Source organism: Peromyscus maniculatus, chromosome 21 (genome assembly GCF_049852395.1).
Source record: "Peromyscus maniculatus bairdii isolate BWxNUB_F1_BW_parent chromosome 21, HU_Pman_BW_mat_3.1, whole genome shotgun sequence".
Classification (NCBI taxonomy): domain Eukaryota; kingdom Metazoa; phylum Chordata; class Mammalia; order Rodentia; family Cricetidae; genus Peromyscus; species Peromyscus maniculatus.
This window is the reverse complement of record NC_134872.1, coordinates 9,731,077-9,801,374: the sequence shown is the minus strand read 5'-3', so window position 1 is coordinate 9,801,374 and position 70,298 is coordinate 9,731,077. Positions and strand designations below refer to the sequence as shown.

Sequence of the window (70,298 nt, the reverse complement as noted above, 5' to 3'; positions counted from 1 at the left end):
TCAAATTCTTTTTTTCTACTTTGGGTGTCTGTGCTGTGAAAACTTGAAGTCGATGTCAGGTGTCCCTGTCCCCTTAGTTTTGGGGACAAGTTCTCTCACTGACCCTGGAGTTTTTAGGATTGGATAGGCTGTCTAGTCAGGGAGCTCTAGGGTCCGCCTCTGTCCACCTCCCAGCACTGGGGTGACAGATATGTACTACCATGCCTGGCTTTCACATGGTGCTAGGGATCCAGGCTCAGGTCCTCAACAAACCTTCACCCACTCACCTTTATCCCTGGTCCCAAATACTCAAGCCTTGAATAACTGAAGTGTGTCAGTCAGTTGTTCTTTCACATAAAAAGAGTATTCCAGTGGTGGCCCACACCTTCAGTCCCAGCACTCGGGAGGCAGAGGCAGAGGCAGAGGCAGATGGATCTCTAAGTTCAAGGCCAACCTGGGCTACAGAGTGAGTTTCAGGATGGCCAGGGTAACACAAAGAAACCCTGTCTTAAAACAAAACATCAAGCCGAGCGGTGGTGGCGCACGCCTGTAATCCCAGCACTCGGGAGGCAGAGGCAGGCGGATCTCTGTGAGTTTGAGACCAGCCTGGGCTACAGAGTGAGATCCAGGAAAAGCACAAAGCTACACAGAGAAACCCTGTCTCAGAAAATAAAAACAAAACAAAACACCAAAACCATCCAAACAAACAAAAAACCAAAGGAGTATTCTGTAAAAATAAACCCAGCAGGCCTCTGGAAGTAGCTCATTGTCCAGCACAGGAATCCTGGGTTCTACTTCTGGCACTGAAAAAGGTCAGGAGGGATGAAGGAAAAATTGGAGAAAGAGAGGAAAAAAGAGGAAAGAGAGGGGGAAGAGGGAAGGAAAGAAAGGATGAAAGAGAGGGAGGGGAGGAAGGAAGGAGAAGAAATAAGAGAGGGAGGAACGGAGAAAAAGACAAAAAAACTGAGCCTGAAAAAAGAAAATAAGAAACCACTGGCAATAATTTGACTCTCCTGCCTCAGTTGCCTATCACAGGTGTGTATCATGACAGCTTTAAAAAACAAACCAGCCAGTGTGTGGTGGTAACAAGACAGTGCCAGCAGCAGAGGATTTTGCTGCTGTCTCATTTCATTGTTTCTGTGAAAGCCAGTTCAGGTGACAGCGACATGGTCAATCAGACTTGGATAAAGCAGCAAACCCTCCATGGTGTGGCTGGGTCTCCTTCCCTTGGCTCAAGGCCTTAAGAGAAATGACAGGGCCCTGGGAGGAAGGAATTCTGCCTCTAGGTGACCAGACTCCGGCCGGCAGCTGTCTACCCTGGTGTTCGTCATGGCAAAACAATCTCCCGAAGTGTGTTGCTTGGTGTGCAGGGCACTCAGAAGCAAAGGAAGTCAGGTCTGAGAAAGCTGCCAATCGGGATGATTGGCTCCTTGACCTCCGGCTCTGCCCCAAGTTTGGGCAGGGCTCTCTCTGAAGTCTGATTGAGGCGTTTTTTTTCCAAGAGTAGTACAACTGGCTTGGACTCCCCGCTGAACCTCACAAGCAGGGAACATCACATGATGAACTCACAACAAGGAAGGTGAGAGGCTGGAGCTGAGTGGCAGAGGTAGGAACTGTGTGCTCTGATATCTCGGGTTGGTAAACCTTCACCTCAGCACAATTAGGACAGCCAGGAATGAGGGGCACCACCGGAAAGACTCCGCCATGCATTTACACGGTGCAGCCCTTCTATCAAGGCATCCCCCACATTGTAGAATGCCTTTGTTCAGGGCAGCCTGCCACCTGCCTTTTCATAACTTGTCACCACCTTCCCCAGAGCCCAGGGCACTTTGTGCCAAGCCTCAGTGTGTCCTTCAGGCAATTCATTCCTCTGCAAATCATTGCCTGCCCTCCCCCTTTCCGAAATGCTCTCCAGCCGGTCCCTCTTCCCTCGCCCCTGTAAGGAAAAGGTACTTAAGCTTCAACCATCTGGCCCTCCTCTGACTTTCATATTTTGTATGGCTTCTGTGCACATGTGCATGTCAATAAATCTGTCCACTTTGCTCCCATTGTTCTGTCTGCTGTCAGTTTCCGCACGCCCAGTTTGCAAAACCTACAGAGGGAAAGTTTGGATTTCGCTGCACCTGCAGGACTCACACTTAACAGCCCCAAGCGCCTTAAAATAAACCCGAAAAAGAAGAAAGGAAGGAAGGACAGAGGGATGGGTGGGTGAATGGATGGATGGATAGATGGCTGGGTGGATGGGCCGGTGAATTGATATTTGGTTGGATGGATGAATGAGCGTGTGGTTGGATGAGTAGATGGATGGATGGACAGATAGGAGTGTGTGTGTGTGTGTGTGTGTGTGTGTGTGTGTGTGTGTGTGTGTGTGTGTGTATAGATGTCTCCAGCCCATATATTATGCTTCTCAGAAGAATGCTGCCATTCTAAACCCTTCCTGTCTCTGCTTGGACTCCCCTATGCTTCACTGACATACCACACCACTGTCTTGTCCCCCACGGTGGACAGTCAAGGACCGTTCTGGATGGCTGTGGTCCTGGCTCGCCACTGACTGCTGGCTCTTCCTAGAGGCAGGTGTAGGAAGGACCAGCCGCAGGAAAGGTGCTTTTGAATCCCTGCCGTCCTGCTTCCCATCTGCTGATGGCAGTGTCTCCAAGGCACTTTCCTCTGCTCACACAGACAGCAGGAGAGGATCTTGTCCCTTTCAGCCTGGGTGAGGGTTGAAGAGGGTGACAGGAGAGGCAAAGGCAGGAGGGACAGTGGCCACCTGGCTGGTCACAAAGGCCTTTGAAGACTCAAGTGGCCTACTTTGGCATATCTGAAGAGACTTAACATGAAAGACCGGGGCAGGTGGAGCAAGACAAGACTGACACTCGGCCTTCCTGTTCCCTGGACCTGCAGGGTTAATCCACACAAAGAATTATCAAGCTCAAAGAAAATCCTTCCTTTGTTGGCCGCTTGTTCCTAGCTAGCTCTTCTCATCATGCCAGAGTGAAGACTTGCCATCTGATGCCCGGAGGCATCCAAGTACAAGGTTTCCGCTTCCCCAACACAGAGCCATTGAAGACAAAGAGGGTGGCCTGGTGGGTGGGTCCCCTCAGCGCCCACAGCACTGCTTCTCTGGCTTCCTGCCTAAGAGAGTAGGCTGCCCTCATCCTTGGCCCCCTTCCACATGAATTATCCATCTACACATTGAGGCCTTTGTGTGTGTGTGTGTGTGTGTGTGTGTGTGTGTGTGTGTGTGTGTGTGTGTCAGCATCAGTGGAAGCTTAACAAATGGAATCAACATGACACAGAATGGTGGTCTTGGAAGTCTACAGCAGAAGCCTCAGGATGCAGCCTGCTCTACAGAGAACAAGGTCAAGGCCAGCTCCCAGGCACCCTCATCCCCATCCCCACAAATATTCTTCCTGATCAGCTGTGCAGGAAGGGAAAATCAGTCTCTGTAGCTAGAGTTTTCCTGCCTTGCCCACAGTCAGGACAAATCTCTGTCACCCGCCAATCCCACAGCCGCTCAGACCCAACCAAATAAACACAGAGACTTATATTGCTTACAAACTGTATGGCCGTGGCAGGCTTCTTGCTAACTCTTCTTATAGCTTAAATTAATCCATTTCCATAAGTCTATACCTTGCCACGTGGCTGGTGGCTTGCTGGCGTCTTCACATGCTGCTGGTCATGGCGGCGGCTGCAGCCAGTCCTTCTGCCTTTCTGTCCTTTTATTTCTCCTCTCTGTTAGTCCCGCCTATCCTTCCTGCCTAGCCACAGCCGATCAGGTTTTATTTATTGATCAATCAGAACAACTTGACATACAGACCATGCCCCAGCACAGCCAAGTGCAGACCATCTCAGACACCTGCACTCAGGCCCATGGTCCTAATCATCCTCTATGTGGACCTGCTGGGTAACGCCACAAAGAACCCAAGAAGGGCTCCCACAGGACATACAGAACATCCCACAGCAAGTCTCTCTTCTTTTCCTTTTCAGGTATTTACTGGGGTCCCTGTTAGAAAGGGACATTAAGGCAAATTAACAAAAGAAAAGCATGCAAAAGTGTCATCTGTATGGCTCCTAGTGTATGAGGAAGGCATTCAGGGGTGAAGTAACCCAGAGGTGGCTTAAGTGTTCTCAACAGCCAAGGGAAGGCAGGCTATAAGAAGGTGACCCTGTATGGGAAAAGCAAGTGACCAACTCAAGAATTATTGGGCAGATTTAAGTCTCTGGAGAGACATGAAGACAGAGAAGGAAACTTCCTGTACAAAATGATTCTACACTGCTCCCCACCTGCCGCCTCCCCCAGAGTGTCTCTGGTGTCTTAGGAGACTAGGGTCTCAGAATGATCAGCTTATGCTCATGAGGTGTATTTGGGGTGACATATACTGGTGCTCTGTAAATGACTGTCTTCTTGCACCATTCCATATGAACAAGGACTATGAAGTCTTTTTTGTTTGTTTGTTTGGAGACAGGGTCTCACTGTATATCCCTGGCTGTCCTGGACTGGCTTTGTAGACCAGACTGGCCCCAGACTCAGAGATCCCCTTCTCTCTGCTTCCCAAGTACTGGGATTAAAGGCATGTGCCACCATGCCTGGCTTTAGGACCATGAAGTCTTAACCAATAAAGGACTTTAGAAGACTTAACATTAACAGCTGGGTGGAAATAATACATAATTAGTTTAACACCTGCTAAGCATTTGTGAATGTTTCCAAAGTCCTTCAAGTAGCATTTGTTACTTAGTCAAAAATTCTCCCAAGACTTCTCCTTGCTCTTATTATCCCAAAACAAAGGGTTTATAAACAAGGCAAGTTCAAACCCTTCATCCTGTTCACTGGCTATCCTGACTGGCCAAAGACTCCTGTGTATCAGTTTACGGCATTGGCTTGCTTGCTTATTTTTGTGATGGGGAGGCATTTTATAATTTTCTTTTTATTGGAAAGCTGGCTATGATGTTGCACACTTGGAACCCCAGCTCTTTGGAGGCTGAGGCAGGAGGATTGAGAACTGGAGGCCAGCCTGGGCTACACAGTGGTTGCCTGGAAACAAAACGACATGAAATGGGCTGCAGGCACTTTTAGGCCAGACTCATATACTCAGGGAAAAGCTGCTGCCCCTTTAAAGGCTGGACTTGGGCCTTTGTTTCAGATTAACTAAGGCTGTTTGGGAGAACTTGTAGGGACTTAACTCTACCTGAGTTCTGAGTGCCATCTTTTTTGAACATATCGTTATGATCTTCAATTCATACACAGGAGTGAATGTGAGTCTCTAAAGAAGTGTAAGTGTATAGATTTGAAAGCTATTATAAGATAGTTCTGTTAGTAATATAAGTTAGGATAGAAAGAGAATCAGGTACATTTTGGTCTTACAAAAATAGGACAGATAATGGAATATTTTCTCTGAGTTTCTCAAATGCAAATGGACTAGTCTTTGTTTAGGTATTTATTACTTGTATATATTGTATATAGTTATTGTACTTTTGTATATAGTTTTTCTTATATTAGTTATAACCTTTTTCCTTTTTTCTTTTTATTAAATAGAAAGGGGAAATATGGTGATATTTTATTTGCGCTGAAACGTGATTTTATTTGTATGTTAATAAATAAAAGTGCCTGGGCGTCAGAGCTAATAGCAAGCCATTTAGCAGAAGTCTTGGCAGTGGTGGCACACGCCCTTAATCCTGATCACATGACAGGCAGATCTCTGTGTGTTCAAGGACACAGCCAGCATGGACACACACGCTTTTAATCTCAATACCAACTATAGAGACCTGGAGGTCTCTATAGACAGGCAATGACGAGAAGGTCATGTGGTTGGGTTTGCAACCAATGAGAAGGCAGAACAGAAAGTCAATAAAAAGACAGACATACAGGAAGTAGGTCTCTTTCTGAGGGGAAGGATGACAGCAAGGGATAAGAAGGCGGTCTTGGTCTTAGCTCTTGGCTGCTTGGGCTTTTAACTCTGCATTTGCTCTGTGTTTCTTATTTAATAAAACCATTCAGAATTACATCTACAAGTCTCCTTATACAAATGCACACACACACACACACACACACACACACACACACGCTCCCTCTTATCTGCCACACACACTGACTGACCTCTCTCCACTCCTCTGCCTCCTGGCTCTGGCAATGGCTGACTTTCTTCACCAAGAGGTGAACTCATCACCTTATATCCCAGAACCGGAGGATGATTTTATGTTTTTTTTTTTTTTTTGTTTTTTTTTTTTTCAGTTTCAGAGAGATTTGTTCCTCTTTTATTCATGGTCATTGTGTTGTGGAATAAATAGCTCTATGGTTCCTCATGGTAGAGTGCTGGACTTGGTGTCTCCATTCTTCTAGAAGGTTCCCTGTGTTTGCAGATCACTGTACATACAAGTTTTTCAGAGAGAGAAGGCTGCTGGTAGAGTAATGAGGTCTTTTCCTTTCTCAGGGCTGTATAATAGACTCAAGACATGCTCACAGTGTTTTAGAAAGTGCAGGGGTTTCAAAGACACCAACAATAACATATTCACAATCACACACCCCTCCGAAAGTACAGGCAAGTGGTCATTGCTAATCATCTTTATAGTTGTTTATTTATTTAGTGTGTTGGGGGGTTCCTGTACCAAGATGCACATGTGGAAATCAAAGAACAACCCACGAGAGTCTATTCTCTCCTCCTGCCATGTGGGTTCTGGGGATCCAACTTAAGTCATCAGGTTTGGTGGTCGATACCTTCACCTGCTGATCCATCCTACAGGTTTCAGTTCCTGATTTAGAAAATTTTCTTTTCTAGATTTTTATGTGTATGAGTGCTTTGCCTGCATGTGTGTATATGCACCACATGTGTGTCTGATACCTTCAAAGGTCAAAAAGGGGGGGGTGTTTCCTGGAACTGGAGCTATGAATGGTTGTGAGCCACTACATGGGGTCTGGGAACTGAACCCAGGTCCTCTGTAACAGCAGGAAGCACTCTTAACGGTCAAGCCATCTCTCCAGCACCAGTTCTTGATTTTTTTTTTTTTTTTTGGTTTTTTGAGACAGGGTCTCTCTGCGTAGCTTTGCGCCTTTTCTGGAGCTCACTTAGTAGCCCAGGCTCGCCTCGAACTCACAGAGATCCGCCTGGCTCTGCCTCCCGAGTGCTGGGATTAAAGGCGTGCGCCGCCACCACCACCCGGCTTCAATTCTTGATTTTTAAGTGGTGGCCACGTAGCTTCAAAATGCATAGCAATACTCTCCCAGTCCAGACCACTCACCGCACTTGTCACAAGGTCTGTGCTCCGACAGTCACAGTGTCCTACGAGCACTGTGTTCTCTCACTGGCACCCGAATCCCTGCACTCAGCAGACCTGTCCCTTCCTTCAAGATGGTGGGAATTAGCCAGCTTCCTCAGGAGCCTCTTTGTATTCAGTGTGTGCACCTGCCTGGGAAGCCAGTGATTTATAAATAAAAAGGTATTATTTATCACTTATTGGGCTAGAAATGCTATACACATGGAACTCCAGAAATAAACTGTCTGCTAGGAGGCAACATATCTTTGATGTATTTGGTGTTTATGTCCTTCATCACCGGTGAGCCCAGATGGGGTTCCCATTCCTCATGGTAAAAGCAAATCCCCTGCATAGCGGCCCTGGTTTGAAAGCTTTATCTTTGTCCTTTGCAGTCATTCTTCCCCAGGGTTCTAATCTATTTCTGTCTCCTCATCAACAGTGCCTCAAGGTGTGATGCAATCATTTTAGGGCCACAGAATAATAATGCGAAGTCTTATTTATGATGCAGCCTTCTCCAAGGAATGAAAGGCACCCTGAGAGGACTGTTTGAAGTTAGTGTGGTTTTTATTCCATGTGTTAGGCAGGGCCAGGTGTTATAACAATTATTTTTACCTATTACTTTGGACATTTTGGTATGCAAAAAGGTAGGGAGGAGCGTATAATGAACCTATGTGATGAGCATTCGGCTGCAAAATTAAGGTCTGGGGGAACAGCTTAACTATAGGACACATGCTTAACACCCGTGAGGCCCTCCATTCAATCCCCATCACACATGTACACACACACACACACACACACACACACACACACACAGTGCAAACCTAGTAACATTGTATCAATCCTATTTCCTATCCACTGCCTTTTCTCCTTAAATTGCTTTATTTATTGTTTGTGGGGTTTTTTTTTTTTTTTTTTGGTCATACATGTAAAGCAAGTAATCTGCCACTAAGTCACATACCCCTAGCCCTTTCCTCTTAGAAGCAAACCCTAGACATTATATTATATTTTAGTATGGGCAAGTATTATTAACTCAATTTTATAGGGGAATAAAGGCATTGACAAGTTAAGACTCTCACCCAAGCTGGGTGGTGGTGGCGCATACCTTTAATCCCAGCGCTTGGGAGGCAGAGCCAGGCGGATCTCTGTGAGTTCAAGGCCAGCCTGGTCTACAGAGCGAGGTCCAGGACAGGCACCAAAACTACACAGAGAAACCCTGTTTCAAAAAACAAACAAACAAACAAACAAAATCTTACCCCAAATGATATACAGAGTCTGGGAAGGATAGCCAAAATGAATTTCCCCTAGAAGATAAAGAAAACTGCCCTATAAATTATTGTAGTTGTGTATGTACCTTAGTTGCCTAGTTAAAGCAACTTCTAGAACCCTACTACAAAATGCAATCATAGTGACAATGTTGAAACAGATTAGTTGCATGGATTTACTCTGGTCCCTGGTGTTCAAAGACATGAAGAGTTTACTCCCTGTAACCAAAAGCAGAGTTTCCTTAAAGGGTAAATAGGGACTGGGTGCGGTAATGTTCATCTTTAATCCCAACACTCAGGAGGTCGAGGCAGGAGCATTCCTTTGAGTTTGAGGCTACAAGGGCTACATAGTGAGGCCTTGTTTTGTTTTGCTATCTAAAGAGTAATAGGAAATCTAAATCCAAGTCACATTTACTTAAAAGGTTGTTGTTTAAAAATCTTAGTGTGAGCATGTGATCGGCTGGTCACCTGAGACTCGGAGAGTGTGTCTTGTTTTTGCACATTTCATACTGCAATTTGTACTCCTATGAGGAAAGTTTTAGTGAACACTGCCCCACTGAGAGAGCTCAGCTGTGAGTTTTCCCCTGACAGGTATCTGAGTTCTGAGGATCTTGCTGACAGACAGTTCTCTGTACTTTGGGCTCTCGTGAGGTATGGTTATCCTCACGAGATGGGATGGGTCCCAGAAAAGCCTCACGGGGAATTGCCTTTGGTTCTCCGCTGTCTCTGGGAAGCTGTTGGGCCACAAAGAATGTGGTTGGTCTCTATCCCTGTCTCCTAGAGGGGAGTGTCTGAAGTGTGATAATAACTAGTCTTATCAATTAAAACCAGGAGTCAGATATGGGGTAATAACCTGAAGGATCAGAGCAGCAGAGCAGCAGCAACTAGAGACTTCTTACCTCTACGAATCCTCAGACTGAAGGGGGCCGAGGAGATCCTGTCTCTACCCACCTTATATTCCTGTCTCCACCTCCCAATTGTGCTAGGATTAAAGGCAGGAGCCTCCTAAGTGCTGGGATCAAAGGTGTGCGCCACCACTGCCTGGCCTCTGTGGTTAACTAGTAGCTTAGCTCCACCCTCTGATCTCCAGACAAGCCTTATTTGTCAGAACACAAACAAAATCTCACACACATGTCTGAATGCATGGATATTCTGAGTGGTTTATGGTGGCCCTCAGGCTACACAGGGTGGATCCCCACTTTCACCAGGGACCCTTCCTGCTGGAAAGAGCAGCCATGACATTGGAGGGTTGGGAGTTTTTAACCTTACTGGGGCAGTCTTGGGTCACTGTGATCAAACAGGGGTGAGAACACCATAAGAGAAAAGAGCTTTGGCTCACAGCTTCAGAGGCTCTGCTGATCCTGGTCCCATGCTGAGGTGGAATGTCATGGTGGACAGACAGGAAGCAGAGAGAGGGCATATAGGAAGAGTCAGTAATAAGATACAGTTTCCGGGGGCTGGAGAGATGGCTCAGAGGTTAAGAGCACTGACTGCTCTTCCAGAGGTCCTGAGTTCAATTCCCAGCAACCACATGGTGGCTCACAACCATCTGTAACGAGATCTGATGCCCTCTTCTGGCCTGTAGTCATACATGCTGTATACATAATAAATAAATAAATCTTTAAAAAAAAAAAGATACAGTTTCCAAGGCCCTCCCCCAGTGACCTATATCTTCCTGTAGCTGTCACTTCCTAATAGTAGCATCATACATTGAGAGGTAGTTAAACTCATCAGGTCAGGACCTTCAGAATCCAATGACACTCCCCCAAACCATGCACTGGCAACCAAGCCCGTAATTCGCAAGCCTGAGGGAGATAGTTCCAACTCAAACCATCCTCTGGTGTCGCTAGGCTGCCCTCCGAGAGGAGAGAAGGGCTACAGATTGAGTTAGGTCAGGTGACTGGTGATCTAGTCCATCTCACTCGGGACAGACCTCCATCAAAACTGCCACTCACGGATGAGCTTCCTGGTGGGTGGCCACAGTCTATGGTTACCTGGTCACTTGGTTCTGCTACCACTCTAGGCCTCCCCCAGGTAAGGATAAATGGCTGAGTCCACATCCAGGAAGAAAGTCTGAAGTCTGTCAACATACCTGGGCAAGCTCTGCTGTCACATACCATTGGCTTCTCTTTTGGTCCCCAAGAGAATCATTTACAAATTGTGTCTGTTCTGTGTGACTTTGTTTCGGCCATTGTATGTTCTCCAAACACAGAGTCCCTTATCTCTCACGCTGTCCTTCTCTCCTCCGTGGAAAAGGGAAATGCGTTTCTGAGTAATGAGGGGTCATCCCATGATTGCAGGCAGGGACTCAGATGTACCCATAGGGTCTCAGGCACCCTGGGCCATTCCTGCATCATCCTGTTGCCCTGGAGACTTTATCAGAGTGTGGCGCTCGCTCACCTGTCTCTGGATAAGTGCCACAGTGGAGACCACTGACATTGACAATAGTGGCATGTCCCTGTGGCCCCAGAAAATGGAGAATGCCCCCAACTTTTGAACATCACCCATTCTCATTCATATATAGATATCGCCCATGTGCACTTGTAACAAAGCCAGACCCAGACCCGTCCACTCCATGTTCTTCTTCTCGTGGACACTTAGTGAGACTGTCCCCTGCCAGCTGGAGGGGGACATGCCCAGAGGCCCATCCACGTGGGAGGTTGAAACAGGAGATCACATGAGCCCAAGAGTTTGAGACCCTGAAACCAAACAAAAACAAATAGAATTGTCCATCGTCCCCTTGAAGCCAGTGAGACCTGGGGAAAGATGGTTCCTGTTTAGCTAACAGGGTGAGGCTCTGCCTGGAGGACAACCATGCCTGTAAACTGCCCTCCCTCCAGCCCCACCACCCCACCCAGGCCCATGGGAGACACCTCTAGAGGTTCTAGAACTCACTCTGTAGACCAGGCTGGCCTCGAACTCAGAGATCTACCTGTCTCTGCCTCCCAAGAGCCAGGACTGAAGGTATGCGGCACCACTATCTAGCTTGTGCTTTTCAGTGTTTGGATTTTCTTTGGTGGGAGTGCCGATGGAATCCAGGGCCCTGAACGTGCTCAGTTCCTGGCTTTACTAAAATCTCTTTCCCTCCCTTCCTCCCTCCCTTCCTCCCTCTCTCTCTCCCTCCGTCCCTCTCTTTCCCTCCCCCTCTCTCCCCCTCCTTCTTTGTGTGTGCACTGTTTGGGAGGGCAGGTACACACATCCAAAGGCACATGTGTAGAGGTCAGAGGACACCCTTGGGTGCTGGTCCTCATTTTCCACCATGCTGTTGTGTGTGCCAGGCTCGCTGACCCATGAGCTTCTAGGGATTCTCCTGTGTCTGCCATTCATCTCATCATAGGAATTATGAGATTATAAATGCACATTACCACCCCCTGACCCCCTCCCAATTTATGTGGGTCTTAGGTATTTGAACTCAGGTCTTCAGACTTGTGCAGCGACTGCTTTTATCCACTGCACCATCTCTCCAGCCTGGCTTTGTCTTTGGAAGCTTTTATATACCCATAGGCCTCCTTAATTAGGTCTCACAGTCAGAGGTAATGAATGTAGGTGGTTCTTGTTTTTGTTTGTTTGTTTTTTGATTTTTTCGAGACAGGGTTTCTCTGTATAGTTTTGGAGCCTGTCCTGGATCTCTGTAGAACAAGCTGGCCTCGAACTCACAGAGATCCACCTGGCTCTGCCTCCTGAGTGCTGGGATTAAAGGTATGTGCCACCACCTGGCGTAGGTGGTTCTTATATTCAGTCCAGTTTGTTCTGCTTCTCAGGCTGGGGTGACCAAAGGGTGTCGGGAGAGCTAACTTTTGAACTTCAAATGACCTTTTCCTGTATTAGCAGGTATTGCAGTTGGGGATGCAATGCCCCCAAGAGGCTCATATGTACTCATATGGTTCCTAGCTGGTGGGCCCAGTCCTTGAGAGGTGATTTGACCCCAAAGGCCCTGACTAATCAATGTGTTAGCCACTGATGGAGTCACGCATTGGTGGCCTCACTGGAAGGTGGGAGGTCCGAGCAGATGGGGCCTAGGTGGAGGAAGGAGGTCACCAAGGCATGTCCTGACCCCCGCCCCAACTCTGTCCTCCATGAGGTGAGCCCCTCTGTTCTACCTCACCTCAGGCCCAGAAACAGTCACGTGGCCACACGTGGTGACGGCGCCAGCCCTTCCTCCTCTGCTGTCTTCTCACAGTGGTGTGAGGCTGACAAAAGGGGTTGGCGGGACCCTGTTGGAACCAGCTTTCCAGGTTTCAATCCGCTCTTGAGCTTTGCTCTTACGCACGCTGGTGTTGTGGGCTGTCTGTATGCTGTGTGAAGATGCATTGCTGGGATTGGGGTAATAAAGAGCCGAAGGGCACTTCCCCCGCTGGGCCTTCTCTCCCCAGCTCTAAGCTACTCTGGGGTGCATGGGGCGCTACCCTTTGCTGCTAAACTATTGGTAATTGATGGGTTCTAGGGCAGATCCTCTGTTGGGCAACTCACAACCACCTGTCACCCCAGGTGCAGGGGATCTGACATGATACCTTCTTCTGACCTCCACAATATATATAATTCAAAAATAAAACAAGAGGGCTGGAGAGATGACTCAGCGGTTAAGAGCACCGGCTGCTCTTCCAGAGGTCCCGAGTTCAATTCCCAGCAACCACATGGTGGCTCACAGCCATCTGTAATGAGATATGGTGCCCTCTTCTGGCGTGCAGGCATACATGCAGATAGAGCACTCACATACATAAAATAACTACATCTTTAAAAATAATAATAAAACAATATCTTTAGCCAGCATGGTGGTTCACATCTTTAATCCCAGCACACAGGAGGCAGGGGTAGGGGCGGGGTGTGGCAGGGTGGTGGTGGGGATGGGTAGAGGTGGGGGGGATGGGTAGGAGGGGTAGGTAGGCAGGGGGGGCAGGGGGGATGGGGGCCAGAGGCAGAGGCAAAAAAGACTTTATCAATAAAACAGCCTGAATTGAGCAGGGGCGGAGCATTCTGCAGCTGAGGGTCCCCTTGGGAAAGCAGGGGGACACAGCCTTCCTGGCCTCTTGGCCAGCCTCTACCCCCAGGCCTTTAGTGGTTTGTCTTTGTAGCCTCTGCTGACAGTGAATGATCCTCTCAACGGGACTATCACGAGAACTGCTGCCCCCGCTGCCACCACGGCCACGGCCGCCGCCGCCGCCAGATGCCTTTGGTACGAAACTCCTCTGAGTGGCAGCCAGCGCCGTTAGCTGGGGAGGAACAGCTGCGAGGTCCACACATCTGTGAGTCATTGGAACATTTTATGACTAACGAAAAGTATCCATTACCCAGACTTATGCATTATATATGAGCCCAGGGCCTCCGCTGCTAACCACGCCGGCGGGGCCTTTTGTTGGAGCCCTTTCCTCCCTAATGGCATACTAACTCCAACAGTAAATTCCAAAGTCAAAAACTTTCAATCTCTAGTAACACTACATAAAACGTCCTAGTCTGCTGTGGAATCCTCAACGACCACAATAGCAACAGTGATGAGTGCCAAGGTACAGGCATGGAAACCCCTGGAAGGTCAAGAGTTTGGACTGAGAATTATGCATTCTAGAGAAAATAACTGCAAGATTAGTGCAATACAAAGACCATCACAAGATGCCAAAAATAAGTCTTAAGAACACAGGGGAGGGTGGGGGTCTCCCTAAGACGCCTCCTGCAGGCGGATGACCTTGGTTTACAAGAGGGTTTCTGGCAAAACAATGAGGATCTTTTAAAGGGCCCTGCACTGCAGTCAAAAGGGAAGAAAGGGGGAAACTGAGTCAGGAGAAGCGGCTGTCGCAGTGCCCGCAGCTGAGCAAGGGCTGGCCCCGCAGTCCAGTGCACCGTCATGAGGACAGCACTAGACAACCAGCCTGTACAGCCTGCCCCACCCCCAGGTATCTCAGACAGCCTCAGGTTCCCGGGGAGCTGTTTCTCCTCCTCCACCCCCTACTTTTCCTTCCGTCCCTCCCGACGAATGCTTTGGTTTAAATACCCGTCTCCTCCTGGAAATAGCTTTGAAGGCATGAGGCTTTGTTTCTGGTAGTGGTGAGGGGATGGCCTTCCCAGCACCTCTGGGAAGCGGCAGCAGTGGCCATGGCAGCTGCGGTGGCCGTGGCGGCGGCATCGGTGGCCGTGGCGGCGGCGGCGGCTGTGGCAGAGGAACTTGGTGCTTCCTTTGCTTTGCTCTGACTTCCCCTGCCTGGCTCAGAGCTGAGGATAGGTATGGAAAACTCTGGCATTTTAAAATAATGCCCAGGCTGTGGGAAGTCCCTTGGCAGAATGCTGGTATAGCGTGTGCACAGCCCTGGGTTGATCCCCAGCACACATGCACACACACATGAATGCACACACATATGCATGTACACACACCTCAAAAAACAAAAATAAAGCCTGACATGATGGCAGACTCCTTCAATCCCAGCCAGCACTCGGGAAGTCGGGTGGACTGGAAGCCGGAGAGTTCACAACCTGGGCTACACAGTGATAACTTTAAACTAAACTAAAGGGAAATAAAGCAGAGCTCCTTGTCTAAGGCTCCGGTGAGTAGAGAGCCTCAGATGTGCCTGCTCCTCATGCTGGGCTCCCAGTGGTTCACATTCCTGATTTCAAAGCCAGGGCTTGAGAATAGAAAGGTAGCAAGTGCCAGCATGGAGCGGTGGGATGTGTCTCTCAAAACACTGGGTGCACTACCTGGACAGGCCTGTCATCCTAGGGGGGCTGCTCTGAAGCATTTGGCCTTAGGGAGGCCACTGCTAAGGCTGTCTCCTTATTCCAGCCTTGACTAACCAGCAGTGTGCCAAGAAAACCCCAGCTCCAGACAATGTCTTTCCATGTTGCTTACTTGTATATTGTACAAGACATTTATTGGGGCCTAGGGGTGAGGGTGTCTCTGGGACATGACTCAGTAGTCAGTGTTGATTCAAACTTCAGGAATCTGACCCTGAATAGTTTATTTGAGTCATATTTAAGGACCGCACAATTTGGTGAAAATTATTCTGGTAATGATTAACTCAATCCTGCATGCACAACAAAACATATGTAAGTCTCCTTGAATAAAAATGTAAGCTAAATATAGATCATGACTGTATCAAAAACTCAAGTCCATACAGATAGGTTCTATGGATTGACTGAGAAAAACAAAATTATGAAAGGTCTAGAGGAGGGTCCAATGCCAGAAAAGTCTCTAGCCACACAGATAGTTCAAATGTTACCAGGCTAGAAAGTATACCCGACTCAGCCTTCTGGGCAAACAAGTTTTGCATTCCTTCTCTTGAAGGAACAACCCTGTGTGCTTAACATTTCCGGTTCCCCTAGTGCATGTTTGGGAGCACAAGGTCCTCTGAGCCCCGTGTGTGAGGGGAGGGAAGAGGCCGCCTACCTTGTTTGTCTTGCTATGGTCATTCTGCAGGTGGGGACAAGAAACAAGATAATATCAACCATTTTGATACAAAGTTTTCTTTGTTTCTGTTTTGTTTTGTTTGCGGACAGAGTCTCACTATATATCCCTGGTTGGCTGGGAACTCATTATGAAACCAAGCTGGCCTTGAACTCATAGCAATCAGCTTGCCTCTGCCTTCTACCTCACCTGGCCTGATACAGAGGTTTTTTTGTTTGTTTGTGTTTGTTTTTGTTTTTTGAGACAGGCTCTTGCTGTGTAGCCCAGGTTAGCCCGGAACTCCCAATCCTCCTTCCCTAGTCCTCTGAATCCTGGGATCACAGGTTTGCACCACTACCCCTGGCTTGGAAACACCCCCAATCGGCACTCCAGAGGTTCACTTTCTAGGGCATCCATTTCTGTACCCTCCACACCCAGCAACTGAGGACTGCACCCAGCTTCTCGTTTCTGCTCTAGAATCAAGGTGTTAAGTTGTGCCAGCAGCAGGTGCCCTGTGTTCTTGTTTAGAGAATTTTCTTCCTGGGGGGAAGAAAAACATCTACCCCTTCCTCATCGGGTCTCAACAACAAACCTGAGTTTGATTCCAACAAAGTTCAGCCTCGAGAACCAATGAGTTTATTAGGCTTAATTACAGAACACGGGTGAGAGGTATGGATAGGAGGCTGGGTGACCTTGAACTAGCCACACTGGAAGGTTGTGGATGACAAATCTCCCATGGCTACATAGATGAAATTCATCTTCCTCATCCTTCTGGATCTCTATACTCTCTCTCCTCCCTGAAACACTGGAAGCCACATTCAATTAGGGCAGAATTACATACAACTGGTTGGTTGGAGTGTCTGGACACCCAGGTGAGGGTCCCACGACTCTGCTTGCTCCCTCCTTGTATTAGGGATGTGATGATCTTTTGCAGACAGACACAGCTGAACTTATGAAGATGGCAGCTGTTTGGCTCAGAGGACAGTCCTATACAACATTGTTCTCTAGGACAGCAGTTGAAAGGCAGAATCCCTGCTGCCCCACTCACCTGCCTGGGCCAGGCTAGTCTGTTTGTTGTTGCTATGGCAAAACGCCCAAGACTGGTGATGTATATATATAAGAGGAAAAGGTTTATGAGAAAGGGAAAGGGTGGGGGGCTGAACTCTCTGGTCAGCTAAGCTATTCCCAGGAGAAAGAGATCAGTCCATTCCTGGAGCTAGCTCTCTGTGCTAACCCAAGACCCTCCTACCAGGCCCCATCTCCCAACACTGCTGGTTCTGTAAAATTCGGGGTTCTGACACCCGTCTTTAGGGAATGTACCCCGCCACAGAAGGCAGTTTGGAGAAAGTGAAAGCGCAGGTGCCGTGGTCAGGGACTGCCCTAACCAACTGCCTTTTCACAAGCACCCTAGCCTAGCTTACCTGGATGCTCATCCGTGGATGCAGCACTCTCTGGGACACACAACAAAGATGGGACTTTAGCATGATGAAGCCTTTCACAAGGAACTTGGTGAGTATTTGTGGCCGTGTTTTCCTGGTCTTACATACATGTTTAAGAATAACTGTGGTGACTGTGGTATCCTACATGGCCTGTGTTGGAGTGTCATGTTTTCGGGAATTCATGCTGTAAAGGAACAGGGACTGAGAGAAAGATGGCCGATCTATCTGTGCCTCGTCCACCTCCCGTTGAGTTGGAATGATGAAGTCAGGAGACTTGCCTACAACCTTGGCAGATCCGAGACAGATCCTAGACCTCCCCTGGTGGAGAACTGGAATGTCGGATGCTGGCATGCTAACTGGGGAAGCAGAGGGAGCTGCACAAGCTTGGTTAGGACGTCACTCACGGGATGAGCATCATTTCAAGGAGATGTGAACAGATGTGTCTCTACCCCCTGCCCATCAGTGTGATACTGGATAGTGAAAAGATGTTAGAGGTAATGCTTTATAATTTTTTCCAACTCTCAGGAAAACCATATTTTTTTTTGCCAAAGGTAAATGACCACTGCAAGTCTGCATTTGTAGTAGAATATTATTTTAAGGTGTGTGACTTTTGTTTGTGCTGCATTTGTTTAACTCTGTGGAGCTGTGTTACTGTGCCTGTGTAAAACACCTGATGGTCTAATAAAGAACTGAACAGCCAATAGCAAGGCAGGAGAAAGGAATAGGTGGGGCTGGCAGGCAGAGAGAAGAAATAGAGGGAGAAATCTGGGAAGAAAAGGAAGAGAGGAGCCAGAGGAGGAGGACTCCAGGGGTCAGTCACCCAGCTACACTTCAAGCCATGGAGTAAGAAACAAAGAAAGGTATACAGGAATAGAAAAGGAAAAGCCCAGAGGCAAAAGGTAGATGGGATAATCTAAAACAAAGAAAAGCTGGCTAGAAACTAAGCCAAGCTAAGGCCAGGCATTTATAAGCAATAATAAGCCTCCTTGCATGATTTATTTGGGAGCTGGGTGGTGGGCCCCTGCAAAGAGCCAAAAAAAAAAAAAACAACAACAACAACAACAACAACATACATTTCTCATTTTATTTTTTTTTATCATATCTTATTTTATTATACTGGGTTACATGGGACCATCTTCACACAACCAGAGATAACTGTAGTAAGTGAATAAGTCCATCTCAGAAAAACAAAAATCCCATGTTTTCCCTCATTTGTGGATCCTAGATTTTGTACAGCTTAATAAAACCATGTATGTACAGATGACATGAAAGCAGAACCAAAACTAAGAGACTAAGGGACTAATGGGAGGAGAAGGGGAGAGGCAGGGGAGGGGAGGGGAGGAAGAGGCCAGGGGGAAGGGGCTAATAAGCCAGAGGAACATGCTCATTTCACACAGACTTTCCCATCACTGTCCTGTCAACCATGTCACCCATGCCCACGTGCACCAGCTGGATGTAAAGGGGCAAGGGCTGAGACTTTCCAAGTAAACGATGCACTTGACATTGTTGATGCTCTTGGACCAGCCAGAGGTGGACTTGTGAGAAGCTGGTGGGGGAGGTGCAGGGTACAGTCAAGCTGTCCAATGTGCAGAAGACATTTCCAGCATACACAATGGGAGTGATCTTTCCACTGCAGCTCAGTCATGCTCCCCTTGGCTGTGTGGGAGCAGCTGCTGGCTGGGAACCTGCCAAGGGAAGCGGAGTTGTCTTTGTCGGCCCATATGGGCTGCCGCCACGAAATGCCATTAGTGGTGTGGCTTGTAAACAACAGCCTTATTCCTCACAGTTCTAGAGTTGGGGCATCCAAGACCAGGGAGGCGGCAGAGTTAGTATGGCGAGGGCCATTCCCCTGATTGTTTTGTAAAGCTAAAATAAGGAGATGATGCAGGCCTGCGTTCCTGGACCACATGACTGACCAAGGGCACGGAAGCTAACTTCCTTTTGTTCCCAGTGCCTGACAAGGGGCGAGGAAGAGAGCGACCTGGACCTTGGATGTGGCTGGTAGCTCTGCCAAATCAAGCCCTCAGGACGTCAAGCCTGACTAAAGTCAGGGAGCCTCTCCGAGATAGGTGTGACCAGTGCATTGGAGTGGAGGTGGGGGGATCCCGGCAGACATGTGAATGTTTACACAGGACACAGAAGTGCTCACACAGGACACGAGTGCTCCCACTGGGTTATGTGAGTGCTCCCATCGGGCACATGAGTGCTCACACAGGACACACGAGTGTTCCCACTGGGTTATGTGAGTGCTTCCCCTGGGTTATGTGAGTGCTCCCACTGGGCACATGAGTGCTCACACAAGACACATGAGTGCTCCCACTGGATATGTGCACGCTCACACTGGGCACATGAGTATTCATACCGCACAGTGCTGCTTGTGAGGAAGAAGCTCTGAGTGTCACTCAAGCTCTTGGTTATTGTCAAGCCTAGGTGCTGGATCTAGTGCTTGAGACAGAGCTGTGGGGTTGTGAGGTGTGATGTGACCTTTCTCGGGAGAGGTGGACTTCCCTCCAAGTTCATGTTCCCAGTCAAGCATATGCCACTCATGTATCCAGTGGTATCTGGCATCATTTCTTTCTTTCTTTCTTTTTTTTTTTTTTTTTAAGATTTATTTATTTATTTATTTATTTATTTATTTATTTATTTATTTATTTATTTATTTATTTATTATGTATACAGCATATGTGACTGCAGGCCAGAAGAGGGCACCAGATCTCATTACAGATGGTTGTGAGCCACCATGTGGTTGCTGGGAATTGAACTCAGGACCTCTGGAAGAGCAGTCGATGCTCTTAACCTCTGAGCCATCTCTCCAGCCCTCTTCTTTTTTTTTTAAAATAATTTATTTAACTTTTATTTTATGTACACTGGTGTGAAAGGTGTCAGATCTCTTGGAACTGGAGTTACAGACAGTTGTGAGCTGCCATGTGGGTGCTGGGAATTGAACCCAGGTCCTCTAGAAGAACAGCCAGTGTTCCTAACCCCTGAGCCATCTCTCCAGCCCCTGTTGCCTGCATCTTCATACAGCAGCAGGGAAGGAAGCTCTCTGGGGCTTCCCTTGTAGGAACTGTCATGGCCTGAGCCTCCAAAAGGCTCTGCTTTCTCCCTGTGCCACCTGCTTCTGGGTTCTGGTGGTGGTTGTGGGTGTGGTAGTGTATGTACTTGTTAGTGTAGGTGTGCACACAGGTGTGAAGGGTGTTTTCCTCGATTGCTCTCCACTATGGTGGTATTTTATTTGTACTGAAATGTGATTTTATTTGTATGTTAATAAATAAAATTGCTTGGGGGTCAGAGCTAATAGCAAGCCATAGCAGAGCTGGGCTTTCGGTGGCACACGCCTTTAATCCCAGCACTTGGTAGAAGAGCTAGGTAGATCTCTGTGTGGTCAAGGATACAGCCAGCATTGGAGACACACGCCTTTAATCTCAATACCATAGAAGACCTGGAGGGCTGCACAGACAGACAGTGATGAGGCAGTCATGTGTTTGGGTTTACAACCACTGAGAAGGCAGAACAGAAAGACTATATAAAGACAAACACACAGGAAGTAGGTCTCTTTTTCGGAGAGGTCTCTTGGCTAGCTGCAGCAGGCGGTAAGGCTCTTAGCTCTGATCTCTTGGCTTTCTTCTTTGCATTGGTTCTGTGTTTCTTATTTAATAAGACGTTTGGTTACATCTACACTCCACCTTCATTTTAATTACGTTTATTTAATGTGCATGTGCATGGCTGTGTGTGTATGTCTGTGGATATGCCCATGCCTTGGCAGATGGATGGAAGTGAGAGGACAGTTTGTGGGATTGGTTCTTTCCTACCACTATATGGGCCCTGGGGGCTTGAACTCAAGCCATCAGGCTTAGCAGCAAGTGCCTGTATTCACTGAGCCATCTTACTGGCCCTCGTCCATCAACTTCTGTTGATCTCATTTCCTTTAATGCTGGGTACCCAGTTGTGACAGTGATGACTACTTGTTCTGGAAGGTGGGTGATGCTCTGAACTGCTGTCCAGCCCTCCTTCGCCTCTGGGTCTTTGGCTTACCTCATTCTCACCATCAGCGTTTTGAGGAGCCTCTGACTTCCATGATGGTTTCGTCCACATTCTATCTGTGAGGGAGCTCAGGGCTGACCCAGTTCTTCCCTGTACCTGATACACACCCTGCCCAGAGGCAGTGAGACAGTGGTAGAGAAGAAAGGTGGACACACTGATGGCCACGTGTCTAGGTGGGGAAAAAAACGAAGACCATTATGGAGAGACATGTCACTGAAAACCTGCTGCAGCCACAGGCCAGGCCATACACCATCATTTGAAGAATGTATAGAGTGATGGTCCAAGACCACAGCTATGAGCCAAGCAGCTTGCCCTCAGGGCTGATCTGCAGAACTCTTGTCCTGATGGGCAGCAGAGCCGAGGTGCCTATCAGACAACACGTGGAAGGGACCGCGGCCCCCCCCCCCCCCCCGCCCCCATGTCACCATGGGTATGAGGTTGGAAAGGCCATGGCCTGGACTGGCCTTTAAGATGACGGCTGAACTATGATTGTCATCAGCTCCAAGTCCCCTGGCTGCCAGACTAAGCTGGCCCTTTACCACCCACTGCTTGAGCAGGCAGGGTCCTGATCCTCGCTGGCTCCAGCTTTCTTTTCTATTCCATTCCGCATGTGATTAGGAGGAGCTTTAAAGGTCTTTCACTGTGAAAATGGGGACAGAATCACGAACCCACACCTGCCCTCACCAACCCTTTCCACCCCTTCTGCCTCTGTCACTGTCCCTCCTACCACCACAGCTGGGGGTCGGGGAGTGAGAATTTCAACCAGAGAGGTTTTTTTTTGTTTTTAATAAAACACAGGAGCAGAATTCTTCCAGAGACTCAGCCCTCACAGTCTGGTCCTGCCTCAAACTGTGCCATAGCTTCTGGCAGTCCCAGGGCTAGCTCATTGCCTATGCCTGGACACACACTAAGGCCTTGAGGACCCCCTTTCCAGGGCTCCTACCATCAATCTTATGGCAGGCTTTGTCTCTCCCATAGCCTGCCTCTTTCATTATTGAGGACTAAGGGGGTCCAGCCCCTCGATAGTCCCCTCCCAGGGTCCAGGAAGAACCTACAACCAGCTGCTAATTAAGCTTTGATGAAAAGAAATGAGTCTATGTACACGAAACTCCTTAGTTCATACACTTCATTATTCTGTGTCAGTTCTCTCTCTACACAGCTTCTGTTCTGCTCTCCTTTTTAGCTCCTTTCTTGCCCGATTTCTCTCTATATTTATCTGCTGTCCCCTCTAAGTTCTATCTTAATTCCTTCATCTTAGTTCTGCCCCACTTAGGTTCTCATCCATCTAGTTCTTTCCCATATCAGCTCCTCTCCCATCTCCTTCTCTCTCATCTGGTTCTTCCCCATCTGGCTCTTCCTCATCTTCCATCTCGTTCCTCTAGTCCTCTCTTCTAGCCCTTCAATCTAGTTCTTCCCCATCTCAGTTTGTTCCTCTCAAGTTCTTACCCATCTAGTTCTTCCATTCTCTTTTCTCTTCTCCGTCCTCCCATTTCCTGGGAGTCCCTGTATGTGTGTGTGTGTGTGTGTGTGTATATATATATAATATATATATATATTATATATATATATTACTGCTTGTAAGTGTGTGTGTGTATATATATATATATACACTTACAAGCAGTAATTCCTTGGCAGTGCAAAGCCAGGCTTCCAGGGTCAAGTGGAGGGGTGATAAAAATCACACAGAGGGGTGATAACTATTAATTATCATTTGCAACCCAAAAGCGAAGTGACTAATGGGGAAATGAATTAACTAATGGCTAGATTTGGATAATATCTAAGAAGAGGGATCTTATGTGCTCAACTATAACTTTAAACGTGATTGGTAGAAAATATTAAGAATCTATAAGTTGCTAGGTCAATGGGAGAAAATAAAATGCCTTCTTTTTTCCTGTGGCTCCTATCTGTCCAAGCTATCTGCCAATTTTTCTGCAGGGTGGGGCAAAGTGTGCTCGGTTGCTAGGCAACCTGTGTACAGTTAGATGCCTCTGGTGATAGTTAAAGGGAGATCTGGCACTAGAGGTAAGATTTGGGAAAGGAGGTAGTTAAGCTTAATTGGCACATCCACCAGGCCTTCTAAAATGGGTAGTCTGGACACTTAAGTCTGTTCTTAGAGTACAGAGGTATCTCTGATAAGGTACTTTCCTCTGTCTGGGGATGGTTGTGGCCAGATGCTGCCAATGATGATAATTACAGGGAGGCTTGAACTGGGGTTCTGGCTGTGCATAGCTGTCAGAGCAGAAGGTTTTCTAAATATTCCTTTAGTAGAGGGGAAATGGTACCCAATAAATGATGGAAAAGCTACAATAGCACACAAGAAACTCATAGTAGAAAATGGTTGATAATCAAAAGCCAAATATCACCAAGGCTCCTTGAGCCTCAGCTTACCTCTGGAAGGCCCTTGGCTTCTTCCAGGTATTAACTTTGTCATAATCAGCCAAAATCCTACTTTGTATATTTTTGCAGCTTGTAGCATTTCATCTACTCATTACCATCCTGCAGGTCCCTTGCAAGGGTTCCCCATGTACTTCTTTTTCCTACCTGTAAACTCAGAGAAGGTGCAGTGTCTATATTTGGATGCAGGGTCACAGTACTAACAGCCAAGGGGCATTTAAAATAAAGCTCTTTGGTTCATGACCATACCACCCTGAACAAGCCCATACTAGGTACTGTAGGCTAAGATAAAAATAATAATAAGGCTTCTTCCAGGTCTCCGAGGTGACAATCACTCTTGCTAGCTGTTGTGAACCTTTTACATCATAGCCTTTCCTGGCCCTTCTGGAACAGAGGTGAGAGGAGAGTAGAAGGAGGTTTGGGGTGAAGGTGCTGAGCACCTAAAGCACCCTACCTGTCCCAGCTTCACTCTGATCAACCTTTTGTGAAAGAAACCACGGTGACACCTTGATTCTTGGGACTGGCAAACCACGACCTCACAGACAAGGTCTTGAGTAGTGAGAAGTTTTCCTGTGTTCTGCCCGGTCCCACAGCCACTCAGGCCCAAGTAAACACACAGAGGCTTATATTACTTACAAATTGTGTGGCCTGATGGCTCAGGCTTCTCTCTAGCCAGCTCTTATAACGGAACCCATTACTATCAATCTAAAGTTGCTGTGTGGCCGTGGCTTACTGGTACTTTCACATCTTGCTTCTCTTGGCGGTGCTGGCGTCTCTTTTCTGCCTGTGCCTCTCCTTTGCCTGTGCTTGTCCTGGGTTTCCCACCTGCCTATAAGCTGCCTTGCCATAGGCCAAAGCAGTCCATTTATTAACCGATGGGAACAACGCATTCACAGCACACAGAAAGACATCCCCCAGGAGTCTTGTGCACTGTTTCAGCACACAAGGGTGGTACTACTGCTAAAGGTGGACTTGGACTTTAGAGGGCTATGGGAAGAAAAGGAAAGAACTGAGAACATCTGAGGCCTGCCAAGCCCACTGCATTTCCTGCCAGGGTGGTCAAGCCTCTGCCGTCCTGCCTTAACAGAAGCTAAGTGTGCAAATTCCACATCCTTGCCGAGTGGTAACTTCCGGGGGTACTGACACACACACCTTCTGAACCTTGGCTTGTTTCTTGTGTGCAAGCCAGACTCTGCTGAGGGGATCTGGGTGTGCTTCTGGCTTTGAGGCCAGTAAGAGGCCAGCAGAACACAAGCTATTCAGTGAGAAGTGGGTGTCTATGGTGACTCTACAATGAACACAGCAGGGCAGGCTCCTGCTGTCTTTAAGGGTGGAGGTGACTTTGTATACACCCTGCTCCTGTCTGTGAGCATGTGCACCAGGTATGAAAAGAAACATCTGTATGTCAAATTGCTCTGATTGGTCAATAAATAAAACACTGATTGGCCAGTGGCTAGGCAGGAAGTATAGACGGGACTAACAGAGAGGAGAAAAGAACAGGAAGGCAGGAGGAGTCACTGCCAGCTGCCGCCATGACAAGCAGCATGAAAAGATGTCAGTAAGCCACGAGCCACGTGGCAAGGTATAGATTCATAGAAATGGATTAATTTAAGCTATAAGAACAGTTAGCAAGAAGCCTGCCACGGCCATACAGTTTGTAAACAATATAAGTCTCTGTGTTTACTTGGTTGGGTCTGAGCGGCTGTGGGACTGGCTGGTGACAGAGATTTGTCCTGACTGTGGGCAAGGCAGGAAAACTCTAGCTACAATGCCAGGGTACAGGTGACAGGAAAATAGGAACCACAGTCATACATGTCAAACTGTTTAAAAAAATTCAGCCAAAGGAAAGCAGAACCAAAGTTCATAGTACATGACTTGGGTCAGAATCTGGAAAGCCATCCTAATGCAGTGTGACTCAAAGCACAGGCAAGTTTGAGCTACACAGATGTCCTGGCAGCAGTCCTTAGAGCAGGGAAAACAACAGATAGCCCCCAAAACTGACTCTGAGGGTAACCACTGCATCATCGCTACCAGATGGAGTATCCAGGAGGCACCAGCTGTGCCCATGCCTGGGGCTGCCCGTCATTGTCTCTCAACCCTTTCAATGGGCAGTCAGCCAGCTGCCAAGGAGGCAGAGATGGCCCAGAGGGACCAGCTCCAAAGCGAGAACAGTTCAAGACCCATGCTCCCTGTTCAGATCAAAATGTACCTATTCTCGGGGCCAGAGAGACGGCTCAGAGGGTAGGAGCTGCCAAGCCTGGTGACCCGAGTTCTGTCCCCTGGACCCACACAGTGGAAGGAGAAAATCAACTCCTGCAGGGTGTCTTCTAACCTCCACGTGTGTTGTGGCGGGCACAAACGGTGCACACACACACACACACACTTACACACAAATGTAATTTATATAATCCTTTTCATCCAAGGCTTCACATTCCTCAGTACATTGCCACATACATGGACCTGGTTTTGAGAGGCTGTTAAACTAAAGCCAAAAGTCTGAACATTAAAGATGAGTATGTCTGTCTCACACCATCTTCATCCAGGGAGACGCAGCTAACTAGTATGGTGAATTCTAGAAAAATAGAAATTTTCCCCATTTTTGTTGCTTTTGGTACAGTGTTTAAGTAGTTTAAGAAGAAACGTGATTAGGAGACCCAAGATGACAGGTGAGATGCAGTCACAATCATTCTACTCAGTCTTGACTCACTTTACAGTGGGGGACGGTTGATGCAGACTCCTAGCTGGTTAAAATGCTGAGAAAAAAAAAAAGACTGTTCTCAGTTCTAAATGGGACATCTATATCCATCCCATCCCATCCAAAGCTCAGAGAACATCTTGGAACAAGGGGGTGGAAAGGATGCGAGAGCCAGAAGATGAGGGGGAGGGCTGTGAAACGTCAGCGGTAGAGGATACTTACACTAGACTGAGCCAATCACCGTGAATCACGGATGGAGGAGGGGCTCCTGAGGCCTGGTTCCTCCCTGAGAAGCAGCCAGCAGTCAATGGTTGGCAGGTGGTCGGATTCCTCAGTCACTTGTAAGTTGACCCTGTGCTTGTTGCTTTTGGTCAACTGGACACAAACCTAGATAAGGTCAAACCTGGGAAGAAGGAACCTCAGTTGAAAAACCACCTCATCAGATAGCCTGTAGGCAAGACTGTAAGGCATTGTCTTGACTAAGGGTTGATGGAGAACCAAGTTCACTGTGGGCCATGCAACCCCTGGGCAGGTGGTCCTGGTTTATATAAGAATACAAGCTGGGGCTGGAGAGATGGCTCAGTGGTTAAGAGCACTGACTGTTCTTCCAGATGGTCCTGGGTTCAATTCCCAGCACCCATATGGCAGCTATGTCTGTAATGCCAAGATCTGACATGCTCACACAGACATACATGCAGGCAAAATACCAATGCAAGTAAAATTAAAATAATTTTGTTTGTTTGTTTGTTTGTTTGTTTATTTATTTATTTATTGGTTTTTCGAGACAGGGTTTCTATGTGTAGCTTTGCACCCTTCCTGGATCTCGCTCTGTAGACCAGGCTGGCTTTGAACTCACAAAGATCCACCTGGCTCTGCCTCCCAAGTGCTGGGATTTAAGGCGTGAGCCACCACCGCCCAGCTAAATAATTTAAAAAAAAGAACACAAGCTGAGAAAGCCAGGGCAAGCAAACCAGGAAATTGTTTTCCAGTGGCCTCTGCTTCATTTTAGTTTCTGTCTCCAGGCTCCTGCTCACACCTCCCTCAGTGATGGACTGTTAAGCTGTAAGATGAAACAGACCCTTTCATCCCTAGGTTGCTTCTGGTTATGGAGTTTTATCACAGCAACAGAAACTCTAACAAGACACCCCTGCTCCAGGGAGGAATCTCTACCCACACTCACATAAGCAACCCTAGTTAAATGAAGTGAGCCACACATAAAAAGACTTCAAAGTAGGGGGGACTTGTTGAGAAGAAGTTCAGTGGGAGGGAGAGGGGGACTAGCATGGGTAATGGGGGTGTGATCAAAGTACATTATATAAATGTATAAGACTGAAAGACTAAGTTTCACAAAGTGATTAGAAGACCCTGGCTGAGTTGCCAAGCCTCGTGCTGGTCACAAAACCAACAGAGGATCACAGTCTCGTTAGTTGAGTTTACTTGAACTAATTCTGAGAAGTGTGAATGCAGGAACGTGGAAGCCAATGACCTGCCCTGAACCTGATGTGCTACAGGTTAATTGGAGGCCAAGACTCAGATAAATAAAACCCCAGCATGGGCCCCAAGCAAGCCTGTGAAAGGCTGTCCTGGGGGGCATACAACTAGTCCTCTCGGATGGAGTAGTACATGTATGTATCCCAGAAGTAGGGAAGCTGAGGCAGGAGGGTCGAACTGGAGGCCAGTCTGAACATTCTCTCTCTAAATGTACACACACACACACACACACACACACACACACACACACACACACACACATACTTTTTTGTAACATAGCAGTTAAAATCCGTGTAACTCCTAGCTCTTTTCTACTGTGTGTGTATATATGTGTGTACTTAATTTTTCGAGACAGGGTTTCTCTGTGTAGCTTTGTGTCTTTCCTGGAACTCGCTCTGTAGACCAGGCTGGCCTCGAACTCACAGAGATCCACCTGGCTCTGCCTCCCGAGTGCTGGGATTTAAGGCGTGGGCCACCACTGCCCGGAGGATTTCATTTATTTATTTATTTATTTATTTATTTATTTATTTATTTATTTATTTACTTATTTATTTATTTATTTGAGACAGGGTTTCTCTGTGTAGCTTTGCGCCTTTCCTGGAACTCACTTGGTAGCCCAGGCTGGCCTCGAACTCACAGAGATCCGCCTGGCTCTGCCTCCCGAGTGCTGGGATTAAAGGCGTGCACCACCACCGCCCGGCCTGGATTTTTTTTTTTAATTAAGAGATTTTCTATTCATTTTACATACCAACCAGATTCCCGTCCTCCCTCTTCCCAACCCCCAGCCTTTCCACCCAACACCCCCCCCCATTCCCACCTCCTTCAAGGCAAGGTCTCCCATGGGGAGTCAGCTGAGCCTGGTACATTCAGTTGAGGCAGGTCCAATCCCCTCCTCCCTGCACCAAGGCTGCACAAAGTGTCTCACCATAGGCACTAGGCTCCAAAAAGCCAGCTGTGCACTAGGGACTGGTCCTGATCCCACTGCCTGGGGGCCCTCTAAACAGTTCAAGCTAAACAACTGTCTTGCTTATCCAGGGGGAATAGTCCAGTCCATGGGGGCTCCTCAGCTGTTGGTCCACAGTTCATGGGGTTCCACTAGTTTGGCTGTCTCTGTACTTTCTCCAGTCATGGTCTCGATATCCCTTGCTCATAGAATCCCTCCTCTCTCTCATCTATTGGGCTCCTGGAGCTCTGCCTGAGACCAGGCCATGGATCTCTGCATCTGCTTCCATCATCAGTCACTGGATGAGGGTTCTATGATGACAGTGTACTCAGCCATCCGATCACCAGTGTAGATCAGCTCAGGTACCCTCTTAACTATTGCCAGTAGTCTATGGTGGAGTCATCCTTGTGAATTCCTGGGAACCTCCCTAGCACTCTGCTTCTCCCTATTCCCATGGTGTCTTTGTTTATCACGGTATCTCTTTCCTTGCTCTCTCGTACTTTTTTGTGATGTAGTAGTTAGAATTAGTGTAATTCCTATTCCACTTCTATTCTCTCTCACACACAATTTTTTCTCTTTTTGGTAATGCAATAATTACAATCAGTGTAATTCCTACCCCCAGTTCATCCAGGCTGCACTCAGATCTAGAAGTCACCGCTCCATTTTACCGACACCCACCGCCCACCAGTGGGAGGAGGCTGAGTGGGCAGAAGACACTTTGCTTCATTCGTTTCATGGATCCCTCTGGCTGGCTGTAGACTTGCAATTCAAGAGGGATGTCATGCACAGCCTTCCTAACAGACGACGCCCCTCGGGGCTTGTTAGGGATGATGCAGTTTATCGTCTCAAGGAGCTGCAGATTCTAATCTAGAGGAACTGTGAACATTTCACTGTGGCCCCTGGAGGATGCCACTGGATAATACAAACTCTACACAAATAATCAGGGTGTGACCAATTCATTCTCTGGAAGCTGTGAGGGATAATAACGACACACTGAGCTTTGTGACTCTGATTTTTATTCTCGCAGGCAAGACTTCATGGGACCGGCATGGGGCTCCCGTGAGCTGAGCTCAGTGCCGAGGGGACTCTCGTCCTGAAGAGGGTTGAGGCATTCTGAACTTGGAGAGGTCCATGTTCAGGTCTAGGAAGGTGTATGAGTTGTAGTCATGATGCTGTAGGTTCTTGTAGGTGGTGGTGTTAGGCGACTCAGGGACCAGAGTGGGCTCTGTAGAGGAAAGTGATAGGAGAACTGTCAGATATCAGTCCATCTGAGCACTCAGGAAGCAGAAGTCTCCACAACTCCAGTCTGACGTGTGAGCAGTCTAACTAGAAGTGAGGAGACCTCGAGGCCCCCCTTGTCTTCAAAAACAATAGAGGAATAACCTGAAAACGTATGCTGAAATTTATCACCTTACCAGTTACGGTAATCACAAAGCACACAGAGGCAATGCTGTCACCCTAAGAGACTCAACTCTAGCCCTGCCACGGAAACCTTCCCTGAGATTACATCACAGGCCTGCCGGGAGACAGGACGCCTCTCTGCTTTGTTTTTAATAATAAAATGGCAGTGTCTAAACATCTAAGAGAGGGGACAAGGTTGCTTCGTTTCTGATCTAGATCGAAGTACCTCACCTTACTTCTGCATCTCTAGGCCCTGGGCTCTACGAGTTTGGCAGGACCTGGAATTATGGACAGACTTCCAGGTCATGTAGAAACACACAGGAGAGGAATCATGTCCCTTCGCATGATTTTATCACATCACATCTGTTTGTGATGGAAATCGTCATCACGGATCTGAGAAAAATCTGAGGGTGACATCAATGATAAAAGGAACAGGGGGATCAGGGAGGAGGGTGCGGTTTTGCCGTTTTTACTTTTTGGGGGAAATTGTTGCCATCTTCATGGATTCATAGACAGAAACAAACAAACAAACACATTTAGCCTTTTATCTTCAATGGGGAGGATTAAATCCATGTACCTGAGCACTTGATAAACTTAAAATTCCAAGTGTGGGACTGAGGCAAAAGGAAACCGCTCCTCTGCAACATGAATGCAACAAACAGGAGCCGAGACAAAGCCAGCGAGGGCCCAGGGCAGCAGAGCTGTCTCAGTTTCTCCTCACACGGCACGAGGAACAAACACCCCAACAACTTAAACACATTTCTCTATTCCAAACCCCGAAGCGGATTCTCATCATTTAATTTTATAAAAAGAAAGGAGAAGGGTATCTTATAGAGCTGGCCTCTTCTCTGCCTCTGCAAGCTCAAGATCTCCAGTGTGGTGAAGGCATACCTTCAAAGGCATGGATTACGTAGTTATTACAGGAGAGGCGACAACAGATGGAGCCGGCGGATTATAAACTCCAGAGCAGCTCACCTGTAAGCACGGGGCTTCGGAGAAGGACCACTTTGTGAGCCTTAGCTGTCAAAGGGGTTTGGGTGGAGGGGGAGCAAGCTTGTTCGTGCAGTGTGGGAAACTGAGCAAAAGCCCTCACTCACGGGCTAAGCCCCCACACTAAGCTACATCGGCAGCCCCGTGAGGAGTTGTTGTTTCCCCCAGAGACAACCCCGAGACCCCCAGTCCCGTATTTTCATCCTGGGTTTGAGGCACTCCTTTCCAGTTGGGATCAAATCTGAAAATTGCCAGGGTCGGAAAGGCAGGTCCTGAGGTCCTAGGACAGACATCTGGCACGCACTGGTACCTGGCGGATTAGTGAAAGAAGGGAAGCGGAGGAGGAAGGAAACATAAACGCTGTCAACATCCTGGAAGAGCGACAGTTAGCATGCCAGGTGATGCAGGTTAGGCAAGGGTGGGCTCGGCAAGGCAAGGCACGGCACGGCACGGCACGCAGGTACAGGAAGAAGGCCTTGTTAGCGATGCTGCATCTTAAGAAACTCTCCAGAACTGCAGATTCTAAAAATCAGAGAATTCCTGTTCCCCAATGAGCTGCCCAGAGGATGTCACACATTCGCAACACCACGCAGTATGTCAGGAGGCCAATCCCCCTTGAAAAGCTCTTTAGAAACTCACTGTAGAAGATTAAACAGCCCATTGTGTTGTAGCTGTGGAGCGATCATGGATGCAGTCCATGGCTGCCTACCTGCTCACACTTGCTTCAATTCACTATGCACCAAGTTGCTAAGGCACCTCTCTCGTTCAGTCCACCCGAGGGCTATCACCGACAAGTGACTGCTGCTCCTGACCCATGCAAGCTCCACAGGAGACTCTGACTTCCACCTAGCAGGATGCTGGGCAAGTTCATGAACTGTGTGCTTGGACACCCTCCAAGGCTAAGTGTGGTGATGCTGAATTACCGGTTTCCAAAATTTACACTAAGAAATAGTTAGACAAGGCCAAGAGCTGCGCACCTGAACCTAGCACCTGGGAATCGGAGGCAGGAGGATCAGGAGTGCAATGTCAGTGTCAGCTACCGAGCAAGTCTGAAATCACCCTGAGCTACAAGGGACTCTGTGTCAAAAAAAAAAAAAAAATTAAGATTCCTTTCTAAACACACAGAAACGCAAGGAGGCTCTTTAGAATCTATACACCCTAAAGGACAAGGAGAGTCTGAACCAAGGCAAGGAGTACCCTGTGTGTCGTCTGGGGCTTCCTGGGGTGGGCCTGCATCAGTGGGCGGGGCTTCACCGGCTGCCTCCTGGAACCTCCCCTCCTGGGGTGGGCCTGCATCCGTGGGCGGGGCTTCACCGGCTGCCTCCTGGGACCTCCCCTCCAGCTGCGGTCCTGCTCTCTCTTCCAAGATATCTTTCTTCTGAACAGGAACTGTCTTCGAATAGCTCACTGGTTTCTGATCTTCCAAGGTCTCCTCCTTGGCCGGTGGGCGGCCTTCGGGCACCTGCTTCTCTGGGCTTTCTTTTCCGACCAGGACCCGGGGAGAAGCTGCCTTCGGGTCAGGCTCTGGCCCTCTTGGTTCCAGATGTCTGGCTCCGGCCCTGGGCGCGGCTGCTGGCAGCTGTTCTTCTGCACTGGCCTCTTGTGTTCTGGTTGTGGACGCTGGGCCACCAGTGAGCTGTGCAGATGACCTAGCCTTTGTCCGGTCGGGTAACATTCTTTCGGCTTCAAATGGCTTTGGGCTTTCCTTCCTTGTCTTACTTGGCCTCGGTTTCTCCTGTGGGTGTTCTTCCTTCACGGTTTGCTCCGAAAGCTCACTGGACTGGGATCTGGGTGCCATGGGCTTGGATTTGGTTTCTTTGCTGTCCCCTACAGGCTTGGTGATGGTTCCTTTCTTCTTTGGCTGCAGGGACTTCTCTGGGTAGGCGAGATCTGTGTGTGGCTTTTGCACCTTGGCTTTCTCTTTTGCAGGTACTGTGATTTTGGGGACTCCGTTCCGGAAGGGACGGGAGGCCTCTGGTTTGTAAAACCCTGCCTTGCCTTTGCTGGTCACAGGGGGATCAATGTTGGAGTCATGTCCCTCCCCATCAGAGTCTGAATCTGAGGAGTTGGAGGAGGAAGATGAGGATGAGGAAGATGAGGATGAATCACTTGTCCTCTTTTGCACATGCCGCCGAGCCTCTGAGTCAGAGCCCTGTACTCGGGGTGGAGACGAAACTTTCTGAGGAAACTCTACCAAAGTCTTTCTTGACAAACGCTTCGGAAGCCCTTCATCTGTGAGCGGCAGGCTGCCACCGCGGTGTGGGCCGGCTACAGCCCCACCTGTGGTCTCCACGGATGGGTAAGAACTGCGTGGAGATGCACTTTTGGACAGTGGCGCTGCGGGGTGGGTGGCTAGGAGCTTGCCCCTCTCCTCTGCTCCCACCACATCTGGGGAACGGCATAAAGAGGAACATTCATTATTTAATGAGCAACTCAAAGCCATAGACATTGCATTGCACACCAGCGTATCATAGTGTTGTCCAGGTAACTGACCTGAGGTCGGTTCCAGGAACCTCCCCACAGGCTGGGGCAGCAGTAAGAGCGGGCAGACTTGCCTCTGACCGAAACCTTTAAGGAGGGGGCTTTCTCACCAACAAGAGCCACCAGCTGACTCCATTCCTCACACTCACGGCTTCCCAGATGATAAATTGAAAATGATCTCACTCAAATTTAAGACAGTTAAACTCTAATGCAAGTATTTTCCGCTGACTATTCACGTTTTACAAATGTGTGATTTCTTGAAGCGCTAAGGCCGCTCAAGTATTTGGTGCTTTTCCAACAGTAAAAAGTTCAGAGTTTGACCTTCCTAAACAAAACAGCAGAAGTGATGAAGAGTGTGAAGGAGGATATGGGTAAGCGCATCCCTGTGAGGAAGAGTGTGAAGAGGATAGGGTAAGCTTATCCCTGTGAGGAAGAGTGTGAAGGAGGATATGGGTAAGCTTATCCCTGTGAGGAAGAGTGTGGAGGAGGATATGGGTAAGCGCATCCCTGTGAGGAAGAGTGTGGAGGAGGATATGGGTAAGCTTATCCCTGTGAGGAAGAGTGTGGAGGAGGATACGGGTAAGCGCATCCCTGTGAGGAAGAGTGTGAAGAGGATAGGGTAAGCTCACCCCTGTGAGGAAGAGTGTGGAGAGGATACGGGTAAGCGCATCCCTGTGAGGAAGAGTGTAGAGGAAGGAGTGGCAACAACTTTTCAAGGAAAGTTGCCCTAAAAAGGAAGAAAAGTCCTCAAAATCCCACAGGTCACATGGGGATTTCTTCAGCCAAGGAAACAAGTTTTACAAAGCCAGAAAGTCTAAAATAATTTAACACCATACATATCACTGGAAACAGATGTGAAAGTGCAGAAAAGGCAGGATAAATTCTAACAGAAAAATCTTCCATTTCATAGTCATTTATGAAAGAGCAAAAAACAAACAAACAAACAAACAAACAAACCCCACATCGATCAGAGCTAATTTCAGTTTTCTCGGGTGTCAATCTTTCTAACCATATGGATCAGAAGAAAATCACAGGACAAGTTATTAACATGGGAAATTACCTTCCGAACCTGAATGGAACCAAACATTATCCAGATGCACAGATCTAGAGAGTCCTTAAGCTGGGGCTACATCTGGACTAAAACTTCCTGCTTCCTCCTTCGTGGTAGAATCAGGACCCCTCACCCACGTTGTCATAGTGACACCCACACAAAGGTTCAGGGACCTACGGTGAACTGAAGGAGCAGGAAGAAAGAAGAGTGAAGGTTCCAGGCCAGAGGGACAGGCCTGTGGAAGGCAGTGACCAGAGCCAGAGCAGTGCATGACAGCTGAAACCCGCTGGTTCAGACCCGCTGGCTCAGACGGGCCCTGGCCACTTACCGTGGGGACCCACACGGTGACTCAAAGAACAAACGCTCCAGGCCACGCTGAGTAGTTCAGCAGAGCATGGCAGCACGCGCACTCTCCGTCTCCGAGCTTCAAGTGCACAGCTCCGAATTCCCAGCAGCCGCACGCAGGATTTCCCTAGGCCAGCTAGCCCACTCGTCTACACCACGGGCACTTCTCTGAGCTTGCCTCTTACAAATAGGAGGCGACCTCAGGGCTGGCGTGTGGCTGTGCTGGCACAGTGCTAGCTCAACATGCACAAGGTCCTGGGCTCCCACCCAGCACTGCAGTAAAGCAGGTGCTGTGGTACATGACCGTGCTCCTAGCATTCTGGAGGGGCAGGAGGATCGTAAGTTCAAGGTCACCCTCAACTACATAGCAAGTTTGAAGCCACCCTGGTCTACAAACATAAGGTTCTATCTTAAAATTAAAGAAGCTCTCAGAGGGCTATTTTAAGTAGAAAGATGATGGACTAACTCTTCCAAAACACTCTGACGATCTGGGGATTTTTGTTTTTATGCTCTTGATTGGACCCAGGGTCTCATGCACTAGACAAACTACCACTGAGCACTATTCTCCTTAGTTAGCCTTGGAGATTTAGAAAATTATAATGAGTTATAAAACTATATTACAGGGGCTGAGGAGTAGCTCAGTGATAAAGCATGAGCTGGGCACATGCAAGGCCCTGGGTTCGATTCACAGCCTCCCACCCCACAACTCACACACACACAAAGAAGAAAAATTGACATCATAGGTTATATACCTGTGAAAACAGAAAGAACATTCCAGACAGGTTTGACAAGGAGAGACTTCACTGTATGGAATGAGAAGGCCTGAACAGTTTCTCTTGTTCTCGTTGGCTACAGGAAGAATTCCAGGAAAGGCCAACGGATGTAGGGACTGGTTCTGCTTCTGATGGAGGGTCAGTGTCCGGCCTGCCCAGACTCAGCCCTGGCCTCATCTTTAAGCCTCAGCCGGAAGCCTGTCATATGGACCTGTAGTTGCCAACACTACCCAGCACCCATACCAAGTCTGCATTCACCAGTGCAGTAGATCACAGAAGGTGAATGTGGCGTCTGAGAAGCACACTTGGTGTGTGGACACGGGATGCGGCATCCCCTCGTGGCATTCTAGCTAGAGACTGGCTTTCCTCAACAAACCGCCTAACAGAAAACCTCCTGCCCCCGGACTCCTGTGCAGGCTCCTCTCAGAGCACAGGAGGGGACATGCAGGGGCCGCTAGTTCTACAGAGAGAGACATGGCAGCCTCCACAGTCAGGTCTACAAATACTATCTAACAGCGCCAACCAGTGCTCCCTGCTGCCTCCCCATCTCCTCTCGGGGCACAAGTTTCTGAATCTCGTTTCCGTTTGGCTGAAAACGGAGACCGCAATCTTCAAGCTTTCTGTCAAAGAAAAGATGGCTGCTGTGCGTTAGCGGGGCTGGAGAGATGGCGGGCAGTTCAGAGCACCTACTGCTCCTGCCGAGGGTCCACTTCCGTTCCCTGCTCCCATGTTGAGTGGCTCCCGACAGCTGGCAACTCCAGCTCCAGGGGAACCAGTGCCCTCTTCTGCCCCCCTGTGGGTGCTCGACTTATAGCCACACAGCCACATAAATAAACGTGAACATACGTAATAAAGTGAATTAGCAAGCCTAAAATACTCCTCTGTAGTGTCGATGGTTTATAAAACTAAAGCAGAAAACAAGGCATACTTACAAAGGTACTTTAAACAAGGTCTGTAAAGTCACTTAGATTTCATACGCTTAGGATTACATGTGTGTAAAGATTTAAAAAAAAAAAAAAAAAGGCAGCAGGAGAATCTAGAGTTTTTTTTGCCCCCAAAGTAAGAGAGTATAGTGATTGGAATATAGACCGTGGCCAGAATGTCAAAGTCCAAAGCAGACCGCTCTGGTGTGACCCCCTGAACTACTCATCAGTGAGAGGTGACAGGCAGGAAGTGTTCAGAACAGCACTCCCTCCACACTGTGGCTATAGTTAACATATCTAGCCTCTAGTTTCAGAAACAATGCACATTTAAGCCTGGACTGGAGCCTGAATGGAGAACTAACTTTGGCTTTACACTCCTTAAAGAGCTACACAAAAGCAAGGTGTATGGCACACATCTGTAATCCCAGCACTCGGGAGGATCAGAGTTCAAGACCAACACGTACTACATAGAGAGACTTTGCAGAAGAAAAAAAAAAAACCTGAAAGAAAAGTAATGTGGAAGGTGGTTCAGCCAGGAACTTATGGATCTGTACAACATGGCCTGTGACTGATTCAATGAACAGCAAAGAGAAGTCAGGCATGCCTCCCAGAAGGGCCTGAGGGAGCACCCTGGGACTGACGTGTGCCGGCAGCTTTTCTTAGGAAGGAAGAACATGCTACTATGTGAGCAAGGCATAGGAAATAAAGTTACTCTCCAATTTTCCTCAAGGGTGGTTCCTGATCTTTGGGCTGGAGACCAAGAGCAGATTCAGGGAGCCCCAGGGGCTCCCAAAGCCACTCTGTTTCTGATGGTTTCTAATCCCTGGCACTTTAAGGAAAAACACAGGCCTACATGTGGCTATTAGAAGCATTATTTCTTTTTCTCTGTACAGAAATCTTTTAAGTTATATAAGTGTAATATGCAAAGAAGACAATTTACTTCTGAAGACCATCTTCAACCCCAAAGTACACTGCCATTCCCAAGGTGCACGAGTAGACAGACAGACAGATGGACAGACGGACACACCACATCTCCACCAGCCCCACAGCACCCAGGGAGGTGGCAGAGCTGCCAGCTCAGATGGCCGAAAGGCCAGCAGCAGGAGCTCCATGGGAATCTAAGGCCAATTCTCAGGCCAAGTCTCCCTTCACAAACCTTCCCAGGATGACACCATTTCCACTCACACGGACAGACACTTGTTCTTACAGAGAAGGTTCTTGGGTCCTAACACCCATTTAGTCTAAAATCATGTATCTAGAAGAAAGGATTATAGACATAATTCAAAACTCCACCAGAGAAGAGGACATGGTTAGTATTGACATCCAGGTCACTCACCAGTCATAAGCATTCCAGGCTATGCAAAGCCCTGGGCTGGATCTACAGCATGCAAAAATAAACATAGACCATGCCACATGCGGTCCACAACTTAACAGACATTCTTGTTGCAGACATTTCTTAGGTATACTGGGATTCTATGTTTTGTTATTGCTATTTTAAAAAGTCCTCATGTTTAAGATTTCTGTTTTTCAATGCACCCAAGAGGAAAAAAGAGTATTGTATTTTAAAATTAGGCAGGTTTGGACAGGGCTGAATCACGTCCCTCTCGAATTCAGGCCAAGACACCTTTGCTATGTCTCTGGGTGCTGTGCGGCTGATGGAGATCTGGGAATGCATGTGTGGAGAGAGCATGAAAGGCTGTGGGCAGGCACTCTCTAAAAGTACAAACATTTAGCACCCACTGGTGGTCAGTACCCAGACAAGGAGAAAAGAATGGACTCTGTATCATTTCACATACCTAAGTCGTGCAAATGCTGTTCTAGTGAAACTCAGCCCCAACTCAATTAGCACTCCACAGTCCCGCGTTAGGACTTGTCAAGGGGCAGTTCTGCATAGCCATTCAAGGGTGGATCAGGACTCCGTGAACCAAGAAACAAAATTCAATGGTCCTACCTAGTTCGTGACCCATTGTCAACAATGAGCAAGGCATAGGAAATAACGTTACTCTCAGAAGTGAAACATTTCAGATGCACTGCACTTCCCGCTGGCTTGGAGGGAGGCTATCCTATACTGGCACAGAGAGGGGAAAAGGTTAAGACTTGTGCCAGAAATCAAAACGATTTCGAAAAGAGCTGGAAGCCGACCAGGCACCAGCTGAAAGCAGCAGAGCAGAAACACTGGCTCCTAATCCCCTCCCGGGGGTCCTGATGGTGTCCCCCGATGGTGATGGGGCATACCAGGAAAACCTCACTAGTCTTGGAGAGACAGGGAAAGCCAGAAACCAGGGAGAGGAAAGCAGGGTGGGTTCCCACTAGTTCACACAAGCATGGGTCTGGAGAGCCTGGGAAATGCCCAAGCTCTTCTGCTCTCCCTGTTGGGCTGAGCATTTAGAAAGCAGCACTCTCCATCCAGAGCAGCAGTTCTCTACCTGTGGGTCATGACCCCTTTGGGGGACTGAATGACCCTTTCACCGGGGTACCTAAGACCATCAGAAAACACAGATATTTTTACATTATGATTCCTAACAGTAGCAAAATTACAGTTATGAAGTAGCAATGAAAACAATTTTATGGTTGGGAGGACTGTATTAGAGGGTCAAAGCATTAGGAAGGCTGAGAACCACTGATCTAGAGCAAACACAGTAAAAGACTTTGATACCACTGATGTGTTGTTGCCGATCTTATATCTGATTATAATATAGGCACTGGGAAGATTAAGAACCTTAGGTTACGTGGCTGGTCAAACTCATTTCATGCTAATGACTTTGCATTCTTGGCCCCTCCCAGACCATCTTTAAAATCTCACCTGTGGGTGCACTTTGATTCTTGGGATTTGATTGTATTCCCCCTTCATTCTTCCCTGACTCTGTAGAGAGGGGCACCGTAGAAGGTAGTTCTCGGAACACCCTTGTCTCCAGGAACACAGCCTGGGGAGAGCCAACAGGAAGGATGACAGCCAGTATAACGTGAGTACTATATGTTAATATATATGTTAATATTCACCATGCGGCACATTTATTACAACTTTCATAATATGAGATGTATGAAAAGTACAAAAAAAAAAAAAGCTGCAAGAAAAATAAACCCAAGTTCCAGGCCAGGGCAACCACCATTAGCATCTGGGTAAAGAAAAACATCTCAGTTTCCCCATTCTCTGCAAAAATTTCCCAAAATGGAAACTTGGAAAATTTTTATTAAAAAGAAAAACTTTGCCAGCTTCTTTATACAAAGCTTCAGGGCGTCCTGGTGAAGAGTCTGGTCCTGCAGAAACCTGGGGCTCAGAGGGTAGGACGCGGACCAGACGCAGGTGCTGCTGCTGAGAGAAGCCCACCTGTCCTGTAAAGTCCCGGTTAAGCAAATCTGTACTGACATTGGGGAGAGGAGGGAGGTGCTGGCCTCTGGGCCTCTGATGGCTAGCTGCAACCCTCACTGCCAGGATCCTGGACGCAAGGCCCAACGGAGTCCGGACTCCTGGGTTTAGCTAGACAGGGCAGGCAGTTTATGACACCGCTTATTTTGTTACTCTACAAAATACTGTTTCTTTTTTGCAAAATTATCTCCCTACACTTAGTAGCACTATCTGCTAGGAAACAATGTAAATAATTGCCTCAGAAAGTTACAGTGTAAATGGGAAGAATCTTAACTGGAATTCCCCAGGCAACCACTCAAGTATGTGCTAGATCCCAGGATGTTTCGCGCCGGGCCCAGAAAAAAAATGAGGAAAACTATTTATATTTGGTTTTCTGCGTGTGTACAAATTATGTGTACTGTTACACGCTGAAAAAAAAAATCGCTGGGAACAAGATACCTGAAGGAGTAATTAAATAGTGCCCATCTAGCGACGGGGACCCTCTGTCATCTGTATTTTATATTGCTGTGGGCACTTCCTGCTTTGAGGCTGGTTCAATGACGGCATTTGACAAAGCAAGCGCAGGGCCCTGGATTCCATCCCCAGAACCCAACCCCAACAAACCCCAACACTGGTTTTGCAGAGAAAGCCAGGTTTAGTTTTTAAAACAGCCAAAGAGCCTCAGCTTTGCTCCTGCAGAGAAAGACCTCTCCGGGTCAGGTGAACACAGGGCCTGGGACCCCTCACCGGCACCAAGCCCACGGGTACAGCTGAGGGTCAGGCTACGGGCCGGGGAGGTCGCGCCCGTTCGCCCTTTACCTTCAGTGCCCGGATTCGTCCTCCTCGAAGCAGGAGAGCCATGGTACAGACGCAGCTCGCTGAGGTCGCACCTAGGTACGTGACCTGCGCGCGCGCACGCACCACCCGAGGCTCCGCCCTGCGTTCACGTTCGCCAATCACAGGCCAGGGTGGGTACAAGCGTCTGAGCGCGCATTCAGGGAGGCCTTCCGAGGCCACGCCCCTAAAGGAATTCACCAATCCTAGGTGGGAGCGCTTGGGCTCCGCCCCTGGGCAGTTCCTGCTGCAAGTCCCGCTCTCCTACCCACCTTGGCCTGATCTCACCCTTAACTCTGCAACCTACCCATGTTGTACAGCTAGAATCATGCCCTTAGCGTTTCTGGTTCGACTTGAGAGTCTTCTGTGTTTGGTGAGGTTTTTGTGAGTTTGCTGTTTGTTGGGAGATACAGCTCGGTGATAGTGCGCTTGCCCTGTAGGGGCGTGGCCTTCCACGTGCTAGGATTAAAGGTGTGCATCACCACACCTGGCTAAGATTTAGGTTTTTTTTTTTTATTATTTTCCATTATGTGTACATGTATGTTTCCGAGTGCGTGTTTGTGCCTGTGTAGATGAGAAGATGATTGCAGATCCCCCTGGAGCTGGAGTTACAGGAAATTGTAATTCCATAGAGGTCAATGTTGGTGCTGGGAACCAAAGTTGGGTCTTCTCAAACAGCGGAGTGCACGCCTACCCCTGAGGCACCTCTCTAGCTCTGCAAGAGGTTAAGTTTACAGTGCTGCTGAAAAATGAAGTAGAAGACAGAGAGCAGATCATGGATTCAGGAGTATCTGCAGAGAGGATTGCTCTGACATGTCCCAGTCAGCAAAGTGCTGTGGCCTAGACTGTGCTGGAAGCAGAAGCTGCTCCTCCATTGTTAGCTCTGTCCAAGGTTCCACAGCGTATGCCCTCTGCCTCTAGGAAGAAGCAACTAGCAGCTTTAGACCAGGCTTGCGGATGGAGGGGTGGGGGTGGTGGCTTTCATTTTTCCTATGGGTCACACAGAATTCTGTGTGAGCTACTAGGATCTCTGTCTCCTAAAGGTTAATTAAACTTCATTTAAAGAATACTGGAGGATTATTTGGGTTCACAGCCTGACACTTAACTCCCATTTTCTGTTGCTGTAACTCACTACCAAACGCTGGCTAATTCATAAAGAATAAAGTTTCATTAATTTAAGGTTCTGGAGGTAGGGGACTCTCTGCAAGGCTTTAGGCAGTGCAGAGCATCACATGACTGAGAGAGGTCCATCCAACCTGGCCTTCCTAACAGACCCACTCCTGAGAGAGCTCTTTGTTAATACATGGATGTGTCTGTCTCCTGTGACCTAGTTACTCTTAGTTATCCCACTTGGTCTGATTGCTTAATACTTCCAAGTGGAGACTGAATTCTTATTTTATATAAAAACCAATTATTTATCAGGGAAGATGGCTCTGTGGGTAAGGGTACTTGCTGTGCAGTCATGAGGACCTGAGTGCAAATCTCCAGCACGCATGAAAATAAGCAAAATAATGCACACACAAAAAGTAAGACTTATTTAGAGGCTAGAGAGATGCTCAGTGGTTAAGAGCACTAGCTGCTCTTCCAGAGGTCCTGAGTTCAATTCCCAGCACCCACATGGCAACTCACAATCTGATGCCCTCTTCTGGTCTGCAGACATACATACATAAAGATAAAGCACTCATATACATAAAATACATAATAATAAATCTTCAAAAATTATTTGTTTTTGAGACAGGGTCTCTCTACATAGCCCTGGCTGTCCTGGAACTCACTATGTAGACCAGGCTGGCTTTGAATTCACAGAGATCTGCTTGCCTCTGCCTTTTGAGTGCTGGGATTAAAGGCGTGCACCACTGCTGCCCGGCTATTTTTGTTTTATGTATATGGGTGTATTGCCTGAATGCATGACCATGCACCGTGTGCATACAGTACCTGCCAAGGCCAGAAGAGAGTGATAGATCCCCTGGAACTGGAGTTGCAGATGGTTGTGAGCCACCACATGGGTCCTGGGAACTGCACTTGGGTTCTCTGAAAGAGCAGCTAATGCTCTTAACCCCTGCTCTATCTTTCTAATCTCCAAGACTGAATTTCAATGTGAATTTTGGCAGGGGACCTTTAAGCACAGTGCACCATGATGTAAGTGCTGCAGAGATCCACCTCAGCAGGAAGCCACCATCTCCTTTGGGATGGAGATTAGGTGGTGCCACAAAACTGGTGTAGGGTCACTTGTGGGATCCAGGGACCACTATGAGCTCAGCCAACAGTAGTGGCAGGAGCTGTTGGGGAGAATGTATTTTTGTGTCTCTGGGCATTCTGGCTAAACCCATCTGGCACACAGCTGACCTGAAGACCTAGGCAGCCTGCGATGGCCCCTCCCTCTGCAAGGACAGATGGCCACATGCCAGGAGAACTGGCAGTGTCTGCTGGCAAGTCTCAGGAGACAGTGACAAACATGACAAGAATTCATTAGAGAATTCAGAAAAACTGCTGGGTGAAAGAGCAATTTATAAATAATATAAACTGCATCTCTAGTCAGCAGGAACAAATGTCAAATAGAGTTGAAAAAGATCTCATTATGTTAGCAGAACCCCATATATTTTGGTAAGAATATACTTAAAAATAGTTTGTCTATGCCCTTAAAGGATAATGTCAGATAATACTATAAGCTAAGAGAAGCTATTAGAGAAAGAAAAAAGGTGTTTGTACACGCTGTAAACATGCTAGTTTCCTTTCAAACAGTCTAATACATTCAATTCTTTCCTAATCAGTATCCCAGCAGGGTCCTGGGGGGAATCTGACAATACAATTTTAACAATTATTTGAAGTGGGGAGAAGGAAGCTGAGTAGCTAGCAGTGAGGGAGGAAGGGGAGGGGAAGGGGAGGGAAAGGGTAGGAGAAAGGAGAGAGAGAGGGGGAGGGGGGGAGACACAGAGGCAAAGTGAGTTGCCTAGTAAATTCTAAAACTGGACCTGCTCCCAGACTGGTTATTTTGGGTAGCATTTGCTCAGGTTGATAATAACAACAGCACATAACTGGGTCCAGGAGGAAGCCAAATTTGTTTATTTTTATTTTAAAATTGTGTGTGTGTGTGACAATGAGTCTGTGCATGTGAGTTCAGTGCCTGTGGAAGCCAGAAGAGGGCATCAGATGCTCTGTAAGTGGAGTTAGAAGCAGCTGTGAGCTGCCTGGGTGCAGGTCTTCTGGGTACACACTCTTGACTGCTGAACCCTCTCTCTAGCTTTTCTTTTGTTTTTGAACCAGGGTCTCGCTGTGTAGTCCTGACTGGCCTGGAATTGGATATGGAGACCAGAACTCCCAGAGAGATCTGCCTGTCTCTGCCTCCTGAGTACTGGGATTAAAGGCATTGCCACTATGCCAGGATTTATTTATTATTGGTTTTTTTTCAAGACAAGGTTTCTCTGTGTAATCCTGGCTGTCCTGGAACTTGCTCTGTTGCTCAGGTTGGCCTTGAACTCAGAGATCCACCTGCCTCTCCTCCCAAGTGCTGGGATTAAAGGCATGAACCCCCACCACCCAACTATTTTTGTTTTTTTGAGACAGGGTTTTTCTGTGTAGTCCTGACTGTCTTGTAACTCACATTATAGACCAGGCTGGCCTTGAACTGGGAGATCCCCTTGCCTGTGCCTCCCAAGTGCTGGGACTAAAGGTGGGCGCCACCATTGCCTGGCCTGGCTCCGCTTGTTTAATTTTTTTTTTTATTAAGAATTCCATACATGCATATGTGTTTTGATAAAGTCCACCTTCTGTTCCTTCCCTGCCAGTTCCTTTCCTCTCCTCACCACCACTATTACCTCCCAATTTCATGTGTGTATGTGTGTATTTAATTCACTGAGTCCTCTTGGTGCTGCCAGTATGCATGGATGTGGAACCATCTACTAGATGACTGGTTCTATAGCTTCTCAGAGGCCACATTCTTGAAGAAAGCTGACTGCCCCTCTCCCAGCAGCCACCAATTGCCAGCAACTTCCAGCTATGTTTAAATTGGAGCCCACCTATCTTTTATAGGGGCATTAACACTGAGCAGCTTTCCAGGAAGCTGGGCTGAAGCACCACCAACCGGTGCAAGGTAAAATGGGTAGTTTAACAGGAACAAAGGCCCCTGGGTTCCAGATTTCCCAAGAGCAGGAAGTAAGGGGAGAAAGTTGCTCAAAGGGCACTTTCATCAAAGTAGCCAAGAAGGTTCTGGGAGAGGCACCTAAGAGGGTAGGTAGATCTCAGACCCAGTCAAGGCATAACCTGCTCTTATGAATACAGTGGGCTTCAGAACTGTGATGACCAACGATCCTGTCATATGTGGGTCCCTACCTGGCTTCACATGTGTTGGCTTTGAGTCAGCCGTTACATAAATGGACACCTTTGTGCCTTTCCACACTGTCAGCCCTGTGAGGAGGGCTTGACCATCGGTGGGTTCTGTGGTACCTTAGTATTAGGTACCACTTTCTCACTATGGCCCCGGCAAAGGACTTGCATTATCCATTGGTGTTTGATAAGCTCAGGACTCGGCTTCTCTGATAAGATTTTGCTTCACCCATGATTTAACTTAACATTTGTAGGTGGTGATTTCATTTGCACAAGTGATTTTTTTTTAAAATCAGTCTATACTTTGCGTTAGACAGATGGTGAGTGTTTACTTGCACAAGCAAAATGAGTCATTCTTTCTCAATTTGAGGTAAAAAATGGAGCCAACTACCGCTTTATAAAATGGACTCACCCAGGGAACCGTGCAGCGTGAAGACGGCAATTCTGCACAGTATATTGAGTCTGACTTGGAGGCAGGACACAGACTGACCCGCTCAAATAGTTTACCTTCACTAGGATGTGATGGGTAGGTGGGGCAGATAAACCATTTTTTTTAGGAGCTGCCTGGGGCGGGGGCGCTACATCCATCCTATAAGAGACCACAGCATTCTGGACCTTGACAGCCACTGGGATATCATGAGTCTTTGGGGGATCGGAGGAGGCACACCGTTAAACACGTTTGACACTTGTGGTTCAAGGCGTCGTTGTCCTACACGAGGAGCCTAAGCAGCACATTTCCTGTGACCTCTGCCTTGACTGAACGGAGACAGCCACACGCGCGCGCGCACACATACTGGGCCTGGGCATCCAGTACTGACGCCATTCAGCAGCTTTTTTTTTTTTTAAAGATTTATTTATTTATTATGTATACAGTGTTCTGAAGAAATGGGCACCAGATCTCATTACAGATGGTAGTGAGCCACCATGTGGTTGCTGGGAATTGAACTCAGGACCTTTGCTCTTAACCTCTGAGCCATCTCTCCAGCCCCCCATTCAGCAGCTTTTTACCAGTACCCACTGGGATACCAGGCTCTGTCCGAGAGGAAGCCCTAGAACCACCTAACCTGACGGTCCGGAAAAGCTAATCAATACAAAAAGCACATGGGGCACGTGACGACCGACCTCACTAGCAGCAACGCCCTCCAGTACTCAGATCAGAGGAGACCCCCCCCTCCCTGTGCGCATGCTCCTTGCCCGTACGCACTTCGCGCGGCGCGGACTGACGTCACTGGCGGGCGCCAGCGGAAGGGCGCTGTGCACCGCACGTGTGCCGAGGCCGCGGGCGGGCCCATGGCGAGCTCGGCGGGGCTGGCGCTGCGCGGCCAGACGTTGGTGGTGCGGGGCGGCAGCCGGTTCCTGGCCATCTCCACTGCGAGCAGGTAAAAGAGGCCCGGGCTGAGAGCGGCTGGCCCACCGCGAGATCGGACCGCCGCTGTTCCGTGTGAGGCCTCCTCCCGGATTGTCCCCTGTCCTCGGAGTCCCCTCACCCCGACTCAGCTCCCCACGACCTGCACGGCGGGTCTGGGGCGTTCTCTCCCTTCAGAGTCGGAGCACTTCCGGACTCTGCGGCGCCTGCGCGTCGTCAGGAGGGCCGGGTCTCGGGGGTGTCGCGTAGTCGAGACTTTTCGGGTCCTGGTGTTCGAGACTGACCTGCTTGGATCCTTACTGATGAGAGTCATGTATTGGCGAACCCTGCTGGCTATCACTGAGCACAGAACGTGCTCCCTCTCACTTGTCTGTGTCCAGCAGCCAGGCTCCAGTTGCTCTTCAGGATTTTTAGGTTCCTAACCCGACACCTCCCAAACCCAGGATGCACGCACAGCCTGAAGTGGGCATCTCCCTAGAGGTCCTTCACACCACTGATTTTACTTTGTTATTTCTGTCTTTATGTATCCGTAGTACTCGGTCAAAGGATTCTTAAATCAGTGAGTGTTGAGCAAGTAAGTAGTTGTGACCCAGGAACCCAAGGAATCAGTGGCAGTCCGTTTTGGCTTCTTTTTTACCCCCCATTTAGTTTTGGTACTTTGACATTTGAAAATTAGGAGTGCTCCTCAGTTTGTGACTTTGGGGGAATGCTAGTGGCCAGCAAGGTTTCAGTCTTAAAAAATGACTTTTCTTTCTTCAGTTCAATGTTTAATTGGAAAAGTCTTTGGTGCAGCCACTTTATCGGCTGTCACTAATACAAGCAAGATGCTTTAGTGTGCTAGGGTGCAGGGTCAAAGCAGCAGAAGGCAGCTTAGGTTATAACAGGGAAAGTGGGTGATTCCTATAAGAACCCTGAATCTAATCTGGGGCTCATGGGGGCTTTTTCCCCAGCAGGTGAGACATGTTTCTGAACCATGTAAGGACAGCCTCAGCTGTTTCAAATTTGGGAGCAGAGCCCAGTTGGAAACAACATCAGAACATAATTTCTTAGACTCAACAGCTTGGTGCCTGAAAGGAGAGTAGTACTCTGTTTCCAAGCATGCACCACCATGCCCGGCTGAACTGATCAGGAGCAGAACCATGCTGACTGTTCGTGATGCAGCCTATTAGGAGGTTAAGCAGATGGCAGTCCTTGATTTCCGTCATGGAGCAAACCCATAATTCCGTGACGATGAAACAGTCCTGTGTGTTAACAAGTTCCCACTCCTGTGTCTCCCCTTCAGTGACGATGACTGCATCTTCACATACGACTGCAGCGCTGCAGAGAAGAAGTCTGCGCCAGAAGATAAAGGGTGAGATGTGGGGAAGCGTGCTCGCTTGTGGTTTGCATGGGGAGACCAGGAAGCCAGGCAGGAATTGCTGATGCTAAAGTTCTAGTCCCTATTTCCTAGTAGTGGGGCTAGGCTAAGTTCCATTTCAGAAAAAACAAAACAACAACATGGAAATAATTTTAAATTTAGAATACTTAGGACCCTCCCAAATACTTTTAGTGTCTTTCGTAATCATTTTTGTCGCTGGCCCCTGAAAGTAATAGTGACCATTTCAAAAATGCATTGAGGGCAGGTGTGGGAAATTAGCTGATTGAAAGGTATGCAGCAGCGTGTGGTTTTGTGTGGTAGCTTGATCTTGTGACTCAGTTTGTTATTAATATTATTGGTCCCTGCCTCTAGCCCCGGGTTAATCCTTGTCTATGAGGGTTAGGCCATGTTATCGCTGAGCGTCCTTCCAGCCTACACCGGATGTTAGTGTGTCTGCAGGGAGATCCAGTTGAGTTAGGTTTCACGCTTGTACAATTAGAGCTGTTCCCTGAACTTCCCCGAATCTGTCGTTATGCTCTGGCTACGTGAACCGCTTGACCAACCATCTTCTCCCTTACTGTGTTAGACTGGACAAGCCTGGCAGCGCAGGTGAGGCCTAACCGTTTTCCTCTCTCCCCTGCCCTTCTGCAGGGAGGACGGACAGCCCGTAGACAAGGGCAGTGACACGATCCTGGCGTCCACCTTCTCCAAGTCTGGCAGCTATTTTGCTTTAACTGATGACAGTAAGCGTCTGATTCTTTTCCGTACAAAACCATGGCAATGTCTGAGTGTCAGGTATGGAATGCTAACATTGGGTCACTAAGATGTCCTGTGCACTCCTTGTCCTTGCATGTCATTATCAGTAGTGACAGTAACCATTGTAACAAGCAGCTGACATGAAGTCCCAGCTGTGTGGGAGCCACTGATGTCAGAGCTTCACTGGGAACGGCAGGGCCAGGCTGTGTAGACGCTCCCCTGGCTGCAGTGCCGGTACTCTGTGATACTCTGTGATACTCTGTGATACCCTGCCACCCTGCCATCCTGCCACCCTTCCACCCTGCCACCCTGCTCTCCACATTGTGTAGCCTCCTGCCCAGCAGGGGTAGGACTGTTAGCTCACACTCTGAGAGTGTCGGGGCTTTGGGGAAGTGGAAGTGGTGTTGCACATTTGTAAGCTAGGTGGTGGGGTACGTCCTCTTGTGTTTAAGGAGAGGATGAAGGACAGGCTAGATGTAGGGTGAGATGAACAACTGGGCAGGAGCACAGGTGGGCATTCTGGTCCTCTCTCCAGCAGTTCCATAAGTACTCTGCATCACTTACTCCTCAACTGTAACTGACATTTCTGAAGGCAAGGTGCAGGGAGAGAGATGGGCCCGTGGTTATGGGGGGAGATGTTGGTGATGATATTGAGGAGGAGGAGGAGACTGTGTGACTGTGTTTCCTCAAGATGCTGCTCTTCCCAGTGCCACCTTGTCCCCAAGAATGGAGGTGGGTGTCATTGTAGCACACACACACACACACACACACACACACACACACACAGTGCTGGGCATATTACATTTTTGTTGGCTCCAAAAACCTCCTAATGCAGATGATCTGGGTCTCCTGAATCTCCGATTCTTCTGTGGCATCAGCACAGGGAGTGGAGTCAGCCAGGCCTCACTTGTGTGTGCTCTCCCCCCTTCCGCCCCCCCCCCATCCCCCCAGCTGCTGGTGGATCTGTGCTTGACTTTCTTAGTTTTCTAGTTGCTGTTTCAAATTGCCCAATAGCAACAGCTCAGCGGAAGGAGGGTTTATTCTGGCTGGTTTTTGGGGGACACACCATCATAACAGGCACAGTGCTGGTAATGTTGGGGATGTGTTGACTGGGACAGGAAAAGCATGGTGGGCAGAGCTCCCAGAATTGTTTACTCACCTACTGGTATGTTAGGGTTTAGAAAGCAGGGCTGGACAGTGTCTCTCAAGGTCTGCCCTTATGTCTGCCAGCTAGGCCCTATCTCTTGAAGGTTCCGTAGCTTCTGGAGCCACACCATTGCTGTGCATAAAGTGCTCAAATATGGGAGCCCGAGGGACCCTGTGCATTCACCCAGTCAGGGAAGCTGCAGGAGCCGCCGCACTTGAACTACTGACGTTGAGGGACTTCAGCTGAGCGTTTACAGTTTTAGTTCATTCCATTTTCTAAGAGATGAGTGAAATAACTGGATTCTAGTGGCTTCAAAAGCAAGAACATGCAAGGTGGTGGTGGCCCATGACTTTATTCCCAGTACTTGGGAGGCAGAGGCAGGTGGATCTCTGTGAGTTCAAGGCCAGCCTGGTCTACATAGTGAGTTCCAGGATAGTCAGGGCTGCACTGAGAAACCCTGTCTCAAAAAAAAACAAAACAAAACAAACAAAAAGCAGCAACATCATTCTGCCCTCTTCCCGTTGGCTTAAAAATAGAGGCCTGAATCACTGCCTATCTTTAGAGGGCAGTGTGTGTGCTTTTGCTTCTCAGATGGATAGTAGATGTGCACTGTTTAGAAACAGAACAGAACAAATTAAACAAAAGGACACTCCTATGCCAGGCTTCCTCAGGCCCTCCCACAGACGGAGGTGATTCACTGGCAGGAATTTGGCTTTCTTTTTTAAATTTACTTATTTATGTGTGCTGGTGTGTGGTGCGCATGAGCGTGTGTACCTACATATGTATGCCTATATGTACTTAGGTTATTTCTCCTTTTGCCGTGGGGTCCTGGGATAGAACTCAGGTCATCTGGCTTGGCAACAAGTGCCTTTATCCTGGAACCCCCTTACGGCTGGACGTAGAGGGCATGCATCTGTAATCACAGCACTCCTCCAGCAAGATGGAGGTGGGTCCAGGCAAGCTAACCTCATACACAGTGGCAAACAACAGGAGATCCTGTTCAGACAAGGTGAAGACAAGGAGTGCTGCCTGAGGTTGTCCTCTGACATCCCGTGTCTGCTGTGACACACACACACACACACACACACACACACACACACACACACACACACACACGCTTATATTCACATGCAGGAACCCACACTTAGGCGCACAAGATTTTGAAAGAGTGTAATGGCGACCCTTCTGAGAATAGCGACTCTGGCTGGGCAGATGTGGGCACAAGAATCACCAGGTCACCATGACAGTACAGGCGCTACCGTGCCGGCCTTGGATGGGGTGATCTGTGGTCTGTGAGGTGCTGTGGGTAGAGCCTGTCGTGCTCAGAACATGTCCCCCGCTGGCCTGTCCCCTCAGTCCCTGGTGTATGACTCAGCTGTCCTACGTGGTTGTAGTGCTCCTGGGCTGTGGACTGCACTTGGAGCAGGAGATGTAGGCTCAGATAGCCCACTGACCCTCCCTTCTAGACGCGTCAGCCGGCCAACAGCACAGCTGGGGGACAAGACAAGGAGACTCAGGTGCCTTCTAGGATGAAGGTGGGAGTTGAGATGCAGTTGCTGTGGCCTAGAAGGTGGCATTGCGGCTATGTTGAGTTCCACTGGGTGACCCACAGTAATGTTCCTAATGTCCCTTTGTCAATGAACATTGTCCTCTTACATTTTGCCACTTCAGAAAGCACCTCAGCGGACAGACAGATGTAATATTCGCATCTGTGAGTAAATGTGTAGAAGTTACCAAAGTATTTGCAGGTAAGAGGGGCTGTACCTGTCATTTCGGCCTGCAGTCCCAGAGTGCCCTCCTAAGGTGCTGTAGCTGTGTCCCCCTGCTTTAAAAGTCTCTCTTAGGGCTGATGTGTGCCTCACTGGCGTGTGTAAGGTGTTGGATTTCATCTCCCCCAGTGTAAGAATTTTTTTGAAAATACTTTTTTTTATTTTTGTATATGTGTGTGTGCCTGCTTGTCTATATGTACTTTGAGTGCATGCATGGTGCCTGAAGAGGCCAAAACAAGAGGTGAGATCTCTTGGAACTGGAGTACAAATGATTGTGAGCTACCATGTGGGTCCTGGGAACCCAGGTCCTCTGCAAGAGCGAGCAGCAAGTTCTCTTTAATAGCTGAGCTGTTTTCCATGTGTTTTCTCATTATGCCATAACAGTCTCAAATCTTTGATGTCTGATAGACAGATCTCTTATCCACTCATCTCATTGCCTATAAGGCGGTGCAATGCAGCTTTCTGCACACCGGACAGTTGCCTGTGTTTTGTGAACTTCCTTTTTATCTCATTTTTTCAGTGGGAGGACTTTCCAGATTTTTCTCCGGAGTTGTAAGAGCTCTTTAGAAAAATCAAAATAAAAAAAACAACTCCTTTGGAGTTATGGGTTCATGACGTTAGTAGGGCAAGGTCAAGTCCTTCCTTTTCTGTCTGGTGGGACATCTGACCGCAGGGTTTGTGGGGGATGAGTGTGAGGAAAAGAAGAGAGTATGGGAGATAGTCTGATCAAGATGGCAGGAGGCATGTGGGAGCTGGGGGTGCTCACTCCCCTTCACACAGGAGGCTGTCACACTTCACGGTCTGGTGGCTTTTTACTTTGTGGGCACAGATCTCCTTGGGATCTGATGAACCTGCTCCCTTGAGCAGTGTCCTTTATACCCCTGACGTGCATCCTCTTCCAGCAGTTGCATGTACTTGAGTTTGTGTGTACCACATACCACCGGAGACCCCAGGCTCCTCTGGGCTCCCTGGCCGAGACCAGCGTGAGTACTGTCAGCTGCTGCCTTCATTTTTCTTCTTTTTTTCCCTTGAGACAGGTTTTCTCTGTAGTCCTGGCTGTCCTGGAACTCATCTGTAGTCCAGGCTAGCTTCGAACTCAGAGATCTGCCTGTCTCTGCCTCCAAGTGCTGGGATTAAAGGTGTGTGCCACCACTGCCCGGCTTCTGCCTTCAGTCTTAATGTGGGAGAATTGTGAGTGACATTGAGTCTTTTTCAGATGTAGTTCAGAGCGGTAGGGCCACAGAAACCACTTGGGTGGGTTAAGAGGCCCTTTTTGCCTTTTGTGCTGGAGGTCATGGTTGCCAGCTAAAGGTGGAGGGCAGATGGAAACTTTAGTTTTTTGTGGTTTTTTTTTTTTTTTTTTTTTTTTGTTTCTTTTTCTTTTTTTTTTTTTTTTTTTAAGATTTATTTATTATGTATACAGTGTTCTGCCTGCATGTATGCCTGAAGGCCAGAAGAGGGCACCAGATCTCATAGATGGTTGTGAGCCACCATGTGGTTGCTGGGAATTGAACTCAGGACCTTTGGAAGAACAGCCAGTGCTCTTAATCTCTGAGCCATCTCTCCAGCCCGAACCTTTAGTTTTTTTTTTTTTTTTTTTTTTTTTTGGGTTTTTCGAGACAGGGTTTCTCTGCGTAGCTTTGCGCCTTTCCTGGAGCTCACTTGGTAGCCCAGGCTGGCCTCGAACTCACAGAGATCCACCTGGCTCTGCCTCCCGAGTGCTGGGATTAAAGGCGTGCGCCACCACCGCCCGGCTTCCGAACCTTTAGTTTTGATGTGTGGTTTTATGAATGGGAAATCTTGCGTGTGAAGTCGCATCCTTCCAGCACCCGCTCTGCAGAAAGCAGTAGCAGCACACAGAAAGAGGCTGAGTTTGCTCTGCTTGGGCTGCTGGGGATGCGGGTGTGGCACAGCTGTGGCCAGACAGTCGTGACACTTGGGACCCGGCAGGACCTCAGCAGTGTGGCTTTGAAGGCTGGCTTGGGACAGTGCCCTATGTAAATGGGAGCTTCAGGGTTCAGCAGTGAGATGCTTTGGCAGAGACCAGCTTGTTCCCCCTCCCCTGGAACCCACCAGAAAGGAGAGTACTCACTGTTCTGTGGGGCTCTTGACTACAAACCTGAGACCGGAAGATTAGGGAAGTGCCCAACACCTGCCACGACACAGTCTAGGGGTCGGTGGGACTACTGCCTCAGTTCCTGGAGTGCCCTGCCCTGCACACCGTCCTGTCTGGTGACCTGACTTGGGCCTGAATTCTGAGATCGCTACCCACAGCAGACCATCCCTCCCGGAGTTGCCTCTGTGGTACAGTCTGAGGCTGGTGTGACAGCGTGGACGTTTCTGCCTGGAGCTGTGTAGCAGCGGTGGACATGGGAGGAATCTGTAGAATTCTGCGGTGTGGGATCCTGGAGTCCTCGAGTAATACCTACCCTTGGTGGTTCGTCTAGACCCCTGTGCAGGGCTCGTGCTTGCTGCAGTTGCTCCTTAGCCATTAGCCCAGGCTCGGTTGTCAGGTGGCCCGGGCCTTGGTTTGGAGTCATTGGCCCCCGAACCTAGCTGTCTTTCTCCTGTTGTTCTCCATTGTACCCCCTGCAGCTGCACTGCCGTGGAGAGGAGCAGCCGCCTTGCAGCCTAGTCCTTCCTCTCCTGGCCGTGTGGAACACTATCCTCACGCTTCAGGTTCTGGTTCAGGCCCTCATCTGGCCAGCCTGCTGCTGTGAGTGTGTGGGTCCTGTTAGCTCCTCAGCAATGGCTACTGCCTGTGTTTGGTCAACAAAGGAGAGCAGGGCTTCTGTGATGAGGGTGCACGCATTGCAGTGAGCAGTGTTAGAGCGTGTCTCGTAGAGAATGGCGGGCGCAGAAGGCTATGGTGTGTAATATAGGGGGTGGGTCTGGGTGCCATCCCCTAGTGTGGGAGAGGAGTAAAGTGTAACTACTGCCACTTAACTGAATCAGCTTGTGGATGGCACTTATTAGGGGCCCTGGCCAAGATTGCTGTGGGTGGGTTGAATCTGACAGACTAAGGCGGTGCACCACACTGTCCCTGTCCCGTCTCCTGGGGATTCGGGCTGTCCCACGGCTGCCCTGTATTGCCTGTGGCCTCACTGCTCTGGGTACGAGGGGCACAACAGCCTGATAGTACCTGTGGGCTTCCTGACTCTAGGCATAGGCCTAGCAGCAGAGTCACAGGCGGTGGGATGGGTCGGGGGTGGTGGTTTAGGTAGGTCCTGCAGGGTGGGGAGACTCGAGGGCTGGACTCCAGAGAGCATGTGCTTTGTAGCATGGCTGGCCCTTGTCTCCTCACCTGAGCAACAAAGGTTCTGGGGTAGGGAACAATTTCCCCAGCATTTTGTTATGAGCTTTTCAAGTGTACAGCCAAGCTGGAGGTGTTTTTTTTTTTTTTTTTTGGTTTTTCGAGACAGGGTTTCTCTGTGTAGCTTTGCACCTTTCCTGGAACTCGCTTGGGAGACCAGGCTGGCCTCGAACTCACAGAGATCTGCCTGCCTCTGCCTCCCGAGTGCTGGGATTAAAGGCGTGCGCCACCACTGCCTGGCCAAGCTGGAGGTGTTTTATAGTAAGTCCTCATGGGACGGGCCTGGCATTCTCAGCCCCCTCCCTTAGCCTCCGGGGTGCTGGGATTACAGGTGCTTGCCAGCATGCCTGCCTGTCTCTTTTATTTTTACATTTTGTTTTTGTTTTTTTTTTTTGAGACAGGGTTTCTCTGTGTAGCCCTGGCTGTCCTGGAACTCACTGGCCTCAAACTTAGAGATCTGCCTGGCTCTGCTCTTCAGGAGGACCTGGGTTCAATTCCCAGCACCTACATGGTGACTCACAACAGTCTGCAACTCCAGTAACAGGAGATCTGACACCCTCTTCTGGCTTCTGAGGGCACCACGAATGTGTGGGCACAGACTTGAGTGCAAGCAAAACACTCATACACATAATAATAAAATGAAATCTTTAAACAAAATGTAATTGACTGCCCCAGAACTGTGGAGCATCTGAGAGAGACCAGCCTCACCTTTCAGATGTGATCAGAGCCAGAGCTGAGCAAAGCCTTGTAAGAGAAGGCCTGCTTTACAGTCCCACTGATTACTTGGAGTTAAGTGATTACTACAAGTGAGGGCTGGGGGTGTGGGAACACCTTTGCACTATGGTCAAGTCGGAGTATTTTAAGTCAAGCCTTCTTAAATTGGGGGCCGTCTGTCTGGTTTGAGGGTCTATGGAGGGCCTGTGCCGACTTTGGACAGTAACCTGCTCACCTCTCTGGTTCTGCAGGACCGTGGTACGGAGATGCACTGCCCTGACTTTCACAGCCTCGGAGGAACGGGTCTTGGTGGCTGACAAGTCTGGAGATGTCTACTCCTTCTCAGTGCTGGAGCCTGATGGATGTGGCAGGCTGGAACTCGGTCACCTCTCCATGCTGCTAGATGTGGTATGTGGGACACACACATACACACACACACACACACACACACACACACACACACACACACACACCCCGTCTGCTCCAACCCGGGCTTGAGAGGGACCACTGTAGAGTCAAGGACAGGGAAGAAACATGGGGCTCTTCCAGAGCAGGAGGCTTTGGAATGGTGTTGACAGGTGAAGTGGAGTGCACTTCCGGACCACATTCCAGGCGTGTAGGGAGATATAGAACAAGATACAAGATAGTCTCCCCTCTTTCTCCTCCTAGGGTTTAGTCAGGGCCCTGGCCTCCAGCCTGTAGAACTGGGATAGACCGGGGTGTGTGTGTGTGTGTGTGTGTGTAACCAAGGCCTGTGTGCAGTGCTTGGCATGACTCTGGCTGCTGCTGTACAGTGTGGAGGATGAGGGGTGTGTGTGCAGCAGGTATGGGTGAGTGGCATTGGGGTTGGTCTCAGTGTATAGAAGTGTGACTCTGGCCCTCTTTTAAGCTGAGAAATGTGAACTGGGCACTGTGGGGGACCCTCTGTCCCCCGCCAGTTCTCATTGCTCTTCTAAGCTGCACTCCAAGCAGTCTCCTGGTGTTTTGCAAGGCCACCCAGTGAGTGGTTCTTCTTCTGCTGACCCCTGGTGATGTAGGCCGTGAGTCCTGATGACCAGTTTGTGCTCACCGCGGACCGGGATGAGAAGATCCGGGTCAGCTGGGCTGCTGCTCCGCACAGCATCGAGGCTTTCTGCCTGGGACACACAGAGTAAGTGCAGTCCTGTCCCCTCCTCCGTCAGGGAAGTCTGGGTCTAATGGATGAGGGTGGGTCAGGACTCTGGTGGCTGTTGGTAGATGGTAGGAGCTCCATGCTAAGAGCTACTTAGGCTCAGAAGGCCCTACCAGGCCCATGGCTCCCTCAGGTGTGACAGCTGCGGACATCTAGGTCTGTAGGCTGTGTGACGCAGGTGCTCTGGACTTATCTCCTGGGCTGTTGCTCCTTAGCCCATTTCTACAATCTTACATTGAAAACTCTTTCTGGGCCCGGTGACCAGGGCCTGGTGGCTGCAGATAGTCGGGAGGAGACTGAGGAGTGTTCTTTAGGCACTTGGGCTGTTGGGAGTTAGTGACTGGACCCCCAGGGTCTGTCCGCCTGTGCTCTCCTGGCATTGATGAATGGTGTGCTGTTCAGAACAGGAAGGGCGTTATTGCAGACAGTGGGAAACCTGAAGGACTTAAATTCAGTTCTGAGCAACTGTGGTTCTTAGTTTCTTGAGTGGGATGTAGAAGTTCGCCCTGGAGAGAAGGCTGGTGTTGCTCACCTCGTACCTTACCACAGTGTAGTCGGGCTTCTAGTTGTCCCATCCTCCAGGACTTGAGTTTTGTCACCTCAGTCATGTCCTTGTCACTGTGAGTTCTGCTGAGCCTCAGCCCAGCTGCGCACACTCCCGCCTCAGGATCCTGACGGGTGTTGATTCTTGGGACAGGAGTGGTGCTTGGGAGGCAGCCCTCTGCCCCTCTTCCTCGCTTTCTGCTTGATGCTGCCCGCTTCCTTGGGGGCTTTCCCCTCGACCCTCTGCCGGAATCTGTCACTTGAATACCGTGACTTCAGTGTGAACAGTTCCTGTTAGCCTTTTGGATTCTGCAGTGCCAGAGATGGAACCCCTCTGTGGCCTTTTATATGACGACGGTTCTGTTCAGTTCAGACTTGTGGAGACTAGTTCCCACTTACCTGCTGAGAACTTGGGGTGACTTGGGCCTGTAGAGTGCTCACAGATTATTCCTCTTGGGTGACCTAAGAAAGAGATGGCAACTGTTGGTCAAAGGCCAGCTGCAGGGTGGTGGCTTGCTATTGGTGTGGTGGGTGATGGGGATGAAGGGAGCCATCCAGGCCACCATGTCATAGGAGTCCTGGGTCTGTGAATGATGACTTGAGGTCTCTGTTAAGAGCTGATAAAAGAGCAGCCTTGCTTCGTGGCAGGGGCTGCAGCCGTGTTCATGGCCGCAGGACTGCAGGGTAGGGGTGGGATTCCTTGAGAGCCAGCTTGCTCAGGTGCACTTCTGGTGGCAGCGTGGGTGGCAGAGTGGTTGTCCCTGTCCTGTGCAGTTAGAGGCCATGGGGATGGGTTGAGAATGGTGGATAGAAGTCTGGATTCCTAGGCCGGGCAGTGGTGGCACAGGCCTTTAATCCCAGCACTCAGGAGGCAGAGGCAGACGGATCTCTGAGTTCGAGGCCAGCCTGGTCTACAGAGCGAGATCCAGGACAGGCACCAAAACTACACAGAGAAACCCTGTTTTGAAAAACAAAAAGTCTGTGTTCCTTAGAGTACTGGACTGGCCACATAGAGGTCCCTTGGGGTCTGTTCTGACTGCAAATCAGTGGTTTTCCTCCTCCCTGTGCCCTGTCTCCAAGACTCATGGTGACCGGTGTCCTTGAATGTAGGCATCTTAGATGGAGGCAGGTGTGTGGGCAGAGTGAGGTAGCACCCTTTGAAGAGCTGTGTGTTCTGCAGCACTCCACAGCAGAACTGGGCCCTGCCCCCCCTGGTCCAGATGTAGTGTTGGAGACTCAAAAGTGCCCAGCCATGTCCTCAGACCTGCTGGGCTGGGTCGGGTCTGCAGTGTTTGCCTTTTCTGAGCAGGGCGAGACACCCTCTCACGTTCCGGTGACTTCTCTTCGCTGCCCACAGGTTTGTGAGCCGCATCTTTGTTGTGCCCAGTCATCCTGAGCTGCTGCTTTCCTCCTCTGGGGTAAGTGTTGTGCTTGCTGGGGCCGTCACTGCGGGGAGAATAGCCCAGCTAGGGTACCAAGTATGTCTGTGGTGGCCACTAGAGGGAGCTTCTTCCTGGCTCTTGGAGTGGCCCCTTTCTCCACAGCTGTGTATATAGTTTGTGTGTGTGTGTGCTTTTGACTGCCTGGATCCAGCACAGCAGGCCTTCTAAGTGGACTTTGCTTAGCAGGGGAATCTGGCCCTCTTGGTTCTTTGGTCCGCTGTGCATGGGCAGGGTGTCTTGATTGGCCTTTCTTCACAGCAGCTTTCCTTGGTGCTCCATGGCACAGTTGGTTAGCTCACGGTACTTTACAGGGAGATAAGGGAGCGCCAGATGTCAGTGGGGATGCTGGCCACAGCCAGCCATGCTCAGTGTCCTGTGTGTCCACTCCCCTCTCTTGCTTCTGGGACAGGTCTCGTGAGCCCCCCTGCTAACCCTCTGTCTGTGCACAGGATGGCACCCTGCGACTCTGGGAGTACAGAAGTGGCCGCCAGCTGCAGTGCTGTGACCTGGCCAGCCTGCAGGAGCCTGCAGAGCATCAGGGCCACAAGGTAACTCCGTGCTCATCTCTGGTACTGGAGCGCCTGCCAAGCACCCCCCCCCCCCCCTGCTCTGCTTGTGGGGAAGTCCTCTGTCAGTGTCTGACTTCTTCCAGTTTGGAGAAGCACACCCAGCATGTCCAGTTTTGAAGGTGCCTGGTCACATCTCACCTTGTATGTGTACAGAGGCTGACTCACAGGAGGATGTGAAAAAAATGATGTTGGCAGAGAGCCTTACCTGTGTTTGTCAGTGTTGGGGACACCCAGCATTCTCTGTGTCCATGGAGTGCCTCTTGGCGCCTGCTGTACCCATGCTTTTTCTGGCATCAAGAATGTTCCCAGGTTGCTCATCTGTCTTAAAATTGGGTGGCATGGCATCTGCCCTTTGCCAGGCCAGCCAAAGAGCAGCAGCTGCTTTTTTCCATGTGAAACTTGGGACTTCTAGAAGCTTCTTAGTGTTATCACCCCCTGACCTGGGAAGCATGGAAACCCATAGGCCAGTTGTCTCTTGATTACAGTCCCTCTTCCCCAGCTCTTCTGTTGCTTTGGAGGCAGATCACTGGCCTGCAAGGAGAGCCAGAGTCACACACTTCTGTCATGTGAGGACAGGGGTGTTAGCTGCTACCCTCCTACTGATTCCAGAATGTTCCTGGGTCCTCTTTGCCCTGCATTGGCATTGAGGGAACTAGGATGCCTGTTGCCTTCCCCTCTGCTGACCTGAGAAGGGCATAGGTGACCTGGCAGCAGAGCCTGATTAAGCAGTGCTTTTTCTTGCAGGGGTTGGCCGCATCCAGGATTGCATTCTGGGAACAAGAGAGCTGTGTGGTGCTTCTGTGTGAGTGGTAAGACAACAAGTTTCGCTGTCAGTGGCCTGCGGCTGTGTCTTCAAATGACGAAAACGTGGGCGGCGTTAACTCTGCCGAGTACTCTTCAGGGAGGGGCTGGGGTCCTCTCGTAGCCCCTTCTACGGAATTGGCTTAAAGGGCAGCTGGGAGCTTGTGCATGACGGAACAGTTGCAGGAGCTTCCACGGGGCAGTTCCGCTCAGAACTGATCCTGCTGGAAGCTGCCTGAGAATTGACGCCATGGCGCAGATTGAGGGGCAGGCTGTAATTGAGGGGGTCCTTCTCCCCTTTTTCAGTGCCAGGGTAGATCTCTGGTGCTCTGCATTTCCCCCTAGGATAGCTCTCCTTAGAAATGAGAACATAGATTTGGAGAAGGGAGAGAAACGTTTCGGAGGCTGGCCTCCTCTCTAGACCAGTGGTTCTCAACCTTTCTGATGCTGCGACCCTTTGCCATGTGGTGGTGACTCCCCCATCATAAAATTGTCATTACTGCTTCATAACTGTAATTTTGCTACTGTTACAAGTCATAATGTAGATAACATCTGTGTTTTCCCTTGGTCTTAGGCACCCCCTGTGAGAGGGTCGTTTGACCCCTAAAGGCGTCGTGACCCACATAGGTTGAGAACCCTGCTGGTCTATGTACTTCGGACCGAGTGACCGTTTTACTCTTTGTCCTGTATGGGTCGGTCTTGCTGTAAAACAAGTTGCCCCAGAATTCAAGCCAGCAAACACGTGCATCTCCCAGGGTCTGGGTGGCTCAGTTGGCAGGGTCTTCAGGGTGGTCGAGGCAGGCCTGGTGCTAAGCTGTGCTTTATGGAATGCGACTGGGAGCCCGTAGTTGCAGTGGTGACCAGTCTCTCTCTCCTGGAAAGCGTTCCTGTGGTCTTCATCTTCCAGCTTGATGCCAGCAGACAGCAGCTGGGGTTCAGACAGAAGCTGACTTTCCCTCATCGAGTGTGGGATGTCGTGTTTGAGGAGACGCAGGGGCTGTGGGTTCTGCAGGACTGTCGTGACACTCCCCTAGTGCTCTGGAGGCCTGTGGGTGGCCAGTGGCAGGTGAGAGTGCAGCATCTCCATGTTCTGAGCCTGCTGTTTGGGTGGGGGGTGGCAGGGTTTGGTAGATGGGAGCTGTGATGTTCTTACAGCCTTGAACCATCCAGTTTGATCACATCTAGGTCCTAAGGCTGTACCCTGATGTACCCTGAGGCAGTTGTGACTGAGTGCTGGTTTGGGCAGTGGTTCCCTTGTGCGGCGGGGGGAGTTCATTTGCCATTAGTGATGGATCCTTATCTGACAGCCCATCCCATACTGGTGAAGCCAGCACTGGACCTGGTGCACTGGACCTGGTGTGGGTGTGCTCTTCCTGTGTGCAGGCCCTGTGCCAGGGGCTTTGCTGAGTACTGGTGGGGTGGAAGCCGCAGTGTGAGGACGACATCCCTGCCAGTCCCATGGGGCTGTGGGTGAGGTGGGACAGCACCAGGAACTCTTGGCCAGCTTCGGCTTCGTGTGCTCAGCTCCTTGGGCTGAAGGCTTTTCTAGGACTAGCCTTAGAGAGAGGGAGCCTGTGCCTGAGGACGGGCCCTGCCAGGCCTCTGCCTGCCATCTCTGGGCTCTGGTCCTGACCCTGCTTGTCACCTGCAGGCTGTTCCTGAAGGTGCTGTGTCCCAGAGACTCTGCAGCCATCTCCGTGAGAGCTGGGCCATGCTGGAAGGTGAGAACTCTGTTAGGTCTGCAGTGCAGATAAGACACAGGCACAAGGGAAGGCCTTCCCAGCCAGAGCAGCTGCAGGCTGGCTAGCATGCTTAGAGGAAGGAGCGCTGCCGCGGCCGAGAAACAGTGACATGCAAAGTCCAGCGCTCCGTCGCTGCTGTAGTTACTGGACAGAGCGCTCACCCAGGCAGGAGCACCCATAAAAGACCAGGTCCTTCATGAACAATGATCACTCGGGAAATTCTCCTTAGAAGTTAGGGTTCCTAAAGTCTACAGGATCCGATCTGAAACTTGCTTTCGGGGCTGTTCGCGCCAGCTGTGATCCAAACGCCCTCTGAAGCCCGCAGGCTCACTCGTCACCAGGCAGTCTAGTGGGGCGCTGTCTCGGTTGAGTCTCTTCTTTCAGAACGACTCCAGCTTCTGTGGAGTGGACATGAAAGTAGCCAGGGTGAGGTGGGCAAAGGTTTGTGTCCTCTGTATCTGTCCAGTCTGCCTCTGCAGCAGTCCTTGAGGGTGGACCTGGGCTGGTCACCCTAGGAACTCCTGACTAGCTTTCTAAGTGTAATCCTTGTGCCTCGGAGACAGCCTCTTCAGAGTCTTTAATGTGGGATGAAGCTCAGGTTGGCAGGGTTGGCGGCTGGCACCTTCCTGCTGAGCCATCTTGCTGGCCTCCCACTGTAGTTCCCCTTTCTCAGCCTGGGCTGCCCTCTGGGCTTAGTCTGCTTCTGTGGAGGGTTTCCTGGTGCAGGCTCAAGCCAGAGCCTGGCTCACTTCTAAGATATGGGTAGGGTAGGGAGAACCGTACTAGCCTGGGTGTCCTGAGCAGTGGCCTTGGCTGCTAGAGGCCAGGGGACCACACCCAGCTGTAGGTAGGGTGACACAGGGGCGCTCTCTCTGGCATGCCTGCTGACTGTCCTTGGGGTGTGCCTCACTAGGGTACAGCCCTCACTAGGGTACGCCCTCACTAGGGTACGCCCTCACTAGGGTGGGCCAGTGGCACGTTAGATTAACAAGGAAGTCTGCATGCTGTCACCACCCAGAGTCACACCCTGCTGTCGTCCCTGTGGGCTCTGTAGGCTGCCTACCCAGCCACTGGTGTTGACCGACACTGGCTGGTCTCAGGTTCCCCTGGGGCAGGCGCCATCCCTGCTCAGCAGGTGGTTGGAGGACTCAGGCCTCACTTGTGTGCTGCCCCCTGTTCAGGACCTGCAGCTGGCTTTGTCAGTGAGCAGGAAGGAGCCGACAAGATGTCAGCCAAGACCTTGTCCCTCCTCCCCACCTCTACCCCTTCCCTTCACCACAGTCTGTGGTCCAGCCCAAATATGGATCCCAGGTGTTAGGGTCACGTGAGCCTCCTCAAGGCCATCCTGTGAAGAAATAGTGCTGGGCCATGTTCCAAGTCACTTCACCTGGCATCTGTCCTTGTCCTAGGCTCTGTTGGTGCCGATGATGGCTTCCGCAGCCTTTATAAGGCCACCTTTGACAACATGACCTCCTATCTGAAGAAGAAGGAGGAGCGACTCCAGCAGCAGCTGAAGAAGAAGCGACAGAGGAGCCCCCTCCCAGCGTCCCCAGAACAGACCAAGAAGGCGTGCCCAGGGCAGTCAGCCCTCAGTTGCTGACCTTGGCTTGGCAGCAGCTCTCAGCCCTGAGGCCTCATGGGCCACTCTCCTGCCTGGCTCATCCATAAGGAGGGGGTCATGGCAGCTCGGTCCCCACCACTAGCTCCACAGTGGTCTGTCACAGCCTCCTGGTTGCAGGGAAGACATGCGGTGTGTTAGCCTAGCTAATGATTCTACTCCGTAGGGTGTGGAAGCTCCTTCACATTGAAGGAGACACTGACCTGCAGCACCAGTGTCCGTCTGTCAGTGCCCACGGTGCTGTCTGCAGAGCTTCCCCAGGGAGGCCTGCGGGCGGGACCTGCCTCCACGCCATTGCTGTGGGCTCACTCACACGTGGCTGCTTGCTGTTGTGGGGCAGAGTCAGCTGGTGCTGGTGCTCTGTACTCAGGGAGCCACACACGGTGAGGGCCTCAGTCTGGCCGAGCAGAGCTGCATGTACTTCGTACATGCCAGGGAAGCAGGCATGGCATTGGTGCTGGAGCACCTTGCTTCAGAGCGTATGGGACGGGACCTTGGCCAGGCCTTGTTTTACAGGGAGTGACTGGTGATGTTGTGGGTCCGTTGCTTTGATTTGAACTCTGCACACACTGCAGAACAGCAGGGACTCAACTGAACACAGCATCAATAAAGACAAACTTTGCAAAGCTTTCTGGAATGTTCAGCGGCGGCCTCCAGAGCTGCTCTTACGACATTCAGCCTGTGTGCGTGCGTGCGTGCGTGCGTGCGTGCGTGCGTGCGTGTGTGTGTGCGCGTGCGTGCGCGCGCTGCTCAAATGACGTGGCTCATGGTAATTAGAGGGCTCACCCAGCTCTGCCTACTTTCCATACGATGTTCCAGACCAGCTCCAGCAGAAACAGTCCTGGCCTGGGGGGATGCTTGATGAGCAGGAGCAGCTGTGAAAACAGAAGACCCGAGTTCAAGTACCCACCCATACATACAGAACACGCCTGTAACCCTAGTACTGGAGTAGCAGACCAAGGCAGGTCGCAGGAGCTTGCTGGCCAGTCAGCCTAGCCTAAAGGGTGACCTTTGGGGCTCCTCAAGGTCTGCTCTAGATGGAGAGCACTAGAGGAAGACACCCAGTGTCATTCTCGGGCACCGTGTGGACACCTGCAGCCATGCAGCCTTGCTTGTCTGCAGGGGCACATGGAGCAGGGCATGCTCTCCTGTAACAGGAGCGTACCTTGTTCTGCCTCATGAGCACTGAGGTGCTTGGTCCCAGAGAAGAGAGTCTGCACACTGGACAGCGGGCTGGGTCCTGTGGCCTAAGAAGGGTTTGTGGTTTTTAATAGTTGGAAAGAAGTCAAAAGAGAAGCATCACATGGCTATTTAATTTCAAGGCCAAGGGTCAAGGATACAGCTTTGCTGAGACAGCTTTTCACACAGCCCTTTTATCATTTGCTGCTTGTGGGCCAGGGCAGCACTCCTCTGGGCCACCATGGCCTGTGAAGGATGCAAGCAACCTTCAGGGGCCATGTGTTCCTAGACCCAACATTGCTTCTGAGCCTGTATTTGGTCCCACTTTAGGGTCCTTAATCCCCCTAGGCTGGGGACACAGCTTTGTTCCTCCAAGCCCCTGCTAGGCTGGTCTACATGCTTATGTGCTGAGTAGACTCCCATGCTATATTTAAGAGGATTTGTGCCTTAATTTCTCTTTCAGGCCAGGCTGATCCAGGCAGTTGGTGTCACGATTCCAGGCTGTGTGGAGTTGATGAAGTTAACCAGGGTGTCTTCCCCTCTGGCAGCAGCACCCCACTTCCTCTGAGATGCCTTATTCTGTGAGGCTATCCAGCAGCCTCCTGGCCACAGCGTGTCTTAGTTCCTTTCCTTTTTTTTTTTCCTTAAAGATTTATTTATTATGTATACAGAAGAGGGCACCAGATCTCATTACAGATGGTTGTGAGCCACCATGTGGGTGCTGGGAATTGAACTCAGGACCTTTGGAAGAGCAGTCGGTGCTCTTAACCTCTGAGCCATCTCTCCAGCTCCGTTACTTTCCTTTTGTGATAAGACAGACACCTTGACTAAGGGGATTGACAAGGAAAGATGAATTGGGCTCGCAGTTGCAGAGGCTTGGGGTCCATGCTGGCGGAGGGGAGGCATGGCAACAGGTGGCTGGAGTTCACATCTCTATCCACAAGCAGGAGGCAGAGAGCCCGCTGGGAATGGCACAAGCCTTTTGAAACCTCAAAGCCTGCACCCAGTGGCACACCTCCAACAAGACCACTTGTCTTAATCCTTCCCAGACATTTCTACTCCCTGGACCAGGCACTCAAACATGAGCCTGTGAAGGCCTTTCTCATCCAGCCACGGCACAGAGCCTTTCGTCTGTCAGTTTAGACCTGGCCTTACTCCCCCAGCCCATTAAAACTTATCTTCATTCCTTATTTCCATTGCTCTTTCTAAGTCTTGCTTGGAGAGACATTCCTGTCCTCTGCCCCACCTCTTATTGATTACGCCTGGTGGTTTTCATAGTTCCATTTCATTATAATGGAATCCCGCACGGCACAGCCGAAGTGCCTGTGGAAGGTATGTCCATGCTAGAAGCTCACTGCTTGGATTCACATACATGAAGGTGCCCTCAGGAGCAGGCGTTGGCCAGCTGCTGAGACTCCACATTCCCTTGTGCCTACTGGCACTGGTGGCCAGACTGACCTCCGCTTGCCCTCTCGTCCTCGGCTGCCTTGGCTGAAGCCTCTTGAGATGTACACACTGCACATGACTTGAGTGATCCATCTATGCAAATGCGCTATCCACAGGCACTGGGCTGGGAAAAAACGCTGTTCTGAGCACTCAGGCTCCTGCTGTTCGGTCCACAGGGAAGAGTTTCCGGGGGTGGGGGTGGGGGTGGGTACAGAGTTATTCATCAATGTCTGCAGGAGATTGATTCCAGTACTTCCAGGATAGCAAAATATCCCGGATTCTGCAGATGCTCATGTCCCCGTGTGAGTGGACTCGGCCCTAGAACCTCCGTGCGACATCTCTCCAGCACTCTGGCCTTGCTTTTGATGCTCAGTGTGAGAAGTCTTCATCCAATCCTAGAGCCTGAGGATTTTCTCTGGTTTTCCTAAAAGGCTTCTGGCCTCATTTCTCCTTTATGCCCACATTCCACTCTGAGCAGCTGTGTGAGCTCTGAGCTCTGGACTTTGGACATCCCGTTGTTGAATGGCTTCTGCAGCTCCTGACTTCTTAGATACAGTGATTGGGCGTTTATGGTCATCTCTTTCCTCAGGCTTCACTGCCTCGCTTCTGGCCTGTGGGTTTCCTCTCTGCTGACCTTGTTCTCTCAGTGTTCCCTCAGCTCCTGGACACCCGTCCTGGTCTGTTTTGTTATCTTGGTTTGTTTCTTGCAAGCGCAGTGCTGAGTTCTGCCACTAGGAGGAGCTAGAGGCACGCCCCCGGGATGAGGGGGCTATGGCTCCCAGGCGCTGCCTTTTCTGGGCTTCTGTGGTTTGTGACTGCATGTGTGGACGTTCAGTGTGTGTCATCCCATGTGGCTAGCCAAGGGCCACATCCACATCTGCTCCCATCTGGCCATATCTACCTCAGTTTGCCCTTTCCCATGTTTAAACCGGCCTGTGTTCCAGTCCCCCAGGGTCAGGTTGCAGGCTGTGTGGGCAGCACGACCTGATAGACACATGCTGTGAGCCACACATGCCAGCCACCATGTGACCGAATGCTCTCCGAACCAGGTTAAACAGCAAAAGCTCAGGAGAAATTCATAACCTTGATAACTAAAGCAACATGGCCAAAGTGCTATCATTCCAATATGTAATCGATATAAAATTTATGAGATATTTTACATTGTATCGTCATACTGAGCATTAAACCTGGTGGCTCTTTCTGGGGCCTTGTGTGACACAACAGCCCTGGCCGACTTCACAAAGGAATTGGATGACAGACACATAACTAATGGCGGCACAAAGGTGTGGCTGCACAGTTACACAGAATACAGGACTTAGCATTGCCACCAGGGTACACAAGAAGACAGGATCTGCAGGCATGGGGTGGCCCTGGGGAAAGAGAGGGGCCAGATGGCTGGGGTCTTGAGGGATGCCAACCAAGGTCATAGACTTTGCCCATGAGTATTGGTTATGCATAACCTCTTTTTCCCCTAAGTTGCTCTAGGATGGGGTTGTTCTAGCAGAAAAACAGTTGAAACCGGAACAAGCACTCATTCCAACTCTTAGGAGCAAAATCAGAGTGGGGGTTGCTGAAGGCTGGGGAATCCGTGTTTGCCAGCACAGAGCTGTTTGGGAAGATGTTCTGGAAGGCTGGTGATGGCTGCTTGACAGTATAGATGAACTCTTACTGACCTGCTCCTAAAATAGTTAAAATGATAAATGTGTTATGTGTACAAATGTTGACACACACAGGCACACTTCTTCCTACCTGATTGACCTCTAGCTGCGGGTGGCCATTTCTAGAGGACTCAAGGCACTAACAGGGAGTGGCCAACACGAGGCAGTCCTGGTCCTCAGCGGCAGTGGCATCTGGTCTAGAAGCCCCTGGGGACATACCTTTAGTGGGTGCCTAGGGCCTGTAGGAGCCACACGTGTCCTGATCTGTCCCTGCTAGGGCAGCACACTTTCACACACTACTAGAACCTGAGCAGAGGGGCCAGTGAGCGCCATCATCCCTGGCCAGGATGGAGCAACCTCTTCAGGAAGTCAAGTCAAACTGGATGGGGTCATTCTGGAGGATAAGGGGGTACCCTACAATGGTGGAGAGGGTCAGGGTGTGGGTAGGAGCTTCAGCTGACCCCAGTGGGGTGGGTCCTGCCTGCCACCAACAGTCTGTGTCTATAAATCAGCTCATGTGTGCTGAGTTCAGTATTTGAAGTAAGTTGATCCCTGGGGGATCTGCTGAGGTGAGGGAACCTTTTCAGGGGAGATGGACTTCCCTTTCAATCATCTCACAGCAAAAAGCTGTCACTCAGCCAGTGATGTCAGTGTTTGGAAACATTTCCCAGTGCCATAAGGAACAGATGGGAACCCAGATCCTTGGTACCTGAGGCAGAGTTTGAGGCATTGCCACACGAGCAGGCCTAGGGCATCAGGAAACATGGCAGGAGCCCTGCAGATCCCTTTGCCACTGGCCCTCCAAGCATCCCTCCTCACCCATGAGGTCCCTTATTTAGTGTCACCTCAAGGGTACCCAAGGGAAGGTGGGTCCCGGCCTCAGACACTCTTCATCTCTTTCCAACATCAAACTCTTTCCTGTCAGCTGCCATCAGATATGATCGCAGGAGGACCGGGGAAGGATGGCTCAGTGGGTAAGCACTTGCTCTGCAAGCATGAGGGACCCGAGTTCGATTCCCAGCAGGCGAAAAGGGGCATGGTGGTGCCCGCTTGTAGTCCCAGTGCTGGGGAGGCGGAGGCAGGAGGATGCCTCGGGCTGTCTGTCAGCTAGTCTAACCTTATTGGCTTTAGGTCACTGAGAGACCATCTCAGAGGACATAAATGGAGTTCGCAGGATGACACATGTATTTTTTAAGACAGGGTTGTAGAGCACAGTATCCACTGAGCATGACAACTGTCTGCTTCATCAGAGCAGCTGTGACCACTTGCAAGCAACTGTCAGGATCAGGCTTATTGATTACTGACCTTCCCCATAGGAGGAGGGATGGGGGTGACATTGGACCCTCCCCCGCTGTATGTGACTGCCCTCATTGTACACAGCCTCCTGGTCTCCAGAGGGGCCAGAATGCATGAAGAGTGATGGGATAGCGGGGTGGGGGGGGGGTTGTTAAGGGGAAGGGGTCACCCATGCCAGGTGAGACTTTGTGGTGCTGTGGCTGCTTTGGGGTCACCCATGCTCTGTATGAAAGCCCAGCAAGCTCACTGGTACCCAAGTTAGACTTGGGTGGAACTGGACTCTAGTCACTGGTGCCTGTCTGGTAGGGGAGGGTCAGATGTGTTTGTGTTCCCTCAGGGAAAGAGTTCATGAAATGGTGTTTCTGGGTTTTTTGTTTTGTTTTCATTTTTTTTTGTTCAAGACAGGGTGTCTTAGGGTTTCTATTGCTGTGAAGAGATGCTGTGACCATGGCAACTCTTTTTTTTTCTTCCAAGAAAGGGTTTCTCTGTGTAACAGCCCTAGCTGTCCTGAAACTAGCTCTGTAGACCAGGCTGGCCCCAAACTCAGAGATCTACCTGCCTCTGACTCCCTAGTGCTGGGATCAAATGTGAATGTCACCTCCACCTGGCTGTGGCAACTTTTTTTTTTTTTTTTTGGTTTTTCAAGACAGGGTTTCTTTGTGTAGTTTTGGTGCCTATTCTGGAGCTCACTCTGTAGACCAGGCTGGCCTCGAACTCAGAGATCACCTGCCTTTGCCTCCCGAGTGCTGGGATTAAAGGCATTCACCACCACTGCCCGGTGGCAACTCTTATAAAGGAAACCATTTCATTGAGGTGGCAGCTTACAGTTCAGAGGTTCAGTCCATTATCATCATGGCGGGGAGCATGGCAGTGTACAGGCAGACATGTGTTGGCTACATCTTGATCAGAAGGCCACAGGAAGTGGACTCTGTCACACTGAGCAAAGCTTGAGCAAGAGACCCCAAAGCCCACCCCCACAGTGACATACATCCTCCAACAAGATCATATCTACTCTAACAAGGCCACACCTACTAATAGTGCCACTCCCTATGAGTTTATGGGGGCCAATTACATTCAAACTAC

At 49.6% G+C, this 70,298-nt stretch overlaps 2 protein-coding genes across 2 annotated transcripts; one reads left to right on the top strand and one right to left on the bottom strand.

Annotated features, from left to right (window-relative positions):
* Positions 1–29,860: 29,860 nt before the first annotated feature.
* Positions 29,861–41,147, bottom strand: Ndufv3 (NADH:ubiquinone oxidoreductase subunit V3). Its single transcript, XM_042265717.2, has 4 exons — positions 40,991–41,147; positions 39,629–39,749; positions 32,450–33,640; positions 29,861–30,086 (listed from the first exon to the last, which is right to left on the bottom strand). The coding sequence occupies exons 1-4, from the start codon at positions 41,030–41,032 to the stop codon at positions 29,932–29,934; spliced, it is 1,509 nt and encodes a 502-aa protein (XP_042121651.2). The 5' UTR covers positions 41,033–41,147; the 3' UTR covers positions 29,861–29,931.
* Positions 41,148–46,555: 5,408 nt separating this feature from the next.
* On the top strand, positions 46,556–64,260 carry Wdr4 (WDR4 tRNA N7-guanosine methyltransferase non-catalytic subunit). The gene is made up of 11 exons (XM_076558482.1): positions 46,556–46,707; positions 47,977–48,045; positions 48,703–48,846; positions 56,002–56,158; positions 56,788–56,900; positions 58,822–58,882; positions 59,356–59,454; positions 60,220–60,284; positions 61,159–61,342; positions 61,928–61,997; positions 63,428–64,260. The coding sequence occupies exons 1-11, from the start codon at positions 46,619–46,621 to the stop codon at positions 63,616–63,618; spliced, it is 1,242 nt and encodes a 413-aa protein (XP_076414597.1). The 5' UTR covers positions 46,556–46,618; the 3' UTR covers positions 63,619–64,260.
* The last annotated feature ends 6,038 nt before the right edge of the window (positions 64,261–70,298 follow it).

What these genes read in the sequence shown, in the direction of transcription:
- Ndufv3 (XM_042265717.2), bottom strand. Translation starts at nt 41,032, where the DNA reads ATGGCTCTCCTGCTTCGAGGAGGACGAATCCGGGCACTGAAG. An exon ending in GACGAATCCGGGCACTGAAG is followed by an intron (nt 39,750 to 40,990) that starts GTAAAGGGCGAA and finishes GGCTCTCCCCAG; the next exon opens with GCTGTGTTCCTGGAGACAAG. An exon ending in AGCCCCAGACGACACACAGG is followed by an intron (nt 30,087 to 32,449) that starts GTACTCCTTGCC and finishes TTTCCTCTACAG; the next exon opens with AGCCCACTCTGGTCCCTGAG.
- Wdr4 (XM_076558482.1), top strand. Translation starts at nt 46,619, where the DNA reads ATGGCGAGCTCGGCGGGGCTGGCGCTGCGCGGCCAGACGTTGGTGGTG. An exon ending in TGCTGCTTTCCTCCTCTGGG is followed by an intron (nt 58,883 to 59,355) that starts GTAAGTGTTGTG and finishes GTCTGTGCACAG; the next exon opens with GATGGCACCCTGCGACTCTG. An exon ending in CTGTGGGTGGCCAGTGGCAG is followed by an intron (nt 61,343 to 61,927) that starts GTGAGAGTGCAG and finishes TGTCACCTGCAG; the next exon opens with GCTGTTCCTGAAGGTGCTGT.